At 35.7% G+C, this 70,924-nt stretch overlaps 2 protein-coding genes across 2 annotated transcripts; both read left to right on the top strand.

The window, feature by feature from the left end:
- Window positions 1-10,999: 10,999 nt before the first annotated feature.
- LOC18436783 (zinc finger CCCH domain-containing protein 40) lies at window positions 11,000-22,711 on the top strand. The gene is made up of 4 exons (XM_011626052.3): window positions 11,000-11,171; window positions 12,588-12,854; window positions 21,011-21,234; window positions 21,635-22,711. The coding sequence occupies exons 1-4, from the start codon at window positions 11,067-11,069 to the stop codon at window positions 22,452-22,454; spliced, it is 1,416 nt and encodes a 471-aa protein (XP_011624354.1). The 5' UTR covers window positions 11,000-11,066; the 3' UTR covers window positions 22,455-22,711.
- Window positions 22,712-30,453: 7,742 nt separating this feature from the next.
- On the top strand, window positions 30,454-32,243 carry LOC18436782 (cold shock protein 2). Its single transcript, XM_011626051.3, has one exon. It carries the CDS (start codon window positions 30,812-30,814, stop codon window positions 31,523-31,525), a length of 714 nt encoding a protein of 237 aa, XP_011624353.1. The 5' UTR covers window positions 30,454-30,811; the 3' UTR covers window positions 31,526-32,243.
- Window positions 32,244-70,924: the final 38,681 nt, after the last annotated feature.

Here is a 70,924-nt window from a genome sequence, read left to right as displayed (position 1 = left end):
GAATATCATTTGATATCTGAGACACTGTCATATTTGGGTCATGAATAGTACTGGATGGAGGGGCATCTACCTTTAGTCCCTTGGAAGCATCATTAGCAGGTTGGTATGCCCTGTAAAAAGGTTTTCGTGTATCGAATGCCCTATTGCCTCGCCGAGAAGGATTTCGATATTCTGTGATAATATACCCAACACGTTTACAATAAGTACAAAAAATTTTCTTCTTACACTGGGATGTTATATGACCATATTATTTACACTCATAATATTGCAACAAATATGGATCATTTTGTGATGGTGTTCCTTTATCCCGTTGAGCTACAAGTACAGACTCTATATCCTTTTTTCCCTCAACGGTGACTTAGGTCGTGATTTTTGTTTCCTCATGAAGGGATTGACCAAGAATAGCATCCGTATTTGCTAATGATTTACGATTCAAAATATTGGCTGGAACGATCTCATAGTCTGGGCACAACTTCATAAAAAATTGCATCACCTTCTTGTTAATATTTATCTCTATTAAGCTCTTAATGCAACAAGCACTAGTGATAGCCTTCAAGTTTACAGATTCATATTCTGTCCACAAGTTTATGAAACCAGTATAATATTCTTAAATAGTTTTCTCCCCTTGACTATAATAAAACATATCATACTCGATTTGGAAGTGTCTTGCAAGATTTGATTTTTGATAAACATTTTTCAAATATTCTCAAATTTCTTTTGCAGTACGGAAGTCTCTCATTGGCCTTCCAATATCCAGATCTATAGAGCCGAGGATCCATGAAATAATTTTTGTATTGTTGATCTTCCGTTGTTGGGTATCTTTAGTATTGTTTATAGCCTGTTCAGGTTCAGTGCCATCAACATACCTCCATAAACTTTTTCCTTCAACAAAAAAATTAAAAATGGAATATTCAATTAGGATAGTTTTTCTCATCAAGTTTTATAGCCAATACATCTCATTTTTCAAAAGTCATTTGCAAATTGTATCAGAACTCACAAACGTGATCAAGAGTTTTCATGTAACAAAAAAAAACAACCTCTTCACTGCTTTACAAAACACCCAACTTGGAGATCGGCCTTCAAGCTTTTAGGGCATGAAAATTACCAAGCTCACAAAGAAGATGAAAGTCAGCTAGCATGCCAAGTACTTATACGAGTTCTGTGAAAGGAAAAGGAACTCCATTGTAAGTTATTCTAGAGAGAGAAAATGGATTTGAATGACAGACGAGGATGAGAAAGAAAGTACAAGAGAATGGAGACAAACGGCAATGGCAAAGAAAAAGGCTTTGACGCTTCTCGGGTTAAAACCCCCCCCCCCCCTTTTTTTTTTCTCACAGGTGGTCGTATCTCCTCCCTATCGAATTTTCTGAGCTACGTTGGCGAACACAAACTGGGTTCATCTTGTTTTCATGTACAAAGAAATATGGGAAATGGTGGCGATCCAAATAGGCCTAATAACAGCTTTGTCGCCAACCAGCAATTCAAAGAAGAGTTAATATTTGCTTCTTGTGCCTAACTATATTTGGATGATCATGAGAGATTTAAATTCTAGCAAACAAAGCTTGACCTTGTATAAAATAAAGTAGGGAATTATACTAAATCATTGATGGAATAAAAGAAAAATAAAATTGAATAGTCAAGGAACCTTCGTATTTGAGGTCCCTACTCAGAGAGAGAGAAGAGACGTGTGGCTTCTATTCTAGTTCTGTGATGACATTGAAGATGGGAATCGAACAAGCGGAGGCCAAGCTTTTCTCTCTCAAAGGTTGAGTCGGCTGCAGGCTCTGCTTCCATCAAGAGAGCCGATGAGATCGATGGCTCTGATACCATGTTAACTTTCTGAATCCTCTATAGAAATATCTGTGTATCGATTAATTGTCAAGAATATACAAAGTCCCGAATACATATACGGCTAATCAGTTATTGATAATGACGAACTAATCTAGTCTTATCGAGAGAAATATTTACATCAAATACAAGATAACTTAAAATTAAAAACTATCCTCAACTATCTCTATCTCCACAATTTATTTTTTACAATCTGCTCTCTCATCTCACAAAGTTCTACTCTTTGTACACGAGTCATCATGTTTTTTTTCCTTTCCAAGTTGCTCCTGAGGGGGTTATTTGTGAGATTGATTCTAACTAGCTCTGTCACAACACAATAAAGTTGTCATTGGGTTAATTTCAACACACTCCTTTTTTCCAACTTAGCGAAGATTGGAAATTCACTGCTGGCTACTCTACAAATTATAAAAAATATATTTGAAATGTTTTTTTAAGTCTTTTTAAATTTTCTCATAATTAACCATTCATAGGCTCCCAGGCTCCAAACCACCGAGTTGTTTAGATGTTAATGCAAACCAAATTCACATCTATTTTTCGTGTGATCATTCCATCTCTTGACTCTAATTAAAATTTCTAAAAATGACAATGGAAGCCAACATGCAGTTGACATCAAACTCATCAAGACCAGCCTAGTAACCATGAAATCAGATGGGTTTAAGGAACATAGAAAAATCAAGAAAGAAGTCGTATCAAACACATATAATACCTTAAAACTCAGAAGAGTCAAGGCCTCAGCTGCAAGTATGAACACTCACATACCATAACTTACGGAAAAAGACCAACTCTCTCATTCTATCACCAAAACATAGCCCCAAATTTTCTAATAGGTAATAATTCACTGAGAGATAGGAGCTTTCAAATAATGGGCAGACATAAAAGTGGCAATAATCCTATAATCCGATAAACTAGACAGCAAATAATTATTAAAGAAATCCCAACAGAGAATACAAACACCACAGATTCTAAAATTGTTTAAGAAAAAAAGGGCAGAAATCCTTGGCTAAAAAGCTAAAGAGATATTGACATCTGAGGTTCACACAATTCATTTAGCAAAATTTCAAGAGAAACAGCAAATAAAAACGATGACTATAACCCCATTTCCTTATAAAAGAACATATGTATGAAAAAAGAACAACAAATAATCACCATCCATTCCTATTCGAAACTCAACCATAAATGAACACTAGCAAATCAAACAAAAAAGAACAAAGCAAAATAACAAAAAAATAATTAACCACTCTAACTGTTAAATTTTACTGAAAGGAACAAAAATATCACTCGAACTTAAAACAACAGTTGAACGAAAAGATAAACACCTTTATATGAGGTTGAGGGCCCAAACAATCAAATTAAGGTGCACCTCCAAATTTTATTATTTTGATGCCAAACAATACTCAAATCCGATGGTCTCACCTTGATATGCATGGACATAAAAATAAAATGAACTTCAAGTCTTGGAAATAATGTACCTTGTAATGCATTATCTAGACCGTCAATTGTTTTTTGGCAATTGTTCGTAGATCTGCTGATCTACACTATTTTTAAAGCCTTAAATTTTATAATTAGAGATGAAAATAAATTCTCAACCCATCATACAGATTTTTTATACTGAAATGACATCTTTTGACACTGTTTGAAGTTGCACCTTACTTTGATAGTTTAGACTCTCAACCTTATACAAACTACACCATTTATCACAATCACTCCTACTCATTTGATGTCATTTATGGCTTTCACTATTCGAGAGAATTTAGGCATGGTACTAATAGGCAATAAAATAAGAGAGAATACACTTAGGTGGGTTGGCCATGTGTGGCGTCGACCAAGTATAAAACTTGTTAGGAGGTGCCAGTTAGTTCAAGTGGAATGATTGAAAATAGTAAAAGGTAAGCCCAAAAAGACGTGGTCGGAAGTAGTTCGAAAAGATATGGGGACTTATGGCTTCATTGAGGATATAGTCTTTAATAGAGCAAAATGAAGAATCATGATTCATGTAGCCGACCTCAATTAATTGGAAAAAGGCTCAAATGATGATGTTGATGATTTAGGACTCTATCTTTGCTATGCATTATTTTTAAAAGTCTCTCTAGAGTTAAGGTCCATTCCAGCTTTACTTTACAATTATTTTCTTATTCTTGGGACATATGTTCACACTTAACTTTAGCTCACTAATGTTTATATATTTCAAGTAGAGATATTTAGCTAGGTTTCAAATAGGGTACTAGCATATCATCAACGATCGATTGTCAGCAATGGGAAGTCGAGGAGATGCTAGCATACTGTCTCAAACGCAAATGTCAACGTACTGTACAAACAATCGCGATATTAAATAACCCACAATAATGACAGATAAAAATTTATAACATAGCAACATATAATAATCTCTAACTATGAAGGAACTTAAGAGTACAATGATGGAGCAAATCGTTCCTCAAGGAGAAATAGATAGTTATACATACTTAGAAACTCCTTTGAAATAGGGTGCGGTTTCAATAAGGTTGCAACCTTAAACAATCCCATTAAGGCGCACCTCTAATTTTTATTATAACATGTAATTTAAGTATAAAATGGATTATCTAAAAATGTATTTTCATATCTAATTATAAAATTTTAGACTCCAAAAATGGTTAAAATCATGTAAATCTATAAACATGTGAAAATATTGAAAATGGATGGTCTTGATGATGTGTTGCAAGATGCACTATTTTTGCAACTCAAAATAATTTTTTTTATACATCTATACATCTTGATGCTGAGATGATCAATTAGAGGGTCTTTCAACATTAAAACAACCTTTTCCGATAGATTTTTGAGGTGCGCCTATACTTATACATTTTAAGGTTGCAACCTTATATAAACTTTTCCCTTTGAAATATTCTTTTTTTTTAAGATAAAAGGTTCTTTAAAAATTACATTTAAACAGAACGATGAGTTAAAATGCTGTCGTAAAGTTAGAGATGCCGTAGGTGCCTTTTATTACAAGTATGAAATCAGATTCTCATTGTGTCTCCGAGACAACCACAACTTACATTTCAAGAAAATCATGGCTTTCATTCCTTGTTCATTTCCCTAATAAAAGTTCACCTTTTTAAAATATTTGCACAAAAAGCCTAAAAAAGCATTCTATGCATGTCCTGTTTACCGTTTCGGTTCGATTTTTTTGTACCTTGAAACTTTCAATATGGTCGTTTCATATGTCACCTACCGCCACACTGGCACTTAGATTGGGGAAAAGTGTTTTTTAAAATTATCAATGTGGATTGGTGTAAGTGTACATAGAGGAAAGTTATTTCAAAAAAAGAAAAGTATTTAAAAAGACCATTTATCTTTGTTATAAAGCAGTCACGATTGCTCTTGTTTGTCAATTTTCAAACTGAATGGCTAAGGGCATGTTTTTGACTAAGCTCAAATTTTAAAAGAAATTCCCTCAAACTTCATTACACACCCCAAGCCCTCCAATTTGATATCCAACGGCTAGGACTAAATGTAACCTCTTTGTAATAAAGATAAGGGATTATATAATATGAGATCATCTACGTTTGGCACAAGGAGGTCTCAATTATTTTAAGCCATTAGATGTGAAATCCAATAGATTGAAGTGCGTCACAATTTTCAAAAAATTTTATTTTAGACTTTGTGCATAATCAATGATGAGTCCTCAACCGCCCGATTTAAAATACAACAGTCAATAATGATTATGACCTCCTTGTAGCAAAAATAAATAGTCTCATTGTATATATTTCTTTAAGATAAATAGCCTTATAGTATACAATCTCCTTTCAAAATCGCAAGAGTCGACCAAACTCCCTCTTGTTGCGCTTCTGAATAAAAGGATTACATTGGTGGACACATCTGAAGCAAACAAATCCAATGTTGTAGAACCAAGATCAACAGGGTGAATCACCATAAGAAAATCTGGTCTAGATTGACAAATTACAAATCTAGATCTGTGAATCAGATTGATTCTCCAATGTGAGAATCGGTCCAAAAAGTCAAAATAAATAATAATAATAAATAAAAATATAATGCGTGGGAACTAGGCAATCCCCCAATTCCCAAACTCTCTCGGTTCCATATATGTCCATAGGAACTGAACCTATTCTCAATTCCAATAAAGAGCTGGGGTAGTCTAGAACAAATCCGAATTCACCTTGTGAGTTTTTTAAACAATAAGCAAACCCATTGCTGAAACGCAGACATGCCCTAAAGTTACTGATATTAAAAAGAAAAAAAGAGAGTTAGAGAATCCCATCCAACACCAAGATACAAGGTCTGATTGGCACTACTACTTGGTTTCCACTCCACATCTCAAGGCTACGCATTTAAGAATTGTCCAACATTTCCCGAGTACCTCGTATATATTCTCAAAGGGAATCAAGAAAGGAAGAGAGAAGATCGCTACAAAAAATTTTCTATTACTTAATGTTATTTAAAATCTCACATATTCCATTCTTTCGAATATCATGTCTGGAAGACCAACTGAGATTAGAACTTCTAATACATGTATCTACCTTAGATATCGACACATACATATATATATATGTCTATGTAACACAACTTCAATTTACAAATGAGCATTCATTTCCCAGCTAAAACTCGTCTTCTGGGAATAGCTCTTCCTTCAAAGAAGGTGCAATCCATTGTATCTGAATATTAGTAATATCCCACAACTCATCTCCATCTCTTTCCACCAGTATCCCCTTCTCCATCATGTCCACTATCATCTTCCTTAGCAAACCAGGTATCATCTCTCTAACACTTCCTCCTCCAACATCAGCCTTCATTCCAGTGTCCAGCCTCCTCAGAACACCAAGCCAAAATGTCCTAAACCCACTAACAGTTCCCATTCTCTCTACAAGTCTCAGAAAAACCTCGACTAAAACTTCCATGGCCATCTCCACAGTGCCCTCCATAAACTTCTTCTCTGTGGCCTTTTCAAGCAAGTCGTCGACCATTGCGAAAACCAGAGTGTTGAAGCACTGTAAGCAAGCTTGGGGGCTGAAAAATAGGCCTTCATCAGCTTCGATGATAGCACGGCATAGGGTTGAGACAGCATGGTTGCGTATTTCTTCGAGCATCTGCGAGTTTCATGAACATGCCTATTGCACCACCGCGCACCATCCCCTCGTCACCAGAGGCAACGCTAGCACTGCTTCCGGTGCCACTGCCGCTACCAGGGTCAGAGAAGCCGGCCCTAGCCCAGGCCACAAGCGGGGTCACAGATGCGGCCATGAGATCTAGGAGTTTCATGCTTTTCTCTGGAGGACAACTGCAAAATATATGACAACATAAACCATATAAGCAAATTAAATTGTGCAAGGGGAAAAGAACTATTATGTATTTGTGTATGTGCTTTGGAGTGAGATAGTAAGATGGGTCAGATTCTCGCAATGTCATAAGATGAAAAAATGACGCAGCTAAGAATTTATAGAAAGCCAACAACTGAAAAATATAACTGTTTTTTTAGAGAGAGCAAAAAAAACTGAAAAAAAAATCACAAGAAGAAGGCACAGATATAGGGATCCGAGATCCCTACCACGCACCACAAAAATAAAGGAAAAATAATAATTTACAAGAAGGCCCTCTCTCTCTCTTCACAATAAACTGTTTTTTTTTCATTCACAAAAACCCCATTATGTTACATGGTTTCCTTTTATTCCCCACCATTTGCCTTTCTAAAAGATCTTCTCTACTAAAATGGAGACCTTTCTTCTCCATACTATACCACTTATCAAAAATTCTACTACTATTTTCCTCGGCTTGTCCAGGAATACTAGTGCGATTGATTGCTTTCGGAACCCTAGTTGTATTGAAATCAGTGATAAATATTGGCTATTCGATAATAGCTAGAAAAATTTTTCTTAGTTTCCCTTTATTTTATAGCAGTAGAAGAAAGAATAGCTGTATTGGCATGATTCCAAATTGTGGAGAGTGGCAGAGGCAGTGTTCAAAAAAATTCGAAACAGCCTCGAAAATCAGGCAAGGGCTGGGTTCGAGTAACCGGTAAACTGGCCGATTCAATAGACGTAACCGGTATGTCCCAGTCGGTACAAAAAATGTTTAAAAAAATAAAAAAATTCAAAAAAACATGAGTATATTAATGCTTGATTAAACAAATGACATTCAAATGAAGTTTAAAAGTAGTGAAAAAATTGATTTTAAAAAATCGATTTATGTCTAGGGGTATTTTTGAATTTTTTAAAAAAATAAGAGAAAATGCAAAAATAAGTATTCATGGCCAAAACATTTTCCAATCTTTTTCCAAAATGATAAAAAAACATGTAAAAACACACTACAAATAAATCCCTTATTTTTTTGGATTTTATAAGGGTGAGGCCCTAAACAATCAAATTAAGGCGCACCTCAAAAACTCACTAGAAGATTTCGTTTCGAAGCCCAAAAATCTTCAAATCGATCATCTGAACCTTAAGATGTATGGACATAAGGAAAAATGAATTTCAATTATTGGAAATATTGCATCTTGTAATGCATTTTTTGGAATGTCAATTTTTAAATTTATGTCCATTATTTTCTCGTTTTCCAATATTGAGGCTTTCCTTTATACCTATAATTTAAAAATAGAAAATTTTTATATAAAGGTGAGGCCCTAAATAGTCAAATTAATCGCACCTTAAAAACTCACTAGAAGATGTTGTTTCGATGCCCACAAATCCTCAGTCCATCATCTAAAACCTCAAAATGTATGGACATAAGGGAAAATGAATTTCAATTCTTGGAAAAGAAATATTACATCTTGTAATGCATTTTTTGGACCGTCAATTTTCAAGTGATCATAGATCTACTCGATCTACCCTATTTTATATGCTTAAAATTCTATAATTAGATATTACAATGAATTTTCAGACCATCACAAAGGTTTTCAGTACTAAAACAATATACTATTTGAAGGTGTCTTACTTTGATTGTTTAGGGCCTCAACTTTGTACAAACCACACCTTTTAAAAATCGACTATTGATCTCAAAATCTTCATTACTTTTAATTTCTAAGTTTTTTGTACTTTTTGGTTGAATTGATGACTTATTTTTCTGCCTCTTCAGAAAACTTCCATACTTTAGTACAAAGATACTCATAAAAGTTACATACTTTTTTCTACAAAAATAGGTATAAGAGAACACTCTCTTGTTCCTTAATTTGTTTACAACTAAATAACTATTCATATTTTATTATTTTTACGCCCTCAAAATTTATCTATAACAAATTTTTAGGATTTTTAAACCCTAGAAAATTTCATTCAAGTTCTTTAGTACAAAGATAGCAAAGTTATATTTTAAAATAAAATCTTCTTTTCAGGATTTTTCATGATCTATCATTGTTGATATTCTCTTTGTAACTAAAGATTTTAATTTATTTAAAAAAACCATTTGCTTGTTTTCATGATTCTTAAATTTATTTGAATTATTTTATTTAAGAAATTATAAACAAGCATCAATTCTTAACACACACACCCACACACACTCGCCCACACAGATATATATAGTGCCTCCAAAATTATTTATAACTAATTCTTAATTTTTGTTACAATTTTTGAAAGGTTTGAAGTAAATTATATTTTCTTGACTATAATGAAAGAATGCCAGCTTTATTTTTTGTTTTTAAATACTTAATTTCAAGTACAAATTTACTAGCTACTTTTTTCAAAATTTTATATTCGAAATTTTAAAGTGTCCCAAATATAAAAGGCAGAAAATGAATTTTAAAGTGTCCCTAATATAATTATGGATTTTAATTTTTTGAAGTTTAGACTTTTATTTATAATTTTTCCTTTTTTATGAGTTTTTAAAATAAAAAAGATACATATTCGTCTTGGAAGAGCCTTTAAAATAAAAAATAGAAGCTCGTTTTAGAAAAAAACTATGATTTAAAAATAGTTTATAATCAATTTCTAAAATTTTGACAATAACCTTGTATATGCTTGCATAGACAATAGTTTGGCATAATTCTTTAGGATGTAAAAATAACGCCATTTAAGTTGCACGAAACATTAGATACGGATACTAAAATTGTATTATAGTTTTTCTTTGTTCTTTGATTTTTATTTGTTTTTCCTTTTATTTTTGTGTTTTTCATCTAACTCCGCTTCTATTTGCATTAGAAATGAACCATTGATTTATTTTGTTATTTTTCTGACTTCTTATTATGTTTATATTACCACATATGTAAGTCCACTAGTAAGAAATGGTATGAATCACAGGATTTAAACCCATAATCTACTTTAAAGAGGGAAAATAATCTACTACTATGCTGAAGGACAATGTTACCATGTTTGAAAAGTATACTATTATATATGTGAAAACAAGTACATATTCAACAACCAAAAAACCCAATTAAAATTTGAATTTTCTTGCAACATAAGCATTATATATATATATATATATATATATATTTTGTTAATTTTGATTATTTTTTAAAAAAATTATCATAAATATATTTTAATTTTTATCTATTTCGAAAAAAAAACTTTTAATTTTCATAAATTTTGCTTACACTTTTTTTTTTCAATTTTGAAATTTTTTTTATCAAAATAACTTTCACGGTAGTCGTATTACCATGAAGCACCATTATGGTATTTTAATTGTCGTAAACCTATGTTATACAACATTTTATATACAGTAAAAAATTGAAGTATTATTATGGCATTCGAAATACTATACAAGTATTGCACCTTATAAATCCTATCCAAAACCCTTTTATTATTTACGGTTCTATTTATATTTATCTTTTCTTCCTCTCTAATTTTTTTTATATTTATCTATTCTCTTTTTCTAATTTTTTTAATATTTATCATTTTTTTCTCTATCTAATTATTTTTTATCTCTACTTCCTCTCTAGCACTTTTTCTCTCTCTACCTACGTAATTCCAATACCTCCAAAGACATTTTTTTCTCTCTCTACCTACGTAATTCCAATACCTCCGAAGACATTTTTTTCTAATATTTATCTTTTCTTTTCACTATCTAATTCTTTTTTACCTCTTCTTTCTCTAACTCTCTTTCTCTCTCTACTTACGTGATTCCAACGCCCCAAGGAGACCCTCCTCTATAAAAGCTCCCTTCGACCCATCCGAAATGGTTTTCCCTCTGAAAAACCAGGAGGCTTCATACACCCGTTTCATATCTCTTATACGCCTTTACATATCTCTCCTTATCTTTTAATCTCCTCCTATCCTATTTAAAAGGCTATCCTATTTAAAAGGTTAATGGCGCATAGATTGCTCAGAGACGTAGAAGCTGAAGGTTGGGAGCGTTCCAATTTTCCAATCATATGTGAATCGTGCTTAGGGGACAATCCTTATGTTCGAATGGTGAGTAATCTTCTCAGTTTTGTTTTTGCCAGAGCATTCTACCTTGCTAAAATAAAATAAGTTTCGTTGGGTAATTATAGCATTCGTTTATTCATTTCTCATTAACTTTGTACTTTTGTGTTGGAGCCATATTGAAATTCCTTTCCCTCTTTCATATTGATCTCTTTTGTGTTGGAGCCATCTTGGAATTCCTTTCCCTCTTTCATATTGATCTCTTTCTTATGGTGCGCGAAGATTGGTTTACTGATAGAGAAATAATCTCTTATGGTGCTGAAGATTGGTTTATTGATGGAGATATAATATGGTTCAAATTTGCATGTATTTAGTAGTGGGTTTTATGCTTTAACTAAAACCTCTGGACTTTTAGGTTGGAACCATATTGGAATTCCCTTCCCTCTTTCATATTGATCTCTGTCTTTGTCTTATGGTGCTGAAGATTGCTTTACTGATAGAGAAATAATCTCTTATGGTGCTGAAGATTGGTTTACTAATAGAGAAATAATCTGGTTCAAATTTGCATGTTTTTAGTGGTTGGTTTTATGCTTTAACTAAAACTTTACTAATAGAGAAATAATTTGGCTCAAATTTGCATGTTTTAAGTTGTTGGTTTTATGCTTTAACTAAAACCTATCTATTTTGTGACAATTTGACAATATTTGAAAGTCTAAATCCCAAGGTTTTTAGGGGAAGTCTAAAGTGCTTGGGGAAGTCTAAGTCCCAAGTTTTCTTGGGGAAGTCTAAAGTGCAAGTTTGAAAGTGTTTTTTCTTTCCTTATTTCATGTTGCATCTAATCTAGCGAATGGAAGGATCTACTGGATTTCTTTTTCTTTGGTTCCGTTTCTGAAATGGAAGGATCTACTTGATTTTTTTTCTTCCATTCCATTTCTGAAATGGAAGGATCTACTGAATTTTTTTTCTTTCTACCTTACTGAAATGAGTTTTTTTTTACTTCCGTTGAAACCATATTGGAATTCTTTGATCTCTCTTGTGGTATTGATCTCTCTCTTATGGTGCTGAAGATTGGTTTACTATGGTTTTATGCCTACATATTTAAGCCAAGAAATAATATCTGACAATTTGACAATATTTCCTTTATAACTTGCATGATATATATGATATGTGATATCTTTTACTCAGACATATTCAAGCCAAGAAATAATATCGGACAATTTGACAATATTTCCCTTATAACTTGCATGATATATATATGATATGAAGATATATGATATGTGATATCTTTTACTTAGAGGACTTGAAGCAACTCCGTCGAATTTTACTTCCATAAAAACATGGGTTCTGAATTTAGCTGGAAATGTTTCTCTCATGAGACGTTGGACATTTCTTATATGATATTCATATAAATTCTGATTACTTATATGAGGCTTCTTCTTATGGGATTTTCTTTTGAGGATGCAGACAAAAGCAAATTTTGATAAAGAATGTAAGATTTGTTCGAGACCTTTCACCGTCTTTAGATGGAGACCTGGTCGTGACGCAAGGTATAAGAAAACTGAGGTCTGTCAAACTTGTAGCAAGCTGAAGAATGTGTGCCAAGTGTGTCTCCTTGATCTTGAATATGGGTTGCCAGTCCAGGTTCGGGACACTGCTTTAGCTATTACCAATGATGCCATTCCAAAGAGTGATGTGAACAGGGAATACTTTGCAGAAGAGCATGATCGCAAGGTATGCTGTAGACTAATATCCCATGTCCATAATGCTGAATATTGTTTACCATCATAGTCATTCTTTGGTTTTCAATTGTTGGTTGTTTATTTTATGGCTGTAGTATTTGGAAGAGTATGATTGAAATTTGTTGCCGCAATTGAATACCCAGGAAGATCCTTTCCTAGTTCCTTCAACTTCTTTTCCAGTTTCATCTTGTGTTACCTGTGGGAAGCCTAACTGGGATGAATACTATTGAGTGAGGCTGGCTTTGTGTGTCCTTATTCTGAAGGAAAGAATGGTCAACGGTGTTTAGTGATGTCTAGTAATACAGGCTTTCCTTTTCATTGCAGAGTAAATTCTATGTTACCTTGTGGGAAGCCTAACTGGATACTATTGAGTGAGGCTGGCTTTGTGTGTTATTATTCTCAAGGAAACAATGGTCAATGGTGTTTAGTGATGTTTAGTAATGCAGGCTTGCCTTTTCATTGCAGAGTAAATTCTATGACTATTCTCCTAGTGATGTATTTCTCCATGGTCTTCTTTTCATGGTGTGATTTAAATATTTAAACAATTAAATAAATTTTGGAGTTTTGGCTTGGTTGGTTCACATCAAGGTTTAAAAACACGGTTCGGTGACCTGAATTGCTCCTCTAGAAAACTAGTATGGATCGGCGGTTTGGCCTAGTGAACCGGCAAATAAAAAATTAAAGAAACTAAGGAACAAAAAAACATTGAAAAAATAAAGTGAGACCTGGTCCTATTAGAGAACCGGCCGGTTCCCTCAGGGACAGGCCGATTCCCAATATTTACGAATAATCGGACTGGCCTGACGATTCCCAACCCTAACCAGTCAGTTTCGGTCCAGTTTACAATGTTTAGAACCTTGGTTTGTTATCTATATATTCTATTCTTCTATGCCATATACTTGTGGTGAGCATGGATGTTTCCTTATCACGACAAAATATAACCATGAACCATGGGTTTTCCCAAATAGAAGAAATATCTCCATATGCTCTCCCACATGCTCCATATCTTCCTCCCTATTTCATGTCACATCTCTCTCTCCCTCTCTCACTCCCCCCCCAACCCCCCCCCCCCCCACACACACACAAACAAAAACAAAAAACCCAAAAAAAAGAAAAAGAAAAGAGAATTCATTTCTGTCACTTCCTCCCTTGTAGCCCCGCTATGCTTTTCATCTGTCTCCTCACCCACCTCTTTTGTTCCTTATCTCTTGTTCTTCCACTCTCTTCCCCCCTCTTACTTCCTCCAGATATGGGAACTTCACATATGGAAGTATAAAACTTGTATCCAAATGGTATTTTGGTCTCTTTCTCATGCGCGCATAAAATACTGGTTGCATTGGGGGTGCAAGCTAGGACTGACAAAGTAGGCAATGATCACACTTTGAGATCATCAGTTTCTAGCAAGAAAAATGTTTTAAATTTCAAATATGTCATGAATCTGATGCTCTCGTTGGCATAGATATAAGTAAGGTGTTTTGGGCAATTATGTATGCAAATAAAGAAGGTAAGAAATAAAGGAGTCAAAAGTTTCGAGTGTTTGTATTTTTGTAATGTCTTTACATCATGTTGAAAAATATGATGGATATGTTTTGAGGAAGCTCCTATTCACTATATACATAGGCATTTTTTTGTTGCTCTAGGGTATGTTTGATAGGACTACAATATTAGAATATTGTAGAACACTATAAGATATTGAACTTTCCTTTTCTGTTGCTCTAGGTATGTTTGATAGGACTACACTATTAGAATATTTGTAGAACACTATAAGAAATTGAACTTCCCTAATTTGATATGGTCAAGGAGGTGTTTGATAGCACCAAAATGGATCACGTGGCATTTGAATATCACCCAAAAACAGAATCCCCCAAAAAAGAAAGCTCACACTTGAATTTTAGAAGATTTGGAAAAAAGCTAACTTGTGTGTTAGGATTTCTCCATCAAAATATTTCGTGCAGGATTGTTTCCTTCTCGCACACCAAAAGCTTGGTCTCTCCCTCCATTGGTATTCTGTCTTTATTTATGTTGGAAGGTGGGATGCCTTATACATTGGAATGTGGGATGCCTCACCTATTGATTAGATAGATGAAAGAAGAAGAGGAATAGCAAAAGTAAGGGTTTCTTGGTTTATGGTGGAAGGTGGGGGTGCCTCACCTATTGAATGAATAGATACATGAAATGAAGAAGAGCAGAAAAAATGGCGGTTTCCCTGGTTTTCTCACTCATACTCAATGAAAAAAGAAAAAACCATGATTTTTATATTTGACCCCTCCTTTTATTGATTGATTAAAACAATTAGTTCTATCATAGCTGGATTTAGTCGCCACGTGAAAAAGCAAAAGTGCAAAAATAGAGCACATGAAATATCAAAGGGCCTCTAATCTTCTTGCCTCTACAATAGGGCCTCTAATCTTCTTGCCTCTACAATATTTTAACTAACTTGAACTAGTTTGAACACTTACTCCAATAAGAAAATCCTTGGAGAGCTCGTTGTAAAATCCCTTCTACTTTCTCTTACTTGTAACTCTCTCATATAAAGTCCCTACTTTACCCTTTCTCCCCTCCATTAGAGCTTCACATCCTCCATAATACAGGTAATTATGAAACCTTTTCCGTATTTTTCAGTTTCTAAAGTTAGTGAAGGTTAGATGTCATAGATGATCTCCCTCTCTTCCTCTCCATTGTGTTGTTCTTCTGTAAATTGTTGGTTTTTACACATACTTTTTTAGAGTAGTGTCTATCTTTAATAGGGGGAGAGAATACAAGTTTGGTACAAATCAAATATGTACCTAATAAAAAAAAATCTTTAAATTCTGATTTTATCTTCCAAACAGTCAAATATCTCAAATCTAAGAAAATTCTAATATAGAAGTAGCCTGTGAACATGTACAAAAAGGCATATATCAAGATAATATAAAATCTAGAAATATCGAAAGCAGGCAATCTCTTTTTTCGGATTTTGAAAATTTTGAATATTTAAATCCTGTATTGTCAAACAAACCCCTAATTCGGAATATATGACTAAGGTTCTGTTTGATAAAACAAGATTTAATTATTCTAATTTTTAAAAATCTGAATAAAGACGTTGGTTGCTTTCTATATGTTTAGATTTTATATTATCGTGATATGTGTGTTTTGTCCATGTTTGTCTATTCTAGAATTTTCTTAGATTATTTGATTGTTCTGAAAACAAAATCAAAATTTACTGATTTTTTTTTATTAGGCGCATATTTGATTTGTAGCAGACTTATATTCTCTCATGCTATTAAAAATAGACACTACTTTTGAAAAATATGCATAAAAACCAACAATTTACATAAACCATAATGCCTCAGAACCCCTAACCTCTCTCATCTTGAGCTGGAGTACAGGAGAAAAAACCAGGGAAACCCTCACTTTTTCTATTATTCTTCTTTCATCTATCTATTCATTCGCACCTTCCACCATAAACCAGGAAACCTTTGTTATTCCTCCTCTTCTTTCATCAATCTATTCTTTAAGTGAGGCATCTCACATTCTACCGTGCAAGACATCCCACTTTCCACCATAAATAAAGAGAGAACACCAACACCAATGTAGGGAGGCTAAATTGGTGTGAGAGAGAGGGAATAAATCCTGTGCCAAATATTTTAATAGAGAAGCGCTAACCCACAACCCACAAGTTAGTTTTTCCAAATTTTCTAAAATTCAAGTGAGACCTACTATTTTGGGGATTCTGTTTTTGGGGTGATATTCAAATCCTATGCGATCTATTTTGGTGTTATCATACGCATCTTTGACCATATCAAATTAGGAAAGTTCAAGATCTTGTAATATTCTAAAATATCTTAATAGATATTGGATGAACTTCATTTTTTTTTTTTTGAGGGAATATTTGATTGTATTATTTGAAGTATAGTACTTTACATAACAAAAAATGGTAATCCACGTACTGGGATCTCTGCACAATGGTGTGCCCAACTATAAAATATGGATGTGAGTTTAAAAAATTACCCTATTGTCATATACAATATACCAAAAATGAGAATGTAATTACAAGAAGTTCCCCTTGGGGACCTTATGCATGAGGAATGAACTTAGACCGGGACAGACAAAACAAGCAGTAAACAATCAAAATAATCACGAGTTATAGTTGCTTGCTCTTGCCATGAGTTTTGTTAGTTTTAAGAAACTTTTGTTTCCATTTTTTTTGGTTCAATCAATTTGTGTTGTGAGTGATAGTGGGAAGTAGCACCATTACTACTTTGGAAGATTTATAAACTGGATTTAATGTAGGTGCTTAATATCTTCTGGTGACTAAAAATCCTCTCCTTGACGCTTCAAAATTCTGTTTGAATGTCATGATCGTTTTATGTTATAGGAGATGGAAAGATTATCTTACATCCTAATTTTGTAAATGATGCCATGGAACTTATTGTCCAGTGTTTGAAAATTCACCCAAGTCGACTTGGACTTGGGCAAGTTACTTGGGCTGGGCAGCCTGTGGAGCAGGGAATAGGGTACCTAACAGTACTTCGTATGATACTGGGGCAAGTTCTGTACAAACTTGCTTGTGTAGTATGAAACTCGGGCTGATTTGCCTGAGTTTCGTAATAACCAGGTGAGTTGCTACAATACTCCCGAGTATTGTATGCTGATAAGTTCAAAAGGGGTCTGAAAATCCTACTTTTTTTTCTTGGTTTCTTTGATTTTTAGGTTTAGGTTGGCCCTTCTTGGCTAGAGTTGCATCCTCAATAGGATTTTAGCATTGATTTATCTATTGGAAAACAATAGATTTGAGAACAAAAATTAGATTTGATTTTTTGGTTCAAAATGATAAGTCAAGATTTTGACTGATTTTAAGTTAACTTTTCTCAGAAAAAAAAAGAAAGAATTTGACTGATTTTGAAAAAATTGCAATTTGTTCACAGTTGATGGTTAGTATTTGATGAAATTTGATCTCTAAGCCTAATTTTGTGTTCTTGCTCCAACCACATACTTGACTTTTGAAATAATATCAATTAGGACTTAAGAGATTTGAAATTTTGAATTACTGTTCATCGGAATATTTCAAGAGCTTGGTTCTCTTGGATCCAAACTTGAAACCCAAAACTGATTTGGTGGTTTTGATTGAAACTTTGACAAGAACTTGAAGCATCAATTCACATCCAGTGGGAAGTTTGGTGGATTAGCTTCAAAACTTGGGTTATATTTCATTTTTATCAATTCAAAAATTGTATTTTTTTTATTTTTATGAAATCAAATTCAATTGATTTTTGACTCATTTTGTATATACTTTTATGTTTTTTGTATTTTATTATTTTGTTTTTCTGAAGCGCCTTTTTTTTTGGGTTTTCCATTTTTCTCATGCCATGCGTAGTTTTTTATTTGTATCATTTATGGAAATTTTTATTGGTTTTCTGAAGTCTTTGATTTTTTATGACTTCTACTTCTTCTTTTTTTTAAATTTTTTTTAAATTTTTTTTGCCATCTTTTATGGCTCCAGCTGGACTTCAGATAGTCCAAGTCAACGTGGCCTAGTCACTTAGCTCGGGCAGATGCAGAGTTTTAGAATACTGTTTGTCTATTTATTCCTCATATGAAAATCGCTTAGTATGATGCTTATGTTGTATCATTTGATGCTAGGATACTACTATCTAGATTCTTCCTCTGCATATTGTTTGGTTCATTTAACAGACTTGCATGCTGTACCACATGTCATATACACTCGTTAAAATATTTCTTCTTGTAAAATGTTGCATACATGTCTGCAACCTGCTGAGTCTATTATGTTTTCATTTTGGGACTTAGTACTCAGTGCTCGACATGATTTTTAGGCGATTCGTTCTTTCTTGTTTTGAATGTATCAAGTAATTCTTATGATGTATTATTGCAGTTTTATTAAATGCGGCCACATAAAGCATCATGCGGCCACATAACACGTTATGCGGCTATGGGGGCATTGCTGACTCGCATATGTGGGATTTCGCGATGCGGCCACATATGCGGTGCATTGACTGCATATGCGTCTGCATTGGCTGCATCACCTGCATTGCCCATGATGTAGGGGTCCACCCAGGAGCACCCCTGGGGGAACGAGAAGGGGGGGGGGGGGACTACAACCACGCCTCCATGGTTATAAGGGGATTGAAATAAAAAAAGAAACAAAAATTTTTTGTGCTTCCAAAATTTCAGAAAAACAATGTGAGGCTCGTTCTTGATTCTTTGTTGGATTGTTTGATATTATTTAGGACTTCATTTTGGATGTTTTCTAGCAAAGATTCAACAAATATTTGAAAGAGTACACGGCCTACGTGATTGAATCCAAGAAATTAAAATTTATTCCGATTTGGGCTTTCTAAGTTATTTTAGGTTGTGGTTGTAGGCTTGTGATTGTGCAAGTAATTTTGGCCTTTGAATGTTATGTTAAATTGTTTATTGTCGTTACTATTGGGATGAAGTGGGTTACTTTATAATAACACATGTATGACTATTACTATTAGGGTATCAGACGATTAGGGTAAGACTATAACTATTAGGGTATCAGGCGACTAGGACAACTAATATTTTAGAGAGAAGTACTAAATTAAAATTTCTACTATCACACAAATAACACATTTGTGTTTTCCATGCATTCTCATATTTTTATTTTTTCTAATTGTTTTAAATGTATTGATTGCATCATTTGTGATGCATCCACGTCGGACTGCATCGAGCCGCATCCTGATTCGAACCCGTGACCGCATTGAGTCTGCATCTGCCGTTGATGACATTGGTATTATGAGATGCAATGATGCTAGGGAAATGAGGCATCAATTGGCTATCTTTAGTACTGGGAAACAGAAATTTCAATTAGGTGAATTGGATATGGGTCAGTGAAGAGTAAGTTGTCTTGTAGAATAGGAAGTTCTTATTTTTATTTTATTTTTGACTGGTTTGGGTAGTTATTTAGGATATGTCATACACACGAGGTTTCCATTTAATGGATAATGGGGAAGTACATGGTCTATAAAGCCAATTTGATTTGTTCGAGATGGTTCTTGCAGAAAATTTAAAATATAGAGAATTTGGGGTGGAGAGTGGACTTCTTTGTAGGCCTTGAGTGAAGGTCTAATCCTTCAAACCTGAGGCTTTTTTTTTCCTATTCTGGATTTAACAGACTGGCCGGCATATGAGTAAGCATCAGTGGTTTCAGTTGATGACCCTACTGCAATCAGAGGAACAAGTCATACCTCTAAAAGTTTTCTTCTTCCTCAGTCATTTATACATCTTGGTTTTTCTGTAAGTAATCTGGTTTCAAGGTGATGTATAGGATTTCACAATGGATGACAGTTAATTATAAAAAATTGGAAAAAATGGTTGCTAGCAGGCAGTAACAGTAGCATGGGAGTAACTTCCAAATAATTTTCTAAGCTATTTATCTGGTGCATGTCTAACTTACTGATCTGCAGTGATGCTCATGAACTGTTGGGCTGCCTTAGATTAGCATGGCTGGCTGTATTGATATACTCGCTCAAATTGCAGTACAATCACATGTATTGATTTATTATCCTTGTCCCCAGAAGACTACAACGGTGAAACCTTCATTGTTCTGGTCACATTTCATCCTGGGGACAGGGATGGAAATGGCTCCTATAGATTTGTTTGATGATGTGTTTATGATTTTCAATCTAAAATGTCGAAGGAGTAGTATTGAATTAATAAACATATACAAACAATCGACTTTATGTTTGTATGGTTGCCTTTTACCACTATGTTAGGCATTTTATTTTCCATAATCTATAATTTTCTATCACTAAATGCATTGGGAGTATGTGTTGTGGTTATGTCTGCTACTGAAATGAATGCATCCACCTTCATGTTTCGTATTTAAAATTAAAATTAGCAATGTAACTTTTGGTGGATAAATATCCGATGCTTCTCGAAGCTGTGAAGCTTTGTTTGTGGAATGAGAATGGGTAAAATGTCCAATGCTTTTTAAGATGCACTGAATTTCTTGAATTTATTTGTCAGTATTATTTGCTTTGAAGTTGCATTTTTGTAACTAGAGATCTATAGTTGATGGATACAATACTTCTGAAAAGCTTGTAAGAGTCTCCTCTTTTGGGGTTGAGTTGCTATGTAATAATTTTTCGCTGTAATTGGTTGAGTGATTTCATTGGGTGGATACAGGCTAGAGCTGGGATAGATTATGAATCATCTTATGGAAAAGCTCACCCAAATGATACCATTTTAAAGCTCCAAAGAACAACACCATATTACAAGAGAAACCGTGCACATGTCTGCAGTTTCTATGTGAGGGGTGAATGCACAAGGGGTGCTGAATGTCCATATAGGCATGAGATGCCCATAACTGGGGAGTTATCACAGCAGAATATCAAGGACCGCTACTATGGGTATGGTCTCGACTCTTATCTAAGATCTTTTCCTCCTCCATGTTGCATTGTTGCCATGCATGAAGACGTCCAAATTCCAATTATTTTCTTCATAGCTGGGGACATTTGTATATGTAAATTTGCTCATTGCAAAGTGTTACTTGTCATTGGATGGGAAAGTAGAGTATGATCTATTTGATCATGATAACAGCATTATCATGGGTTTTATAGCATACATTTCTCTTATGCATGGTACTTCCCACTCTCCCTTTGTTCCTGTCCAACCCATTGATTGGACAGTGATGCATATGACTTTGCCATTACCATGACCATCTGGAATCTGAATCATTCTATATTTCCTTAAAACAAAAGCTTCACTTGTTTTATATATAGCATGTCTGAGTAATACGTGTTTTCACAGTGTGAATGATCCAGTTGCACTGAAACTTCTCAACAAGGCAGGCGACATGCCTTCTCTTGCCCCACCTGAAGATGAGAGCATTAGGACCCTCTATGTTGGTGGCCTCGACACGCGAGTCACTGAGCAAGACCTCAAGGACCACTTCTATGCATATGGGGAGATTGAGTCCATAAGAATGGTGCTTCAAAGGGCGTGTGCCTTTGTTACATACACAACCCGAGAAGGTGCTGAAAGAGCAGCCGAGGAGCTCTCAAACAAGCTCGTCATAAAGGGGCTCAGGCTAAAACTCATGTGGGGTAAACCCCAAGCCCCTAAACCAGAGGATGAGACCCAAGATGAAGAGGCCATGAAACAAGGGGTAGTTTCTCATGGTGGGTTACTTCCTAGAGCTGTCATATCTCAACAGCAAAGCCAACCACAACCACCGGGCACCCATGATCAAAACCCACTTCCCCCTCCACCTCCTTTGCATTACTTTAACATTCCTCAACCAGAGAGAACATTCTACCCATCAATGGACCCTCAAAGAATGGGTGCTCTTGTTCCTTCTCAAGAGGCCAGTACTAGTAGCTCACAAAGTGGTGATGGTCAAGAGAAGAAGACACAACAGCAACAAGGGGGTCAGTTTAGGCCTCCAGATGGATCTCATTATGGTTATCAGGGTCAACCTCAACAAGGTCAGTACCCTCAGTTTTATCCCCCATATGGGTTTATGCCTCATCAGCAATTTCCACCTCCTCCTTATCAGTCGGGACAAGCACCGCCACCTCCACCACCACTACCACCAGCACCGCAACAATATTACCCTCAGCAGTTTTGAAATTGTTAAAATTTCTCCTTTTCTGCCCTTTATATGTTTTATGTTTCCTTCCAATTTCGTGTGGATTAATCAGCTATTTAGTTCTTGTCCAGTGAATCCTTAGATCTTGATGATATGTTTCTAGTATGGATTTGTTAGCAATTAATGATGGAATTTTGGATTGTTGTTTGATGGGGTAGCCATCATATGAATGCCATTCCCACCTGAGTTCCGATGGCATCTTGATTTATACAATCCCAATTTAATATTTTCCAAAAGTCTCTAATTCCTTTATCTCTGGTTTCTGATGAAAGAAGAATCTAGAAGAATCTTTCTTTCTTGCAAGTTCTGGAGTTTGTGGGGAATTGATCACCTGGCTTGATGGTAATGGTGACGCCAATTGCACCACAACATTCCAGGTTGATCCTCCTGCTGACCTACTCAATAGAAGTTGAGAGTTTGTGTTTGCAGCCATGAGAGTGCATTTTTTGTTTTTACTCTTTTTATTTTTGGATTTGGATTTGAGAACTCAGTAATTCCATCCCAGAGCTGTAGTGAAGTTTCAAGATGGGACCACATCCCAGGGCTGTAGTGAAGTTTCAAGATGGGACCATCGATCGAGATATCCCCCTTTGTTGAAGATGCTTAAGACTTGGGATGTTTTTGGCACAATTTTCTGTTTTCAAGATGGTGCCAAAAGCATCCCAACGTTGTAACAAAATTTTGTGATATTGCAAATTTAATGAGGTGCTCAACATGCCGTGACATTGTTAAAATACTAGTACTGTTGAAGTACAACTTCATTACGATGAATTCTGCATGGCTTTATTACATGCACGCTCTCAAGCTCATGCTCGGTCTGTACTTCATTGCACACACTGTGGTTAGTCGCCAGTTGGTTTTGGTCTGCTGCACAGAGAAGGAAAATGCACTAAAGGCATGTTTGCGTGTTGGAAAATATTTTCACGTAAAAGAATTACCTCATGTTAATTGTGAGAATATTTTCATGCTAATGCTTCTTTTTACATCAATTGACAATTAATTAGTATGAAAATATTTTCACATCTAATTGTATGAGAGAATTTTTTTCATTTAAAAATACTTTTGAAAAAATGTTTTCTCCCAAACCAAAACGTGCCCTCAATGAAGATTAATTGGTAGTGCTCCCTAAAGGACAAGAGAGATGCAGTATACTTATTCCTTGTCAATGGATTTTTGAGAAAATGTTTTCTCCCAAACCAAAACCCTCAATGAAGATTAATTGGTAGTGCTCCCTAAAGGACAAGAGAGATGCAGTATACTTACTCCTTTTCAATGGACCATCGTTAACTTGTGTTGGATGAGAGTCCCTAGTATATGAATCTGGTTGGCTTACGATGAACATATCAATGGGAGAAGCTATTGGCACCTTGCATGCTGCATTACAATTATTATTCACTTCTACCACACCTATCGTTTGATAACTTGTGGTCATGATATATATTGGTCAATTTTCTTGGGCTAAAATTAATTAAATGGTGTGGTGTGCATAAGGTTGCAATTTTAAACAATCAAAGTAAGGCGCATCTCAAGACTTTGTTGTAGATACAATTTTGGTGTTGAAAATTTCTAGTACGACCTGAAAATCTATTTATACCTATAATTATAAAAAAAATTTAAACTCGAAAAGTGGCTCAAATCAAATAGAATTATAAACACATGTAAACTTTGAAAACGGATGGTCTAGATAATGTCAAAAAACATACTATTTATGGGACTTAAAATCTTTTTTTTTTAATTAATGTTCATACAAAGTTGAGATGACCAATTAGATGCTTTTCCAATGTCAAAATAGCCTTTCCAATGGATTACTAAGGTGCAACTTGATTCTTCAATATAACTTGCTAAGAACTTTTCTCATAATTATATTTCCTTAGTGTCTTTTTAGTTGGTTCAAGGTTCCATCTAGCGGAGCCTATGTTATGTTTAGATTTTCACCCTTGTAAGAATTCCGTTCGAATTTTGAGTGAGAAAAGCTATAAGGACCTATCACTGAGAAAATGGCCCTTGATAGAGCAAAATAGTGGCTCAAAATTTATGTAGGTGACCCCAAATAAGTTGGGAGAAAGCTCTGATGGTGATGGTGATGATGATGATGATCCATTGTAAAGTAACCCCAATTGAATGAAGCGTACAATCTATAATATTATCTATTGTGGAATAATCCCAAATTTAATGAAGCATAGATAGGCCCAAGGAACCAATTTTGGTGCAAGCCTAGCCCTGATCCTATTAGGGTAGGAGTGTGCCAAAGCAGGTAGGCACTGGCTCCACTTGGCCTTGGGCCGTGGTGGACGAACCTAACCCCTAGGTTGTAGTGGCCCAAACCCTAGTTTTTTAGAGCTAGCAATGGCCCATTGCTAGCCCTAAGCATACAGTCTATAGTGCAATCTATTGTAGAATAGAAATTGACCTCACCTAATTTAACAATAAAAAATTTCATTGATTAGCAATCGAACCTTATCCTTAATTACATATAAATAAACATATAGGGAGTGGGAATAAACAACAGATCTTATTCCTCAATTTCATATAAATAAACCTGAAATTGAATTTCTTTTTTTCAAATAACTGAAAAAAGAGATACCAGAGATGTCATGTTGTTGACGTTGAGCATTAGCAATTGAATAGAAAATTTAGTGTTTAGATCTCATTCCTTCAACCATTTAACTCTAAACATTTGCTTCCAATATATTTCATCCAATGTCATTAATTCATGCATACTATTAAAAAGATATGCTCTCTTAAAGGCTAAATCCAAAGAAATAAAATCATGAATCTCCACATCTAAATCTATACCATGAAGTCTACCAAAAGTCTCATCAATTTTGCTGTTTAGACAAAAATTCCTAACTTTCTTCCACTGAAGCAATTTATGCTTACTATCCCCTAACTAAATAACATCTATTCGAAAAGGTCTATGTCCTCTAAAATCATTCTCAATATGAAGTAAAATGGTAGTATGGTCCGAAGAAAATCTATCTATAATATTAGATTTTGCAAAAAGAAAAAAAAAATCCCAATAATTTGACACCATAAATCTATCCTACTTACTCATAATGAGATTTTGGATACAATGGTTTGTCCAAGTAAACTCAGCCCCATTCAAAGGAAGTTCAAGAAATTCATGTTGCTGAATAAAGGAATTAAATAAACGCATAGAAAAAATAATAGGAGAATTTGAGGTGGTTTCATCAGACCATCTAATAAAATTGAAATCACCCCCGTCACATACAGGAAAACCACGAAGAATTTATCAGGACAAAAAGAGAAGAGATAAAACCAGCTATTTGAGAGATATCAGTAGGGCCATACACATTAACTAAAAGCTATTGAAATGAACAAAATAGCCCCTCCAGAATTAAAACAACCATTATGTCCCTCAAAAGAACATTCACAACATTAAAGACAGAAGCATCCCATATACACCATAAACCCCCCATCAAAATCATTCACAACATTAAAGACAGAAGCATCCCATATACACCATAACCCCCCATCAAAATCTATAGCATCTATCTCAGCAAAAAGACAAGAACCTCATCCCCAAATAAAGTGGACATACTTGATCTCAGTGCTTGGAAGTTTGCTTTCTTGTATAAGTAAGATATCTAGCCTTTCTTTCTTCGCCAAAAAAAACAACTCCTTTTTTCCGCTTTCAGTCCTCAAGCCCCAAATATTTGGCCTCTCCTTTTTTTTATAACTTATATAATATTTGGTTATATAAGTTATAATTTATAACATATAAATAACAATTTAAATATTTTTATGTTATAGATATATTCAACTATAATATATGAAAAACGATAAATTAATAATCTTATATGAATATAATTTACAATACAATAATTTTATACTAAAATATACATTCTATTGTTTTAAAAGAATTTTATTTTACAGTAATTTGGATGTTCATCAAAGATTGATACTGAGTTTTGTAGTAATCTTAAGTAAACTTTTGTTTAGAACAGTGTAATTCATCATTTTTGTAGTAGCACTATGTTATGTTACCCACTCAACTTGTGTAAAATTTATTTTAAAAAAGTTAAAATAAATGTAAAATTTATTTAAACTTCATATATTTTTATTACATAGTTTAAATGGGGATGTGTGTTGGATTGCCTAGAAGCAAAATAATGGAAGTTCTTTATTGTGGTTTTGCTAGGCTACATTGTAGGTTTGATTTTAATAATTTTACATTAGTACAATGTGTCATTTATATGGTGGCGTTATGTTGTGCTACATGCTCAACTTGTGTCAAAAAACATGATTTTAATCTTTTAATTCGAGAAATAAATTTTTTTCTTACTTAATAGCATTTCATAAGTCTAAAATTTAAGATTTATCATTCGATGGATATTTTAAAGCAAAGAATTGAAATTTTAGTTTTTTGAAAATTATAGGTAGGATCTTTAATTGAGGGATCACGTACATGAGGAGATACATAACCTATTGACATTTTGTAATAATATATATGAGATTGTAAAGTCTTATACATATATATGACCTTGTAAAGTCTTATAGGTCCATATGGTAAAGTTAGGTAGATATATACACTTATTTATTTGGTCGCCGATGTGCCAAACAAATAAAGGAAAATGTGTGATCTTTTGTATACTTTTTTATAAACGATAATTTTACTTATGAATAAAAATTTCATATTTTTTGAGTTTCAAATTTTATTTTTAGTATTGGATATTAATTTTAGAGTCATCATCGAGATTTTCGATACCGAAAGTATTTTTTGGATTGAGGATATGAGGTGAGGCTTTATTTTGTTTTCATAAATCCTAAGCCTTATAGAAACTTCATTATTTTATTAGATACTCAAATACTCAATTGCCTTTTTCTTAAAGATGTTAGTCATTTTTGTAAAAACCCCAAAGTAATTATTGTTGCTTTTGCTGTGTCATGCCCAATAAATACTATACTCTTTTGGTTTTTTAATTGAGTAATAATACTAAGAGACTCTCTTACACCCACGTGGAAAGAACTCCAAAAGATCGTCATTAAATTTGACACAGATATCTAGAAAGTCAAGTATTATACTTGTGATAATTTTTCTATATATCTGTGTTAATTTTAATGATGATCCTATAAGGTCCTACACACATGGGTATGGGAGGGTCTCATAGGATCATTACTCTTTTTAAATTTGTATAAGAATTGATTAGTATTTTTTAGATTTAATATTTAAAAATTTATTTTTAATCACAAATAAATACTTTTAGTTTAAAAATTTTAATTTTAATTTTTTGAAAATCATATATCTATTTTTCAATATAAATACAATATATATATATATATATATATATATATATATATATATATATATATATATGAGGGAACACAATTAGTTTTATGTGAACTTACAAGTAATAGACACAACAGTTTACGTATATATCATCACACAACTATCTACATGATAAATATAAAAGGTATCCAACAAACCTTCTAACCAAGCTTTTAACCTTGAAAACAGTTTCTTGATTCACACTTGTTACCAAATTTGCTCGTATTTTATATATGGAAAAAATTTATATAAAGATGCAACCTTATAATGTAGAACTACTGATGCATCTCAAAAATCCATCGAAAAAGGTAGTTTTAATGTAGAAAAACCCTTTGATTGATCATCTCAACATCGAGATGTATGACTATAAACAATAAACAGATTTTAAGTCTTATAAAATAGTGCATTTTACAATATATTATCTACACCATCCATTTTCAAGATTTTATATGTTTATAAGAACGTTTTACATCAAAATTATATACCATGATAAAATTTGAAAGTGCACCTTGCCAAGGTGCACCTTACCTCTACAATTAGGATGCATCCGTATGCCATTTGCACCTTTTATATATAGAAGATAAAAAAAAGGATATATGTGTAAAATTGAAAATATGCCACGTAGTATCATTAAAACTCCCAAGATATAACTGTGGACATGGTTAGCATGTGGCCGGCCAGCATATTGTAAAAATGAAGGCTTGGCAATAAATATATTTTTTAAATATAATTTGATCTTAATTTTTAGAGAATATATAATTTTTAACATGGAGATCATAAATATGAATTTTTTTTCAAAATTAGAAATAATAATTATATTAAGAAAACATTTGGACCATTAATTACAATTGTTTTTAAATGGACTACCTATTTGCATCTATCTTTAAGATGGATGCTTTATACCTCTGGACCGCATATGTAAAAATGCGATCTAGCCAGTTTAAAACAATTGTTCTACAAATATAGATGCAGTCAGTATGCGGCCCACCCGCATATTGTAGAAATGCAAGCTTGACAATAAATGATAGGAAAATTATTGTTAATATACCTTAATTTTAAGAAAATCGCAAAAACAAAATCCCAACTTCCCAAAACCTCGCCCACACCCCTTTTTCCAATTTTGACATTTTTTTGACAAAAATACCCTTTATGGTAGTCTTTCTACCGTAATGCATTACCTCCATTACTGTAATTAAAATACCGTTGTAAATAGAGATAGAATTATAGTACTTCTAGTACATCAATAACATAAACATGTATTACAATACTTTAATTACCACAATAACATAGAATATTAAGATAATTAAAATACCATAATACTTTAAAGTAGTATTATGGTAATTTAAGTACCATAATATTGCCTAACTCAGCACGAAAGATTTTTACTCTCTCAAGCCTACAATTTATTTACTCCCTCGACAAAAATCTATGCTAGCTGTAATTTTTCAAAATCTCAAATTTTTAGGATATAATATCTACTTAATTTTTATATGGTTCTTAAAATTTTAGAATGAAAACACGCTTAAATGTGTTTTTAAGCGATGGAGTAGATCCACATCGTGCTCTCATGAGAACGTAGATTTTTTTAAACAAGGTAGCCCTAATATTAGCTTTGGTTTGACACTTTTAAAGTGTTAGGGTAATTCTATTACCGTAATGCTATTACTATAATTAAAGTATTACCGTAATTTTATTACCCTAATACTTTAAAAGCTTCAAACTAAAGCTAATATATGGGCTGTTTTTTTCAAAAAATCTATGTTCTATGGGAGCACGATATGGATCTACTCATTCGCTTAAAAATACCTATTTAAGTATGTTTTTGTTCTAAAATTTTGAGAACCATATAAAAATTAAGTAGATATTTTTTAGCCTAAAAATTTGAGATTTGAAAAATTATAGCTAACATAGATTTTTGTCGAAAGAGTAAACAAATAGTAGGTTCGAGAAAGTAAAAAATCTTTCGTGTTGAGTTGGACAATATTACGAGTACTTAAATTATCCTAATAGTACTTTAAAGTATTACGGAATTTTAATTATCGTAATACTCTATGTTATTACGGTAATTAAAGTACTATAATAGATGTTTATGTAATTACATACGGTATTTTAATTACCGTAATGATCGTAATGCATTATGGTAGAAAGACTACTGTAAGGGGTATTTTCATCTATAAAATATCAAAAATTGAAAGAAAAAAAAAAAGAAGAAGTGTGGACAAGGTTTTGAGGAGTTTGAAGTTTTTTTTATGATTTTTTTAAAATTAAAATATATTAATGATAGTTTTTCTAAATAATATTCTTTAAAAGAAAATAGGCTGCTGGGGTGTTTTCGTCAAGTTGAAAAGAAAATGGGATTCTATCCTACTCCAATTTGGGCCAAAGAATATGGCCAATATTCTTGGCTCTCAATTGCCCTTTTTGCGTATGATTTGACTTCCCTTGATTGAGAATGAGGGCACTTCAGATAGTTGTCAACGTCCATGAGGATGCTCTAGTCATTTTACCGAAACAGAATTGGCGAAGGAGAGTCACGTAAAAGGCGTGGGGTCGTCTGGACATTTACAAAATAATCAGGGCTACTTCCGTCATATTATATTCCCTGAAAATACAGCCTGGCCATGATCCAACGGCCAGAAAATTCTATCAGATTTAAGATCCAATTCTAGCCGTTAATACATAGCTTTTGCCCCAATAAAACCTAGAACGCCTTCATCCCAGGCAACCTAGAGAGAGAAAGAGAGGAGAGAGATGGTATGAGAGAGAAAGGAAAAAGAGATCGGTTTATAGAGAGAGTAACTGGTGGAGAGAGCGTGAGAGAGGTTTACAGGGGGTGGGAGCAACTCTGATAGAGAGTGGGCCTCTGCGCCATGGGTTTCTCGGCCAACACCTTGTTACCATCACCCACACCTTTTCTCTCACTCAAGCTCCAAAACCCACCTCTCCAAACTCCTCTAATTGCCTGATTCCCCCACCCTTTCTCTGACTAAAATCACCAATCCCCACCTTGCTGAAACCCCCAATTCCGTTTTTCTCTGTCTACGCGATGGCTCAAAGCAATAGATCCACCGGTCAGGTGAAATGGTTCAACAGTACCAAAGGCTTTGGCTTCATAACCCCGAGTGAAGGGGGTGAAGATCTCTTTGTTCACCAAACCTCCATTAAATCTGAGGGCTTTCGAAACCTAACTGAGGGTGAAACTGTTGAATTCGAAGTTGAGGAGGGTGAAAATGGTCGCCCAAAAGCTGTGGATGTAACAGGACCCAACGGGTCTCCGTTAACTGGGTCACGCCCATTTTCGGGTGGTAGGGGCAGGGGTTTTGGTGGCGGTGGTGGCTATGGGGGCGGTGGTAGTTATGGGGGCGGTGGTGGTTATGGGGGCGGTGGTGGTTACGGGGGCGGTGGTGTTTATGGGGGTGGTGGTGGTTATGGTAGTAGGGGAGGGAGAGGTAGTGGGAGAGGGGTTTTTGGTGGGAGGTCTTCTTATGGTGGGGGTGATGGTGCATGTTATAATTGTGGCCAGGTTGGCCACATGGCTAGGGATTGTTTCCAAGGTAGTGGAAATAGATCTGGTGGTTATGGTGGTGGTGGTGGTGGTTATGGTGGTGGTGGCTATGGTGGTGGTGGCGGCGGCTATGGTGGTGGAAGAGGTGGTTATGGTTATAGTTATAGTGGTGGTGGTGGTAGTAGTAGTGGTGGGTGCTATAACTGTGGGGAACCTGGTCACTTTGCTAGAGAGTGCCCTAATGATCAAAAATAGGGTTTCTCTCCCTATTATCTCTTTTGCTTTTCTTTCTGTTTGTTTGCTGTTTTTGTTCTTGTTTTGTGATTGTCTCTTTCCCTTCCTTTCCCTGTCTTTGGGATTTCTCCCTCTCTCAAGGAGAAAGTTTTCTCTGTTACTACTGTCTTTCTTAGACAATTCAGTTTCTCTCACGCCCCCTCTATGTTGGACAATTTAGAGGGTCTCTCTTCTACACCCCCTTCCCTCTCTCTATCTATATGCCTCTCATCATTTCAATCTGCTTGCCTACATCTATATGCCTCTCATCTTTTCAATCTGCTTACCTACATCATGTCGTGGAGTCAGATTAACTGATACAAGTTGTTCTAACCCTTTTTTGGAAATCTTAAGCTGAAATGTTTTTATTTTTATTTTTATGGGGTTAAAGAAGCTTGGGTTAGTGGGGTTTGTAAATACAGAAACAAGTGGTGGTGAGATGGATGAACAGAGCGGCGTGACTCAAAATCTCCTAGCTCAAGTGTTTCTTCTCCGTCTGATGGAGAATACCATGCTTTGCTGTATGCCATTCTCTTGCCCCTGTTTTTTTTCAGTCTTTTTTGGGTTTTTTAATTTCTGTAAATCTGAGTGATCTCAGAGTTTTGATCCCTTTTGTGAAGATTGGGTCAATTCCTTTGGAGATTGGATCAATTCCTTTCACTTTTTCCTTGTGGAATTTAATTTAATTTACGTCAGCAAATGAGATTTTGGGTGTTTATATCTTCTTTCCTGTTGCAACTTGTTGCTGTGTTACTTTTTCTGTTACTGGTTATCCTCTCTCAATGATATACATGATTCCTTTATAATCTTATTGTGTTATTGGGAACGCTTGTGTAAGGGTGCACTTTTTTGTTGGACCTTATGAGTGGGGAGTTGCGATGGATGGGAACTCTTTTTCTTTCAGAAATAGCTATTACTTTTTTATTTATGTTCCTGATATTATGAATGCCTCCTTTTCTCTTAATTCTGTGGTAGCTTTGATGTTTTCCCAATTTGTAAAAGGTTTTATTGGTGCTAGACTTTTGTATTATCAATTTTATCATTGTTTTGAACTGTGTTCTAAGGAGATCTTTATCCTTTTCTTTTATTTTTCTGATATAGAATGCTTGGAGGAATCTTGCCATGTATTTTACGAAGATATTTGATCAAGGTCTTGTCCTGCAAAAAGAATTTCTTTTTATCTCTATGAAGTACTTCATTATTATAAGTGTTCTTTGTTTTAAATTGGAAACATCCTTTTTTCCACCTGTGATGATATTTGATGATAAGTTTCTTTCTTTGGTGTAGAAGTTCAGATGACCTTATCATAAGTATCGTCTTCACTTGAAAATGAAAGAACTATATTTAAATCATTTATTTATTTATTCCTTTGAACTTTACCATCTCTTCGTGGGACATTTTTGTTATAAAATAAGTGAAAAATGTGAGTTGTGTTCGGTGATGTGGTTTTGTCGTTGCATTTAAGCCTCATCAGTAGGCTTTTTGTTTAATTGTGCAGCCTTTCGTTTTCCAACATTCCGACTGTTGCCTTCTTAGAAACCAGAATTTTCTTCGAGTGGCAATTGATTTTTACAACTTGTTATCCTTTCTCTTTCTCACCATTACAACTTTGAGAGTTCTAATTTTCAGTGGGTAGAGAGAGGTGGTTGGCTTGAGCTTTAGTACAGCTGTACAGCCCTCAAGGATGGGTTTAGTTTGGAGGGAGAGGCCTCATCAGGTCGGATGGGTTTAGTTTGGAGGGAGAGGCCTCATCAGGTCGGATGGGTTTAGTTTGGAGGGAGAGGCCTCATCAGGTCTGTATATGGGGGTATAAGGGCGCAACGGGCAGGGTGGCCTTGCTTGGCCTATCCCTGGGTGGCCTTTAGGCTCAATAGCCCTAGCCTGGGCAACTAAGGCCTTTGCACAGTGAATGGGATTGGGGCATGGGCAGTTAAGTGGGGATCCCTCAACATTAGGGGTGGCAATGGGACTTGAATGTATTCGGGTCCAGGTTACGGGTCAGAGTTTTGGACCCGGATCCGATATGTCGGGTCAAAAAGTTGGACCCATATTCGTACACGTCGGGTCTTGGGTCTATCCCATTGGGGCTCGGGTCTGATCGGGTCTATTGCCACCGTCACTATGAGCTTCCTTTTTGGTAGCCTACAATGGTGAACAACATAGAGCTAATTTTTGAGGGGTGGGCAATCAAAGAGAGATCTATGTCTCCAAGTAACTGAGAGAGGGAGGATTGCATAGAGGAGAATGGCAATGGGATTTGGTCGTTTGGAGAACTAGGGAAAAACAAAAAGTATTGAAACAATTTTAATGTTGGGGCTTAGCCTTTGGGTAAACTAAAATTTCAGGTCTGGGTACCGCCGAGTATAGCATAACCCGTACGCGGATCCGGGACTATTTGGGTATCTTTTATTGGATCCGGGATTATCCGGTTATCTTTTATTGGACCCGGGCTTTACCCGCCAAAATCTTGGGCCCATATCTGGACCGAGTTGGGTATACCCGGCGGTAATGGGTTGGGTCCGGGTCCATTGCTATTCCTACTCAACATAATGTCCCACCCTTCGTTCCCACCGTTAAAAAAAAAGTGGCCGGTGCATGAACTTTTTGTAGGTAAGGTTATCTAGAAAAAGAAAATTCTATTAGAGGTCACTTTGCACAAAGGTCCGGTCCTATCTGGGCTCTTTTGCCGCTGTTCTGCCTGTCCCAGTGCCACCGCCCCCTTTCTCCATTCCTCACCAAGGCGCTCGGAGCATGATTACATATGTGGGCCCCCTTGCCCCGGATCCTTCTGGCCTCACGAAGGCACCGGGATGAATGCATGATTACATTTTTGGATCCAAATTTTTAAGGATCTATAATACAAAACACGACTTATGAATTTTTTTTTTTTAAATGACAATTCTTTGTAATTAATTTACACCTTCTATTTTTTGTTTTTAATTGGGCAATCTTATGGCGTCCCATTGGAAAGATGGGAGTTTGATGAGTCATATTTCCGATTATTATATTGGGAAAATTGTAAAAAAAATTTCTATGCAACTTACTTCCAATCTAAGTATTTTTCTCACTTTCTTCCCCAAGATAAAACTTTTCATGTAGATACCCTTTCATTTTTTTCTCCATTACAAAATTTTCATGCAAATACCCTTCAAGGGAAAAAGTTCATTTTTTAGATGGGAAATGCATTTCTCGTACACGAAAAATCATTTTGGCTAGATTTGACATTGGCTTTTAGATTCCAATAGCATATTATGCGCACCATCACATTAATTAAAGTGCTGGCCAAACCGTACTTAGTACGGGAGCCTTGTTTTGCACTCGGAGCCCTTATTTTGGTGGGATAGAGGAAAAAAAAGTAATGGAGGATAGTTTTAGGCATTTTTTTTATTTTTATTTTATGGGGGTATTTGCATGTAGTCGGTTGTTTTTCTTTTTTTGTAATTTTTCTTGAGAGAAAAGTAATGAGGGATAGTTTGAGGCATTTTTTTATTTTTTATTTGATGGGGGTATTTGCGTGTAGTCGGTTGTTTTTCTTTTTTGTAATTTTCCTCCTTATATTTAAGGATGAAGCCTGCTCTTTCCCCCATACCAGAGGAATCAGTGGTAGGTGTCTTTATTAATATGTACAGAGCATATCTCTTTATTTTTGTTCCTTGTTTTAGAACATGTTAATGGTGGGAATATAGGGTTAGGACCTGGCCACTACACCAGGTTGGGCCTGGGCCAGCCCTATAGGGATTAGGGCTAGGTATGGGGGTGGCCTAGCCTAGGCTAGGCCTATTGCTACGAGGCTTAGAGAGCACGGTAGGAGAGCAAAAATGTGTGATTTGAGAAAGAACGGATTTAAGAGGCAAGAGAGACACGGTTAGAGAGAAGATGCAAGGAGGAAGGGCAGCACTAGAGAGAGAGAGAGAAGATGCAGGGAGGAAGGGCAGCACTAGAGAGAGAGGGAAAGGATTTGATTAGAGAGAAATGACATGAATATATGTGCGATCATGAGAGGGAGGAGCTAGAGAAATGACACATTTAGAGAGATCAAAGGGTTAAAGCGAGAAAGGGCCAACTAAAGAGAGAAATTTTTTTTTTTTTTTGAGAGAATAGAGAGAGAGGAGTTAGAGATAGAAAAAGTATTTAGAGAGAATAAATGAAAAAAAGTTATAGAGAAGGTATTTTTTTGAGAGAATAAAGAGAGAGGAGTTAGGGATAGAAAAAGCATTTAGAGAGAGAATAAATGAAAAAAAGTTGTAGAGCGAGAGATGAGAAAAGGCAAATAGAGAGAGAATAAATGAAAACGAGTTGTAGAGTGAGAGAAGAGACATGGGAAGAAAAAAAGGAGGTGAGATGTAACCTTCCTATAAAAAGTGGATAAACAAACTTCTGTGGGGGATGGGGCATAGCAGTTGCATGTTCTCATTTTTGTAAAATCTCAAAGCTTGTTTCCTTTAACTTGGAACATCCAGCTTTCGGAGCTTCAACTTCCAGTGTTATCAAATGTAGCCTACATCATTTGTTTTTCCATTTGAGATTTGGGATCTAATAGGACTCACCCATATGATTATTTTTAGGAAAATTGTTTCATGCGGGCTGGACCACATTTCTGCATATGCTATCCAAAAAATGTAAATCATCCATCTTAAAGATGGGTGCAAGTAGGTGTTCCATCTAAAAACAATGGAAACTAACGATCCAAATGTTTTTTTAGTAGAGTTTTTATTTCTAATTTTTAAAATTTATTTATTTTTTCATATTCATGATCTCCATATTAGAGATTACATGTCTTCAAAAATTAAGTCTTAAAATCCATCTAAAAAATAGATTTATTAAGAGGCCCGCAATTCTACATATGCGGGCTTGGCCGCATAGAAACCGGGTCCATATTTTTACGAGGATGAGGCTTCTGAGTCAGTTGACTTATATGTGCACATGCAGCTCCCTTATAAAATTCATTTTAAAGATATATTTTTTAACTAATTTTTTTATGGATTCATCATCTAGACCAAGGTGATCATGAATCTAAAAAGAAGCACAAATTTTTAAAATTAACAAGATTATTTTTGTATACCGTCCATACATTACTTATGTTGCACAACATCCAACGTTAGGATGGATGTTTGCCAGTCAGCAGGCTCTTGCACCTGTTGATCATGCTACAGTTTTCCTTTTCAAAATGTAGAGAGTTCAACACTTTTGAATTGGATTTTGAGTTTTTCAAATACCTTATTTCAATCTTGGAATGTCATTTTTTTAGGCACATGCATGATGTGATTTGAAAAAATATTTTTTAGATTCGTCGTTTCTTGAAGTGTTTAGATCCCCAAAAATCTTAGGTCCTAAAATTAATTCTACAGGTTTTACTTGAGGGAGCAACTGGACTTCCATGGGAGTGTAGAATCTTGACTATTAACATAGATTAGGAAACACGAAGTTGATTCCATCCGATAAAAACCCGAACCGCCTTATTACAGTTACTATGGCTTTCAAGAAAATGCCCTACCTTGAAAGAATGGGAAACCAACCTGGGCATTTTCAGATGCCCCAAAGGGTAAGTAAAATAACGATTCATTCTAACAGTACGGTTTATATTGCAATGGATCTTGTTTTTGAGATTTTTCCAAGAATGATTGGGAAGTTATTCTATGGGATCTTGTTTTTGATATTTCCTCTTGAAAGATTGAGAAATTATGCTATGACCATATAACATTAGAAACTCGATAGTTATCAAGTGTCGTAGCCATTCAATCAATGGAAGGATGGACCATGATAGAGTGAGTGTCATCACCTTCATTATTTTTGGTGTTAGCTCTGCCTTCCCTGACAGGCTCTCACCGTTTGCAACAATGGAGCAGTCCCCCTCCCCCGAAAATAGAGATTACCTAGCAGCAAGCCTATGGACCGTATGGAAAGAACGGAATTACAGAACCTCAGTACTGAAGGGATTCTCGGAGTTTATAAAGAAGATTCTTCTGGCTGATATGCAGCCGGTAGCTCGTCTAAACTATAAATGGGTTATCAAGTCTAGTGTGTGGCATCCACCCCAATCGGATTCGGATTGGTTTTAATTTAACTTTGATGCAATCATGAGGTCAAATCCAGGAAAGGCAGCTATTAGAGGATTTCTCTGTTAATATGATGATTTTTGTCTACTCAGATCTAGCAATGACCAATATAGTTAATAAGGCCGAGATGTGGGCCCCTTGCAAGGTACGATGAAATTGAACGATGAGCCCAGAAGAGTTATTGTTGAAGGCGATTATATGGTTGGCATCAGCTGGTGCCATAGAATTCCCTCTGGTAGACTAAGTTAGTCCAATTCACTAAACAGATTCTTTAGGGAGGCTGGCTCTTTCTTACACACCCAGCTCTGTAGACCATATCACAGGAGGGCCATAATTCTGAGAATGGAAACACTAATAGGGCCATTAATAAAAGTAATTTCACAATTCAGGCAAAAAAAATATTATGATGAGTGAGTGTAAGGTGGATGTCGTATTTCGTTTGAATATTCAGAGGATGCCCAATTCTGTGGTTTTGTATTAAATATCTTTCATGGCCCAAAATGCGTTTGAATATTTACAGGATGCCCAAATCTATGGTTACATCTTAAATATCTTTCGTGGTTCAAAATGGTTGACCTGGACCAAGTTTAGTCAGTTGTAGACTTATTATGGGTCGTTTGGGACTTGGTATTTGCAAAACTTGGTTAATTATGGGTATACAAATTCTAGTATTTGTAAAACATGATTGTAAGAACAAAGCCGCATATAAGCAATCTTGTCTTTAGTCTTGATCTTAACCAATCAAAATTTTTCATTTTCAATAACTTGTCAAATATATTGATATTGAACCAAATATATGGATATTGGACCAACATGTTCCTTAACTTCTTGTGATCAACTGGATTCTTGGCCAAGTGAATAACACTTATATTGTGTCACAAAAAAGCTCTATGGGTTTGCACACAATACTCATTTCACCCATCAATCCTAGGAACCATACTACTTTTGATGCCTCCATTGTAGCCATATATTCAGCCTCTTTAGTTAATAGTGCTACAGTGGCTTGATGTCTTCACATCTAACTTTCCGGTCCATTTGTAAATTGAAAAATAAATATGGTAGTTGACCTACCTTTATCAAGATAACTCGCAAACTTTGTATGCATAAAATGTTGCATTAGATTAAAGCCCTTGTTGAACATGATTGTATACTTAGAGTATATTTGAAATATCGAAACACCCATTTTATGGCTTCCTACTCAACCTTTATGGGGTTGCCATAAATTGACTTCGAACACCAACCACATGGGCAAATCGCATCTAGTGCATATAACAAAGAACATTAAACGTTCAATGGCATTTGCATAGGTACCTTAGGCATGTTTCGTCTTTCTTCTTCCATCTTCAGACTTTACTTTGAAGATATCTTGAAGTGTGGCACTAGGGGTGTCTTCACCAATTTTGTTTTACTCATACCAAATTTCTTAAGCACCCTTTCTATGTAACCTTTTGAGAGATATACGCTTATCCTGTTTGATTTCATTCCTAAGGGTTTACCTGGCTAGTCCAAGATCCTTCATCTCAAATCTTTTTATCAAGGATTTCTTAAGTTCATCAAATCTAACCTTATCCTTGAACACAAAAAAGTGCCCATACAATGACTTCTTCAATTTGCACACAAGTCATTTATCCTTCCTAATAAAGATTTTTTATTTTTGCATGCACACTTCCTCTTTTAAGTTCCACATGCAAAAATGCGTCTTCACATCTATTTTCTTGAGTTCTAAATTATACATATCGACAAATCCAAGCACCAACGGAGTTGAACCGACTTGACCACTAGTCCAAAATTTCATCAGAGTCGATGCTTTGCTTTTATGAAAAATCTTCATCATTAAACTTATCCTGTACTTTTCAAACTTACCATCGGTCTCCTTCTTTATCTTGAATACCCATACTACTAATTGCTTTCCAAGAGCCAACATATCTTCTTAAATATCTCTCTTCTAATGCCAATGTTTCAAAACCCGCTAGGTGGATTGGGGGGTCCAGGTCAACCAGTGCCTAGGTGGGTACCCAGAACTTGGGCGGTCCAGTTGAATCCAAAAAGGATTCTACAATTATATATATTATAAAGTATAAGAATTAGAAATTTATGGCACATCAAAATTCAAAGTATATTGCACATTAGCACACACTCCATAAGCATAACCACAAGTCGGTCCATAATCCATATCCAATTAAAAATTTAAACTTACCGTTCATAGTTTAATCAAAGTTCAAAGTTTAATAATTATTCAACATTCATCATCAGAAAAATTAGGGTCAGCTGTATTGGCATCATATTCATCGGAGTCGCCAACCTCCTCGACATATTGGTCGTCTTCATCCGTCTCTTCTGAATCTGCATCCTCTTTTTCTTTCACCCTCGTTCTATGTGCAGAAGATCTAGTGGCCCTAGGAGGGTCAGCTGATGTCTCTGAAGTATCCATGACCATGTCTCATGTCAGTCCTTCATGCACCTCGACTTCATTATTATCAACTAACCACTCCATAGCATTGTCAATATTTTGAGTTGATGGGGTCTCTCTTAGCAAACTTGTCTTTCAAGAATCGATTATACTTGACATAGACTAGGTCATTGAGCATATTTCATTCAAGTATGTTCCTTCTCTTTGTATGAATTTAAGAAAATCAAATGAAACTAATTAAAATATATGGTTCATATATTATTAATACAATTATACAAATTACCCTTATGGCCTTACCCCTTCAAAAGTACACCAATTGTGCATACAACCAGATGAGGAAGTGGTTAGGTTTAAGATCCGAATAGCCAACTTTTGTAAATTTGGAGAACTACACTTATGTTGGCTCCTTCAATTGGCTGTAAAGATATATAATAAAATCATAAATAAATAATAGAATTATAAAAATGAAACTTGATTGCTTGAACTTGATGAACTTAAGAATATTATTACTACCTGGATCAATTTTGGTCATTTGCTTCATCACCATTGGACTCCCAAAAGACTTTAATGAGCACTTGTAATTTATCAGATCATCAACGCATATAATATTCTGGATATCAGGATCAAAGACTAGCACATCTACACACTTTTTAAATCCAGACATAATTGTGTCATTTGTGTGTATATCATTGTTAACATAAAAACAAGTTGGGTTCAAATAATAACCAGTTGCATGCAATGGCTGATGTAGCTGCCTATCACACTTCTCATCAATAATATCTCAAACAGGCTTGTAGTACTTCTCATCATCATCAAAATTTTGAGCTATCTCTCTTTTGCATTTCTCCATAGCCTTATATATATATAACCCATAGAAGGCTTGTCACTATCAACTATGCAAAGGACTTTGATAAGAGGAAAAAATACCTTAAGAGCGCTATTTACCTCTCGCTAAAAAGCTTTAGAAAGGATAATATCTCTCACATTCTTCCCAACCTGATCCTTGGACCACTTGCATGCTCTTCAGTCATCCGAGGTAAACACCTGCCTCAATTGCACTCTCCTCGAATGTATGCTATCTAAGCATAAGTACCGGTCGCAAACCTCGTGACCTCAGACTTCATAATCTCTTTCTTCTTTGTAAATCTACGCATCATGCTTAGGGTGAGATGGTGGCCATAAATGAAATTTGTAACTGACTTTGCGTTCTTCACTGCATCTGATATCTCAGTTAAACCGCGAAGAGCCTCAAGCATGAGTTCTATACAATGTGCTGCACATGGTGTCAAAAAGATTCTAGGATAAACTATGCCCAATAAATTAGTTGCAGCAGCATTAGGAACAGCTCCCCAACCTCCTTGATTCCCTTCTCTAAAACTTGGAATATGTAATGTGCATCATGGATATGATTAGAGGCATCAATAGACCTCAAAAAATAGTCCCTAAAGGATAATTCACAAGCAAATTCATTTGATTTATTCTCTTCCTATTACTCCAAGCATCAGTCATAATAGAAGCCCCATATTGAGCGAATGGATCCTCCTTAACTTCTACAACTTCCTTCGTGACACTCACTGCCTTTTTCAAAAGAGGCTTTGAAAGCTCATACGGGTTCCAGGCCCAAATTGGCCAATTGCCTCTATCGTGTCATAAAAACTGCTTAAGTGAGCGGTATTGAAAGGAATGCTTGCCTCATAAAACCATGTAGCAAGATAATAAGCAACTTTAACTCTCTCTTCCTTCTTCATTCTATTTTCAATGGTGGTTTGCTTCTTTGTTTTCTTTCTTACAACCTCAGAGTCAGCCGAGGAAGAAAACTATCCATAGGGCCTCTAACCTGAGGCTTTTTACTCTCAAAACTAGAACCAGAAGCAATTACAACTCCCTTACCCTTTCCCCTAATAATAGATTGTTCTACTTATATCTCTTGACATCTCTCCTCAATCTCATCCTCATCACTATAATTATCATCATAATTGACCCGAATCCAGACCTAATCTTTGCTATGAAGGCAAATCTCTCCTATTTTTTAATTTTTACCATATCCAAAAAATTGATTATTTCCTCTTTAACAGTATCAAGAGTCTTTTTACATGGGGCAATATCCCCCCTGATACTGGTAAGATGTTTCTTGAACCGTTTTATGCCCACTTTTGTATCCTTCTAATAAAAATTGTATATTATATATTTTTTATCATTAGGCTATGGGTTGTAGCCATATTTCCAACCGGGATCACCACTCCTATTAGATCCCGAAGAAAACATCTCAAAATAATGCAATTTATACAAGCAATAGAAAAAATCAATTACTTTGAGTTTGATTTCTCAATCTCCAAACTTCCACCTCAAATATGCTTCTAAGGACTCAAAATCTTCTAAAAAACCCCTCAATAGATTTGTAAAATATCAAAAATTAAATCTAATATCAATGGGTGATGTTTTGATCAAATTCTCATAACTTTGAGAAACCCTTCGATCCTCAAGAAATCACCAAAAAAGTAGATGGACTCTAATAATTTTTAGGTTTCAAATGAACATAAAACTCCCATTTTGGGCCCTTTAGTATAAAAAAAATAGACAAAAATGCCCCCACCAAAAGCAATTTCTGCCTCTGGGCGTCGCCCAAGTCTGGTCGCTGGGTAGTCGCCTAGGCGGTTTCTTGAGTGCCTAGGCGGGTCTCCAGGAACCACCACTTTTTTAGGCCCCCTAGATCCACTTAGGTGGCCGCTCAGGAGTTGGGCGGTCCGCTCTTTGGAAAATTGTGTAATCTCCTGTATCATTAGTTTTAATGGTTTCACGAAATAATGCTAGCTCTTCATTTTTAACTATTAAAAGTATTTAGCTTCACATAACATGTTTTTCACTTAGGTGCTCGAGTTTCTCTAGTATAGTAAACAAATATCAAAGGTAGAACTTCATTATGATGGCCATATGATTCTTTATATTCATTTCATAATTCATCATGTTCTTCACCATAATCATGGGGTGTATCCTTCAAAGGCATAGTTGCACTTGATAGCATTTCGTGGTGGCTCTCAAATTCGTTGCACTTTTTTTTTTTTTTTGGATGAACTTCATAGTTGAGAATGAGTATCTTGAATGTCCTTAAGAATGTCCAGCCATCTTCCCTTCCCTTTCTTCCCCCTCTAGGCATATATCTCTGCTATGCGGGCGTGGAGACTCTTTAGAGTCCTTGTCTCCCTCGTGGCCTCTTTAATGAGGAGGAGTTTTTAAATCCTCTTTAGTGAGGGGATTTAGAGTATCGACCAACAAACTCACTGACCAACGGAGATCTTAGGGTGAGGGTGATGGTTCAGGTAAGAGTAAGGGTTTGGGTAAAAGTTCGACGGGTGCGTCGGATACAGGTGCAGGTGCGTCGGATACAGGTGCAGGTGCGTCGGGTGCGTTGGCTGCTGGAGCGTTGGCTGCAGGTGCGTTAGCTGTGGGTGCAGGGTGCAAGTTAATAACTATTTGTCCTGGTAATACCGATAGATAAATTAATGCAGTGGAGCAAGGGTAGTCTCCCCCTTTCCCTTCCCCGGGCCCAGGCCCGGACCCTCTACCAGGCCACCCCCCTTCCCCCTCTTCCCTAGGGTTCTTGCATCTCAGCAGCTAATCTCGAAGAACAGAGAGGCGTGCTGCAAAGAGAGGTGTGCTTGACGAAAGGGTGCTTAACGAAGAAGAGTACTCATTGTGGAAAACTTCTCAGTGGCAAGGGGTTTTGCAAATTCGTTGCACTTATTGATCATTGTCTTTTGTCATCATTCTTTTGCCAAAATTGTGGATTCATAAAAATTGGACATCCTTGCTAGTGATTATTTTTTAAGTACTTTGAACCCTATAACATGTGTTCTTTTACACCTTTGCTATAACATACAAAGATACACCTCTTTGACCTTGGATTCTTTGGAAAGTTGGAATAAGTGCATAACCATTATAACAACTAATTTTTAATTTGAAGTAATCACTAGGAGTTTTATACCATACCTCATCAAAACTTTTATTCTCCAATGCTACTGAATGTGACTTGGTGATGCGATAATAAGCCATTGTACACTTCCACCCATAACTATTATTCTAGACTGGCCTTGTTTAACATGTACCTTGTACGTTTCTTCAAAGTACGATTCATCCTTTTTGCTGAAGATTGTAGTCATGTACATGATGCCTAGTAAGTTAGTAACATGCCTAGCAAGTTAGTAATTCCCTTGGACTTACATGATGCCTAGTAAGTTAGTAACATGCTTAGTAAGTTAGTAATCTCACTCAATCTGTCACAAAAACCCCGATAGATTGCCAATCTGTAACAAAGAATCCCACTCAAAGTAGGATCTACCCGAGCAAGAAGAATAGCAGTCTAACCACCTTTAGGGACCGACCTTCCAAACCTCTAAGGAGGAATCCATCATGAGCCCAAGGAAGACCTCCTAGGTCCTTTTGGGCCTCCCTCCCTAGATTTCCTATCGGATATGCCCATATCGGATTAATAGGAAGATAACCTCTCTGAAGATCCTATAATTATCCCAGACAACAATATTTCCCATGACATCTAGTGCGACTTGCTTGATATCATCGAAACCCCTCTTGACAATGAAATGTTAAACTTAATCGGGTTAAGCATAAAAGAACTACAAACACTGTCTATGTCACAAGAGATGACAATACCCATAAGGAACCACTTCTTATCAGTGAAGCAGCTTCTCTCCAACTGATAGCTAACCATGATCATTCCTTAGGAGGTCGTACTCAGCTTGTACTCCATAACTTGTCAACTTACAATCAAGAAGGCACTACCCATCCAACATCAATTATGGCAAACAAGGTTGATTCCCTAATGTGAAAAAGCCATGTCTTTAAACTTGCCAATTTGATGGTAGATACTCTGGAAGAGAGAATGTGAGAATTCACCTAGAAAGACAAGATATCCCCAGATATTCCACAAGCAAAGCAAATCAAACAACTGATCTCCAATTTTCCACCTCTTATGATTTACCGACTCACCTTGACAATATTCCAACGCCAATTTTGAAAAGCACCATGGTGTGCAACTTCAAGTTGCACCTTCTTCTCCTGTACATGAGTCGTGACTTCAAATTGTGCCATGGTGGAACGACTTACTGTTGAAACACGTGTCATTATTTCCATCACTTGCAAATACATGACACCACTTTTAGACCTACATTCTGAATGAAAACCAACATGTTCACAATAAGGTTCAAGTTGGAATTATGAACCAAGGCAAGACCTCAAATCGCGTCCTTTTTTTAACCAAACGACGGTGCAACTCAGATTAACATCTCAATCAGTCAGCTAGCCATTGAGACACTTGGCATCATTTCAAGGTATTGTACACTTGTCAAAGCCCTGGGGGCGCACTTTTTGGATGGGCTTATCTTTATGGTGCAACTTGAAATCGCGTACCAATGCGCGATTTGAAGTGACACCCTTTTTTCTAGGATTTCCTTACCACTCAATTTTTCAAGGGCTACCCTTCCAAAAACTCTATAAATAGCCATACCCACGAATTTTCACATGCCTTTTCTATATTATGTTAAAATTATGCTTAAATTGTGAGAGAAGAGAGGATTTTACAAGGTGTAGGCTTGCTTAATGATCTATTTATGCATATTCAAAGTTTCAAGAAATTGTTACACTTGTTGCTAATTTGAAGCTTATAAAAGTTAACACTTATTTATCTATTATTTCATAATCCTTTAAGAAAGTTAACTTCATCTCTCTCTCCCTCCTCCAAAGGTTAATTCTCCTGGTTATGCCTGCATTCCTTTAGAATTTTACATACTATTTTATGTCAAAGATTTAAATTTCCATAAAGGAAAGTTGGAGTCCATTGTAACGAGTATAGAATCACCAACTAGGTGATATAACTATTAGGGCCCTTAAGTATCCATCTTAAGGTTGGCTAATACTTGTAGTTTTGAGTGAATGTTATAATCCTCGCTTGCTTCTAATTCACATTATGCTTATGCAAGTTTATTGCCTTGTATAAGCATAATAATAGGTCCCTTGGTCTCTTTCAAGAGTAGTGATCGCAATTATAGTACCTTTTTTGGCTTTAATTAGTTTGTAAAGTGTTTGAAAGGTGTCAAGGTGGTCATGAACCTCTCGACTTTCTCTTAGGGGCACTACAGATTTTTTGTGATCGCGTTGAGGACCCTTCAAGTTCTTACTGTTACTTTGAGCTCCATATTTCTTAAGATTTTCTATTTTGATCTTGGAATTTACCTTCTTAGATATCCTACAGCCTTTTCTAAATATCCCAAGTGATTCATGTTCAAATTTGGATTAGAAAGTCGTCAGTTATTGCTTTTTCTTAGTTTCTAATTTTTAAGGCACTACTTGGAATAATGCCTTACTTTGCCACAGTCCTGGAGTGGAGGACGCTACTTGCAATCATGCCCTACCCTTCCTAGAAGGATGCTATTTGAAGTTGCCCTCTGCTGCGACCTGTGAACTTTGACTAATGTGCTATTTGAAGTTTTGCTCTCTCTGAGACCCTATTTACAGTCACACTATTGGGTCGAGTGAACTTTGACTGATGTGTACTTGACGTTGCACCCTCTCTTAGATGCTATTTCAAGTTACGCTCTGTTGCAACCTATGAACTTTAACTGATGCACTGCTTGAAGTTACATCCTCTCTAAGACGCTATCTCAAGTCATGTTTTGTTGTGAACTATGAACCTCAAATGATACATTACTTCAAGTTGCGCCCTCTCTGAGACACTATTTCAAGTTGTGCTCTATTGCGACCCGTGAACTTTAACTCATGTGCTACTTGAAGTTGCGCCTTCTCTAAGACGCTATTTACAGTTGTGCTCTGTTACGGTCTGTGAACTTTGATCGATATGCTACTTGAAATTGTGCTCTCTCTGAGACGTTATTTTAAGTCACACTCTATTGTGGTGTGTGAATTTTGATTGGGGCACTACTTGAAAATACACCATCTTTGAGGTGTGTTATTTCAAGTTATGAGCTGCTGCAACCTGTGAACTTTGATTGAGGCACTACTTGAACTTTGAGTGAGGCGCTACTTGAATTTGCGCCCTCGTTGAGGCATTATTTCAAGTCAGGCTCTGTTGTGCCCTATGAATTGCTACGGAGGTGCTATTGGAAGTTGCACCCTCTTTAAGATGCTAAGTGAAGGTGTGCATTTCTGCGACTTGTGACATCCAACTAAGGCTCAGAAGTTGTGCCCTTTTTGCAATTGAGGCGCTACTTGAAATTGCGCCCTGAAACTTCTTACCTATGACTTAAGCTTAGGGAAAAATGAGTAATTTTCTACATTATTTTCCAAGAAGCTTCTCGCACACTTTCTACCACCTTCATCGACTTTAAAAGCTACTGATTGTGCATACTCACATGTAAGAATAAATAAAGAGTGCGCTTTCTTACATATTAGAAATACTTATTTTTAAAAATTGTCCTGTTGGAAAATGTTAGAATTTCATCACCGGCTCCCACAATGCACCCCGTGAGAACCATTTGAGTGGTGCCTCATCTTGAGGTCAAGGTCAGTCTTCGGCTTCATAGTCACGAGGTATATATTCGGGTTGCCCACGAAGGAGAACCCATTGTTTTTCTTTACTACCTTAGCTCACCCGAAGTAAGCTGATTTAGCCTTCCCTACGCCGTAATTCGACCCGCGCTTGGTTGAACATGTATATTAGTTTCTTTACTACCTTAGTTCACCTGAAGTAAGCTAATTTAGCCCTCCCTATGTCGTAATTCGACCTGTGCTTGGTTGAGCATGTATATTAGCACGCAGCACCTATTCTCTACACCTTCAGCACACCCATTTACCAATTACGAGAGGAGCTTAATATGGCTGACATGACCGAGCAATTGAGAAAAGTATTGATGGATCTTGCGGACGTGAAAGAATGTTATCATTTACATGAAGCCTGTAGAGGCTCTCACACTTCCCATTTTGCATCGAAGAAAAATGAGATGAGGGGAATGTTATCATTTACATGGAATTTAGGCTTTGAGAAGAAGTATGGAGATTGCAGCAATTTGAGTTTGAAAAACTAGAAAATTTAGCAAGATTCTCTTCTTTTTATTTTGAAGAATTAAAAAATGCTATTTGGTTGTTTTGAGTTAAGACTCAGAAACAAAATAATTAAGCAAGTTAAAGATGCCTAGTTATTTGGGTTTTTTGAGTAATGGGGCTTTTTGTTGCCACTTCGGAGGAAGTGGCAATATCAGCCACACTGATGTGGCAACTTCATATTCACTGCTTTATTCAATTATTCTTATTTGGTTTGTTGTGTGTTAATCCTTTGTAAAACCCAATCCCATTACACCTATCCTATTGAAACTTAAATTCACCCTATCTCAACCCTAGAACCCTTTTACCACCTTTATTCCTTGTTTGACAAATGTGTTTCAGCTTCAACCAAACCCTAAACCCTATCCTAGACTGCCCTAATCCAAACTAAACCCTTCTTCATAACCCTAACCCTAGTTTTATTTCATTTAGACCTTGTAATATCCAATTCTACTCAATTAGGAAACAAGCCCAACATTTTGTTTAAAACTCCTAAATCCCAAGAATTCCACATCAAACCAATACTCAATTCTGTCAATACTCAATTATGTCAAAGTCTATTTGAATGTTACTCAGTCCCCTTGATCCTACAATAATAGATACCCTGAGATGCTTGTCTGAGAACCACATGGAAAGGAAAAGGATTCAAGATACCATGCTCAAGAGCATTCCATATCCATCATCTATCATCTGACTTTAAGGGAGAAAGTCAAAATGACAAAGACAAAAAGACAATATACTTAAAAGTGAGGTTTGTATAAGCTTGCCGCCTTATACTGTATAAGTAATGCGAAGCCCTAAAAGTTACTCAGAAATGTCGTTCTAGCATCAGAAATTTTATGATGGCTTGAAAATATGTTTTCATCCCTAGTTATAAAATTTACCATTTCAAAAAATAGTAGAAACTAAGCAAATCAATAAATACTCAAAAATCTGAAAATAGACAGTTCAAATAACTTGTTACAAGATGCATTATTTTTTAGACTTGGAATTCTTTTTTTCCATCATATTCATAAATATCGAGGTTCAGATGATCAATTTTCCATTTTCGGGACACTCTCTTATTTAGGATTTGTAAGGTGCACCTTCAATTGTATAAGGTTGCAACCTTAGATAAACGTTTTCCCATACTTTACTTAATATTACATGAACCTCCTACTAATGTCAGCCTAGCTGATGAACATTATAAAACCAATTCCATCTACACCATCATAAAAATAGCATTTTAAACCACCAAATTAGCAATATATAAGCACTATAATATGGAGAACCTGAATACCAAGATTCTTATTGTATGAACTAGTGTACTTGGCCAAGTCCACTCGCACACGGCCAAGTTACTCGGCTTTAACCTTCTGCTGAAGCAAGTTGTACTCTTCTACATATTAAAGGGGGGCATCACTCTCCTTATTTCATATCCATCCGTCTCTCTCTCTCGATTTAAAAATAGGGGCACTTTTCCCTATCATCTCTCTCTACAACAAGGGCTCTCTCCCTAGTCCCTACTTGACATTAGGTAGACAACTCTCTATTATTTGTAACCTATTGTCCCTACATTCATAGGATATCCCACAAATATTGAGGTGTTAGATGATTTTTAGGTTTGTAATTTCTATATTACCATGTATAGAAATAGAATACGCATTCAATTTTCATCCATCTTTTCTTTTCTTGGTGTTAGTGCATGTCTTCATCTCCTTCCATGCTTGTGTTTGAACTTCTCTCATGGCATCTGATGACTCCAGTGATGTTTCTCTCCTTGTTAACAATCAACAAACTTCCCATCCTACCTCTCAACATCTCGTAGGTATTAATATCTCTCTTCTTTTTGATAACTCAGGTTTACCAACCGCTGCCTTATTTTCTACATCATTCAGATAACCCTGGGAACATTCTTGACTCCTAGTGTTTCATTGGGGACAACTATGCTACTTGGTTCCGTGAGACAAGGGAAAAAATAAGTATAGTGTTGTTGACAGATCCATCCCTAAAATCGTTGTCTCTGATCCGATCTTCCCTCAATGGCAGCGTTGTAATCAAACGATTTACTCATAGATAATCAATTCCCTTCATATTGACATTGGTACCAATATCTTGTATGCCGAATATATCAGCAAGGTCTGGGATGACCTCCACGATCAATTTTCTAATAAAAATGCACCATGCATTTTCCAAATCTACCGTGAGATTGCTACCCTTCAGCATGGTAGCTTATTTATTGCTGCTTAATTCATGAAGTTAAAGGCTTCTTGGGACAAATTATGATTAGAGTGCATTTATCTCTTTAGGTATTAATCATAATGTGATGCCAATGGTCTTCCCCTAGCTCTATTATTATTATGTTTTGATTTGACTGCTTTCCTAGCTATGCTCCCCAACCCGGCTGACTCATACATGACTATAGGAGAGCACACTAAAGTAGCAACATCAAATCTCCACTACCTAATATAATCACAAGGTCAAGAAGGGCACCTTGGGTCACTAAAGTGATTGGCTATATCTCTTATAGTGTAATAAAGAACATGGATCATATTATACACCTCGACTGCTATTATAGTAGTGGTCTCGCTAAGCATGTGTGGTATGTGTCACACTCCCCTGTGTAATTGATAAACAATACTAAGACCCACGTCGGATTTACATCATACAAGTCTTAGTTCAGTTGCCACCATGCATCACGTTGCATCAAATATGCCCCTGGGTCGCATCCAAGCACACAGATGCTCAAACCTAGCTTTCATATAGGCTACATGATCTGGAGAGACGACATACTCATATTGATCTTGTCGATTCCTAACTATGGAATCTCATCTCAATCTCATATTGAGGTGAATAATCACACAACTTGTGTCTCTCACCCTCCAATGTCCTAGATAACAAGTGTGGTCAATGCTATGCGAGTGAGCTGACCAAGCCTACCGACGATATTATCTAACAATGAACAAGCATCCTAGGACGCTAGTGTGAATGTGCAATCAAATCATGTGTGATTCGTGAACAAACAATAACATCATAAATGACTCACAAATAAATGGTAAATTGTAAGCAACATCTTTGTACTTAAAGAGTTGGACAGTGATGATGGTGCAAGAAACCAACTAGGGACTCCTAGGTCCAAGTCACATGACATGGGCCCTGCAATTCTCTCAAGTTATAGGCTTAGGCATGGGGTCTGTTAGTGGGATAATATGTCATGACTGTCTCTCTCCTCTCAATAACACCTCACACATAGTGTTACCTAGTCTCTACGTGTTATGCCTTACTATAATAATTAGGATCTTTTGCGAAAGCTTGTGTTGCCATGCTATCACCAAAACTCACAAGTTCTCCAGCACTCACTGTGATTTCTAGTTTTGCAGGTTCCTCATGAGCCATATTCTCACTTACAATGCTACACATCAGTCCATATTCTCCATATTCATATTGGACATGCCAACTATGTCTTTTGACTTGTTGCACCAAGAAATTGCTCTCACTCCCAGAGTAAAGACATTTTCTGATATCAACCATCAATAATCTATAACACTATCTAGCCAGATTTACTTTATTTTTATAGTGAGGATCATTTACCAGAAAGATCCATAAGTAGTCAATGGTTCTTTGGAGATATCGGCGTGTCGAGTTCATGTTATGTCAATGCTTTGGACCTTGATTACTCTATTGGCAGCTTGACAAGCTGCACAATACATCCCACCACATTTACAACATGGAATTCATAAGGCGCTTTATCTTTTAAATATCAGTCTCCGTTTATGGACAGAGATTCAGATGAAGCACATGCCCTTTCTTGGCTGAAGTATTGCTGGACCCACCCTCCATAAATCTTTTCTAATGTAAGTGAACTACAACAAACTTAAGGAACATGTTAGAATAATTGTGCTAGATCTCAACATTGATCACGTGATGCACTTTGCCTACGTCCTTCACATCAAAATTAGAGGACAACCATTCTTTAGCGGTATCGATGTTCTCCTTATCATTCCTCGACATTAGGATCTCGTCAACTTATAATAATGAGATCGTGGAACTCTCACTATTCTCAATGACATATAGTTTCAAATATCATCTGAACAAGCATGTGGTCAAGTTTTAGAGCCGAATTCACTATAACGGTAAACGCCAAGCGAACTAATACTATTCTCACCAGCAAGAAAAATGTGTCAATGTAGCCCACGTACTCAATTGGGCATACTCTTTCGCCACTGTTAAGGCTTTGCACTTTGTATATAGCCCCATCAATCTTTCTATCATATGAAAAATCCACGAGTTTCTAAAATCGGTTCTTTTCCATGGAACTTTTATTTATTAATCTATCCAACAATAAATGATCTTAGTGTTTCTTGATATGAGCCCATCTCATCCTCATCAATGGAGATGCAAGCTAGACATTTCCTATTCAATTTCAAAATTGGAACTCTATTGCACACACTCCTATGAGGCTCAAAAAACAATGGTGGTTCCCTCCATTGCCCTTAATAACCATAGGAACACTCCCAGTATCATCCTCTAGTGGAGGAATTTCTTCACCATTCTCTATTTGAGATCAGTAGTCATCAAAGACCTATAATTCTTAATTTTTGCTCAATGAAGTCTACATTGCAAGATTCAACGTATTTAGGTTACCTCTAATTCTTTACTTCTGCTCAATGAAGTCTACATTGCAAGATTCAACATGTTTAGGTTACTCTTCTTCAGACTCACAAACATAGACATACATCTCAAATTTCTTAAAAACATCTAGTTAAGGTTAACACTACGGACCTTTAGTTTAACACATTGCAATATGGAATGACAAGAACAACAGACACTTAAGGACAAAAAATGGCATGTAAAAGATGATTGACTAGTCCATAAATTTTTTAATGCGTTTCAATACACAAATCTCGAAAGCACCTGATGCACACAATAGTCAATTGAGCATCTCCTAGAAGCTCACATATAGACATACTTATGCTATCAAAGACATAAAAATGTCTAGTAGGGTAGAATTCATTCTCTTGTAACACCATGTTGCTATAGAGTAAAGAACATTATTTTCTGCTGACTAATCCCATGATCATGAGAGAATCGTCCTAGACAATTCAACTATATACTCACGCCTCTTTTCAGTTTTAAGAATTATAATTCTCCTCCCTGACTAGTTCCCAACCTCCAACTTAAATCCATTGAAGCTAAAAGTAGCCTTTGATCCAAGTGAGATAAGAATATTTATTAATGGTACAAGTATTAATATTGGGATATATTTCAGGGCCTCAATCTAAGTGACCAAAAGAAAAGTCCAAATAACTTCTAAAAGTTCTTATGATAACTATATCTTATGAAAGGGATTTTACATCCGATATTACCAATAAACAAGATTCTGTAGTGGGAAGGTGCAATTTGGTTAATAATTGATTTGTGAGAAAACCCAATAGAAACAAATTATCATCACACATTTTTCAAAAACACTATCCCTTTAGGAAACAAACTGATTGTCATGTAGAAGAGGGTCTAGACCTAAAAGTGCACTACTCCTCATACCAAGAGCATAGGGTATATAATGGAGTAGCTAGGTCAAATCTAGAACACATGATGATCCAAATGACCCTATATGCATCACACCCTTAGAGATGTTATTCCCTATCCTATGCTCACGCTTCCCGCTAGAGCAAGGGAAGCTTAACGAATCCGTCTTCCTACCATACTATGTTTTGACGCTCATTAATTCCACAGTCCAGCTAAAAGAAAGTGAATGAGCATCTTGCAGTCCGAGCATACACTAGCTTAGAAAGTGAAGTAGACAGTTCATGCCACCTTCAACTCAATGCATACACAAGTGAAGTGGCAGATCTATCCCACGACGGTTATAGGTCAAGGTTGATTATACACATTGGTGAGATGTGTTTGCCTCTCCTCTATTCACTACCAGTACCCTCAACCTCCATATCCTCTTTCCTCATGGAATGTTGTCACTGTGTTGGCCCTTGGGTTCACTGCTTCCTTTGGGCACAAGTAAACTGGTACAACTATCACTCATAGAGAGACACTATGCATCTAACTCTGGATATTGAGATGAGTGATGCATCTTCACCAGGTTCCCAAGAATGAGGAATAACTAGTGTACAAACACTATCTATGCATACCACTTCAATAATACATCACTCATGTCACAGATCTTTGTGATTCCTTTCCTCAAATATTCCATCATGAAGCAATTTGGCGGCAAATCAAATGCCCACATGAGTATATGCAATATAATGGCTGAGGTTCAAGCAAACTAAAGATGGAGGTTAGCCTTACATGCTTAACTATTGGAGAACTTTTAGACTGACGTTTTTGGTCATTGTACATACCACTTAACATAAAGTAGTGTGCACAATGATCATTAATGATCCATGTTTGATAAGTCTCCATCTAGTAACATGTTTAGATCGCATACCCTTACCTCAGGGAATCCATGCTAACGGTTAGATTTTTCAATACTGCTCTTTCATTAAGAAAGTACTGGAATGAAAACACATATCAAAGAAAATAGGTTCCGACCATCTAAACATTCCCCTCTAAGGATTTGGGCAGTCCAAACATGGAAATCCCTAGCCGTTTATGTTTGTGAATGTAGAAAAGAATTCATAATAAGCTTATTGCATGGATAAGTGTGTTCGTTCACACAATTGCACATCCATAAAATGTATCATTATTCTTAACGCTTCCTCGAATCTTCGAAAATCAAAAGGTCCTATTTCCAAAACTGACCTGAAGTGAAAATTTTACGTAGCCAGATCAGGGCTAATAATCAACATCAGATCAGATTTGGAGAGCAAGGCTCTTGATCCTCATCATCAAGGAAATAGTCGCATCCCAATTGCCAAATCCCACATAAAAAATAGCAAGTGATCGAAATCTATGGTCCAACATGACTTGCAACCGGATTGCTTGGGTCCGACCAGCATCGAAGGACCTCCATAAACAACTAATGTGGCTCCAAATATGATTTTAATGCCAAAATATGAGTGCAATCAGCATCAGGTTGCGTTTGTCTTTTCGAGCTGCCCCAAAAACATACAAGTTTTACTAAAAATGGACGTCCGAACACAAATTTAGGCCCCTTAAAAGCATGAGGCTGCACTGTAAAAGAGCACAGCGGTGGGCAACAGAAAATGCCTATGTAATGAAGCTGCAGCTGAAAAAAACAATGTGTAGCAGTGACAACAACATAAACCATGCAAACTCAGGGAACAGAGGACGAAGTCACACCGAAACACACGTGTTATGGCCGCATTAACTTATGTGTGGTCTTAGGTAACATAAAAGAAGTCCCATTACATCATTGAGCATACGCGGCAGCACTTTGATATTTGTGACCTCAAATAGAAGCTGAAGTTGCACGGTGCGATGTGCCCACATACACATATATTAATGTGGGTCTCAGGGGCAGGGGAAGAAAAAATATAATGTGCTGCATGTGCAAACATGTGCCTCACACGATCCACATGTGTGGTACTTCATACACACGTGCATATAAGGCGCTTTATTCAGCCAGTCCAGAAGACTTTTCGTGGTTTTGTTGGTCCACTGAGGACCACCAAGAGTCCCCACGTGAGCCACATTGTGCCACCTGGGTCGCTGGTCTACGGCGTGCACTGTGAAGGTCCACTGAGAGACCAAAGTGAGGGACCACCGCAGTTGCATTTACTCAAGTGTGACCAGCGTACACACACCGTACAACCACAAGCGCTGTATGCACTCGTTGGTCCGTAGAGGACCACTATGCCAGACTAGCAGTTGAGCATGAATGCGTGCACACTTAGCACCACATGCGTCCACACAACTTCACGTGGTTGTGCGCTGTGGTCCCTCGTGGTGGACTGCCGAGGGACCAGAACAACTAGAGTGCGCCCAACACACGTTTTGGCCTCCCTGAATGACTCATGAGCGAGCGGTTCGCACCTATGCATGCGCAACACGTCCTTGAACCATTCTCAACCCCCACATAGGTCTCTGATTTTGCCTGAAAAAAAAAATAAAAATAAAAAAATAAAAAATAAAAATAAAAATAAAAATAAAAAGAAGAAGATGGACAAGCTTTTTGAAAGTACGTTTTTTGTGTTTTTGTGCACCAACAATCCCGGTTATCAAATTGGAAGATAGATTTGTACTGTAACGGCTCCCCTACCAATTTAGGAATTTAAGAGGGAATCCCAAAAGCAACAAAAACCCAAAAAATAATGGATCAGATAAAAGTCGCATATGTTCTTTTAGGTCTGATTCTTCCCATGTCGATTGATGCATTCCTCCCATCTTTTCTATGCGCATCTCCTCTAGTTCGAAAGTCTGATGCTCGCATCCTTAGGGCGAATACTGATTACTAGAACCGCCATTGTAGTATACAATGCAAATCCTGAGCTTTTGATGAAATGCCCAGTAGCTCTTGGATCACTTATAGGTTTTCATTCTATGGCTTCTAGAGAGAGTAAATTAGGAGAGAGAGAGAGAGGGGAGCTTTTGGTTGTAGACAGAGAAACCTGATTTTTTTGGAGAGATGCATACATCCGTATGTGAAATCTCTAGATATTTCCAGCTAACATTAAACTTTTGTTTAACCTGTCCCAAGCCTGAGTAAATGAGATGGGTTGTGTTAGGCATGAAACCAAAATAAAATTTTGCCAGAACTTTTTTTTTCATATATGCTTTCGCGAGAGCATTGCCATACACTTACTCCCTCAAGTGAAATAGCAACTTTCTTCTGAAGATGTCTTGATATTTTTAATTTTTTTGCCTTTTCCATTTTGAAAAACTGACACAAGCTTGAGGTTGCATCCCTAAAATGTCAAGTGGCATCCTTTCTCAAGTACTACATGCCATGCGATTCCCTTATGGCAAGCAAACAAACACGAATAAACAAAAATAGAGATGAGGAGGCATGAGACTACATGGTGTCCATTAGGTACTGCCTTTCTTTCTTTTGTCAAGTAGCCTGTGAGACGATCCTCCTCATGGTCCACGAGGATTTTCCCTTAGTTTTTTAAGGAAATTGTCACTTTTGGAAAGGACTTGATGTGCACGTATCAAATAATTCAGCCAAAAGTGTAGAAAAAGGACATGTACATTTAGCTCATCAACTTGTATTTGACCCACAATTGCTGCGTTGAAATACCCTTAGGAATTGCAAGGAAAAGGGTTGGTTTTTTGTATGCATTGGTACATCTAACAACAAATTCGATTCTAAACATATAACTAATCAAATCGGATACAAATCATTTCCACCACATTAATTTTGGTGTAGAAAACTAATAATGTATCCAATGTCATTTTTAATACAAAATTTAATTTAAAAAACAGCCATAGAATCAGTTTTAAAAGGAAACTTTATTTTATATGTTTCATAATCGAAACGTGAAGAAAACAAAATTTTGACCTTTTTCCTTTGTACACGTTTTCTCAGTGCCGTCGCGTTTATTAATCTCGCATCTTAGAATGGTCCATTTGAAGGGATTCCAATGCGCTCCATAGTCGTCCACAATGGTGAACCTATAATTTCCTACAAGTTAATAAAAAAAAGGTAACCTTTATAAGAGAGGAAAACTAAGAAAAGAAAACCAACTCCAAGAAAGAAAGAAATTGGATTATGACAAGATAGAGTAGCAAAGGAGGAATTTGAAAGAGAGACAAACTCCTGCAATGACCTCAAATCTATTTTTAGTTTTAATTGTGAAGTTTAAAGCTCCAAAATAGTATAGATTGAGCATATATATAAACAATTGAAAATCTTAAAAATAGATAATGTGCTATAAGATGCACTAATTTTAAGACTTGAAAATTTTCTCGTTTATTTCATTTATCTCGGGTTTGAGGATGAGTCATTGATTTGACACAAAGTCCAAAATAAAATTTTTCGAATGTTGTAATATATTTCTTTCTTGAATGTTGTGACACACTTCAATCTACTAGATTTCACATCCAATGGTTAAATATAATTATGACCTTCTTGTACCAAAAGTGAATAATCTTATAACATACAATCCCAAACTAAAAAATATAATAAAAATAACTGAGAAGGTATATCTAAAATTATACTCTAAAATGTAGAAACTATTTAAGAGGCACGTGCAAAACACAATTTATTATGAGAAAATTCGTCGAGCAATTCATACTCTCCGTCCAATATCTCAATTCTCAATGCATGTTGTGAATGGTAATAAACTACACCATCAAGCAAAGAAAACAGACATGAAAATAAAAAGGAAAGAGTTTATATAAGGTTGCAATCTTAAAATGCAGAATTAAAGATGCACCTCAAAAATCCATTGAAAAAAATTGTTTTAATATTAAAATACCCTCTAAATGATCATCTCGACATCGATATATATATATATATATATATATATATATATATATATATATATATTGAGTTCTAAAAATAATGTGCCTTGCAACATATTATCTAGACATTTCACTTTCAATGATCCAAGTCCAAAATAAAGCTACCATAATTTAGAAATGAAAAAAGTTGAGAGAAAGAGAGAGATCATAATTTAAAAATACGAAAAGGTTGAGTTGGAAGATACATTGGAGAGAGAGTTTCTAGTAGCAAAAGGACATAAAATAGTAAAAATATTTCATTCTCTTGTGGATGCATACTGTTCCTTGGCTCCCTTGGCAAAACTCAAGTATATATATTGTGTCCCAAATTTTTGGTACGTAATATCTAGAACTCAACCCCTAATATCTAGAACTCAGCTCCCAAACCTCAAAGAGAAAAGAAAATAATTTGTATTTCTGTTATTCTAGAAATAGTTGGTGGAACATGATTCACATAGCCGACCTCAAATAATTCGGATAAAAATATGATGATGATGATGACGTTCTTAAAAAAACTGATGTCCCAAGATTCATCAGGAAACGTCCAATTTTTTGTGACAAAAGATCCAGATATTTAAGAATTAAAAAGCAAAATTTTCTTGAATATAATCTAGCAATACTTAGTTGGATCCCAAAATTTCACAAAAAAAATCCTCCCAAATATCTATTTTGACCAAAGGATTTGTTGTACAATATGCTCCTTTAAGAACATGCTATACATACTCAAGAGAGATTATCAATAGCAAAAGGGCACACATAAGAGAGAGAGAGAGAGAGAGAGAGAGAATGACAGATAGAACTTAGTGACTTAACAATTGAGTAAAAAAGAGTCATTCCAATAATGAACTTGCACACGCAAGTTCCAATTACAACGGCCGGTCCGAAGAAGCACCCGCCGGTTAGATCAGTACCAGCAAGGTATCGATTTCGGTTAAGGTCGGTTTTGTGGTATTAGTAAAAAGTTGGGGATTTCCAAAAAAAATTAGCATTAAAACCTGCCGATTCGATGTCGAACTGGCAGTTTAAATTCAAAACCGGGCGGTTTCTGCTAACCAGTCCAGTTTACCGATATAACAGGTGATATAATGTTAATAACGGTAGCATATTAAATAACGACCGTTATTTGACACAGAGGCCCTTATTTTAAACAGAACATGTGATTCACGCTTTGCAACCTTTTTTTATTCGATTTTCTGGCTTTTTTTGTTTTTTTTTCGGTGAATTATTGCAATTATACACTTGAATTTTCTATGAATAACTGTTTATTGAATAAAAAATCAAAGAAGAATGATTTTTTGGTGGATTGAAATGGCGGATTTATGAAACTGTGAAATTTCCGCCATTTTATCAATCTGGGCTTCAATACCCCATGAATATGCATGGAAATGGAGGGCCTTGATTCATTACTGAAGCCTTAAACTTTTTACTTTTTTCTATTTCGATTTATGGAAAAGAATGAATTTTGGAGATTGATTATGAAGTTTGGAGGTTGATTTCGGCCGAAAATGCTGCTGCTCGAAGAACTGTGTTCAATAAAAAAAAATTGATTTTTGATCGATGTATTGATCGTTTTTATTGAATTCATCAGTTAATTTTGATTATCAAGCCCTCATCAATCGAATACATCACGTATGTTGATTTATCATTGAGTATATTTATTTATATGAATTTTTTTTGTTGCTTTTTTGTTTTGAAAATTGCGTGAAGTGAAACATCCGCCGATCTCAATAGTGAATTGATCTTCATGATATTTGGGGCATTTTAATCGTAATTGAAGTATCTATCATATCCTCATGTCAATTTGTTCAAAAAATGAAATATTTGGAATTGATTTTGACTCTAAAGTTTATGTGTTCTTTTGCTCGATTTTAGGGTTCTTAAAAAAAATTTGGTTTTAAATAAAATTATTATTTTAATATAAAAATATATTGTATGGGAAAAAAATAGATTCTTTCTTTTTAATTTTATATAGTTTTGGTGAGCTTGTTGGATTGTTTTTAATTTACAAAAATATGTTTTTTTGTGATGAATATGAGAAAAACATTTATTTCTTTTTAATGTTATATATTTTTGATGAGCTTGTTAGATTGTTTTTAATGTTATATATTTTTTTATAAAAATATGTTTTTTGTGATTAATATGAGAAAAAAATTTCTTTCTTTTTAATGTTATATATTTTTGTTGAGCTTGTTGGATTGTTTTTAATGTTATATATATTTTTTTTACAAAAATATGTTTTTTTTTTGTGATGAATATGAGAAAAAAATTTCTTTCTTTTTAATGTTATATATTTTTGTTGAGCTTGTTGGATTGTTTTTAATGTTATATATATTTTTTTTACAAAAATATGTTTTTTTTTTGTGATGAATATGAGAAAAAAATATTTCATTATTTTTAATGTTATATATTTTTTGTGAGCTTGTTAGATTGTTTTTAATGTTATATATTTTTTTATAAAAATATGTTTTTTTGTGATGACTATGAGAAAAAAATATTTCTTTCTTTTTAATGTTATATATTTTTGGTGAGCTTCTTGGATTGTTTTTAATGTTATATATTTTTTTACAAAAATATGTTTTTTTTGTGATGAATATGCAAAAAAAAAATATTTCTTTCTTTTTAATGTTATATATTTTTGGTGAGCTTGTTGGATTGCTCGTAATGTTATATATTTTTTTATAAAAGCATATTTTTTTGTTCTACTTTCTTGTTCAGTGTGGAAATGTGGAATGAGTTTGTGTTGACTGAATCGTATTAAAACATTCATGTTTCTTGGTTTTGTTTCCCGTATAAAACAATGACTTCCTTGGGCTTTTAATAGGAAATGTACAAAACAATGAATTCCTTGGGCTTTTGATAGAAAATCATAATACGTGGTAAAGGTACTCTATTATGTGCTACATTTTATCTTTCAAATTGTATCTTTTTGCAGGTTGGTCTGAGTACATTCATCACAGATTTCTAGCTACATCTAGTTTGGACTTTGGAACAGTTACGACCTTATTATATAACATTTCATTGGGCTATACTTTATACGTATCGATATATTTATTGTAACACTACTGACTGCTATTCAGTGAGAATCTATAGAATTAATTTAGAAGTTTTGTAAATTTACAAGAATTTTCTATTGCTCTATTGAACCTTGAATTGTTTGCACCTTATGAGGCAACTTTGATCCAAATAACTAATATATGATCAGACTAGAAGATGAAAAGAAAAAGAAAAAATGATTTATATATGATTTAATCTAAGTTTTTCTATTTTTTAAAAATATTTTAGAGTTTTTGACCTATTTTTTTTAAAAAAATCTACTTGATCGGTTAGTTCAATTCCGATTCGAACCACTCCCAACCTTATGACCGATAAACCATTTCAGTTCGATTTTACAAACACGGGGTCCAATACAAGCTACCGTGATGTGCATATGAGAAAGAAGGAAAAGAGAGATGGGGCACACTCCCTTTTCCTATTTTAGATGTGCTTTTCGTACGGGAAATGATACAAGCTACCGGGATGTGCATGTGAGAAAGAAGGAAAAGAGATATGGGGCACACTCACTTATCCTATCTTAGATGTGCTTTTCGTACGGGAAATGAGAGCATATCCATCTCTTGCACTTGCTTTTAAAAAAAGAGAAGTCTAGAAAAATCTTCCTAGGCCCATGTGCATGTGCTGCCCTTATCCCATATTGTGCCCACCATGCTTCTTGAGTAGAGTAAACTAGAATACATGTACACGTGTGGGACAATGTTTTTTTGTGCACTTATGCTTGTTTTCTTTGGGACATTCTTTCCCTTATCCAACATGTCATGTTCGGGTGAACCCAGGCTTAAAAAGATGGCGATCCGGGCCGAACTAGATCAATTTATTTTAGGAAAACTTTCAAGATGCATCTTAATTCGATATGGGATTTCCTCATGGACCCTCAAATTTAAAACGTTTCTAATGGCATTAAAGTTGTCATTTTTCTATCTTGAACAAGTTTTTATCCACACCAAAGTTATTTTGAGGAACTTTTTTATCCTAAACAGTTTTTATCGTACCAAAATCGTTTTGAGAAATTTTTTTGTCCCGAACAAATTATGTAAAAATACCAACATCTATCTCTCTACCCCAAACCAGCCTCACGCATGCACTCACTCTCTATCTCTCTCGATTTGAGCTTTGCCCCATATCTCTGCTCTCTCTCAATCTGAGCTCTACCCCATATTTTTGCTCTCTCTGCCTCAAACCCTCTCTCTCTCTCTCTCCCAATCTGAGCTCTGTGTCGTACCCCTTTCTCTCTACCCTAACCCAACTCTCTTTTTCCCCCATCTGAACTCTTTCCCGTACCCAATTTGAGCTCTGCCCTAAACAAATCCTGCTTTGTTGAGCAAAATGATTTCGAGCCCCAAACCTATTGATTTTAGAAAGAGAATCATCCACGCTCATTGGTTTAAAGTATCCAGGCTTGAACTCCTCAGCCATTATTTCTAGGCCTCAACCAGCCGATTCTAGAGAGAGAAGGTTCTAGGATTCGTAGCATCGGAGTTTGGGATTTTATGCTGAGTAGTGAATCTAGAGAGCGTGACGTTCTACAATCTTAGTAAAATATGTTGTGACCGGCTCATCGCTTTCTGTGATGCTGCTGAGTTCATGTCAAAGTTTGAAGGCCTTGATACTGCACAACACCTATGTCCATGCTCCTTTCTCGAACTGCAATCATAGAGTTAAAATTACTTTTAGAGAGAGATTCTCATCATCTTTGAATGATGAATACATTGACGAAACATAGCCCAAATTGCTGAATTTGATGCTGGAAAATCTACATCAGAAGGCTTGAATATGGTTTTGTGCAAAACACTACATAATGGTAGTTATTTCCATGGTCGCACCTGAGAGGCTTAAATGTAATTTTGTACTAACACTAAATAATGGTGGAGAGAAAGTGCTAAGGTTGTCACTGTTCAAAGGCACCACGTTTGTGTATCATGAGAGAGAGGCTTCAAAAGAGCAACATCCATCCATTTAACTCAGACGAGAAATGCCAAGAGAGAGATAATGGTTAGAGAGAGAGAGAGAGGGTTTCGGGTAGAGTGAGAAAGAGCGGAGGGTTTGGGGCAGAGAGAGAGACAGAGGGTATGGTGTAGAGCTCTAAGGGCGATAAAGTCTTGGGCATGACAGAGATGGACGTGGGAGTTTTTATAAGATATGTTTGGGGTACTTAAGCTGTTCAAAATGATTTTTATGTACGTAAAAATGGTTTAAGAGTTAAAAGATAGGAGATTAACAAAGTTTGTGCCGCTAGAAATATTTCAAATTGAGGGTTAATGGAGAAATCAAATACGAAATTAGGGTGTATGGAGAAATTTTCCTTTTTTTTTTTTTTTTTTGGGTGATTTAGTCGGGAAGGTAGGCCCCCAACTATTTTTCAAGTAGATTAGGAGTTAATTTTTTGAAGGTGTTAATGAGGTCGTATTAGTGGTGGAAATGGAAATCACAATATGGTGACTAGAGGGTGGGGTAAGAGTACCGCCATGTCCCCCCAAAATATAGGAAACCATCCAGTTCTTTTTATGAATTAGCCAGTTGCTGACATAACCGGCCTAACCTTTTGTTTATTATTTTATAATTTTTGTTATCAAATTTTAATTTTTTATTGGCTAGTTCAATTGGCCGAATGCCAATTCTGACCGCCGATATGCCGAATTGAACCAATTTTCTTGAAGTGTTTTTTTTAATTACCGAAAAAAATGCTTTTTTCTTCAAAAAAATTCTCAAATTATTTTGATTTCTTAGCAAAATAGCATGGAAAAACACTCGGTCTTGTATTTGAATAACTGTGAATGAAAAAAAATGTTAAATACTCAAAATATAATAATCATTAAGAATACATGGGAGAGTGGTATATGTGTATTTATAATTATTTTCCTTGACAAATGGTATCCTCCATGCAATCTCGTAGTCTGATGAATTGTCCCTTTTTTTTTTCTTATATATCAAGAGGGATGAGGTCAGCTATTTGTGATGGGAATCGAATTCAAGACATCACATTGTAACACTTAACACCTTGACTACTTATGTTGTGACTCCATTTCTATATCTAAAAAGCTTTTTCGAGGGCAAATATTATTAAACGAAGCAAAATCTCTTACAAAATCACTGACCAAATAATTCTGACTAACAATAAAAAATATTTCTTGATCATTATTTTAATCCGATATTTCTTCAAAATAAAAAATTCCAAGAATGGTCAAACTGCGTGTGTTTAGAGTTTGGAACATGAACAACATGATCCATTTCAGTAATGTTACTTGCCTTGGACTAACAAGAGTACCCTCATCATTTAGTTGAGACCCCTTAAGTGAGTCAAACTAGTAAAAGAGATAATATGCCATTATAACACAATACTATTGGTTTAAGGAGGTTAGAACCTCTCCTAAGCCATGGATGTGAAGTGCGACAAGATCAGAAGGAAAATTTTGGGCTAAACCTTACTGGCCTCGAAGGTTTTAAGCCTGGGATGAGAGTTTTGTCCTAGGTTATACCTATTTGCCTTTTACCTTAATTGTTTAAGGGTAGCTTGGAAATTTTGGCTTACTAGAGTTAGGATTTAGGGTTGGGAATTAACTCGGGTTAGCATATAAAAGTGAGAACTTTATCTCTTAAGGAGATTTCTCTCTCTAGAGCCCTCAAGCTCTAAACCCAGCAGATGGACGTCCAACCTTGAAAATGATGAGCTGAGAGGCCTTTTATATAGAGAATTTGAAACATGGGTGGATTATTAACTTTTTCTAGTAAATAGATAGGTGGATTACTAACTTTCCTTCCATCACAACGCAAAGGGCATTTTTATTAGGCCCATAATTAGAAAAACGACACTACTTACGCTTGAAAACTTTCGTTCCACCCATACCCATCAGCTGGAGCCCCTATTTCTTTGATTTCTATGACCAAATCAACAATCTAATACCTTCAATGAAAGTTGGACTATGTAACTTGAGCAAGTGTATATTGATTAAAATTTTTATATTTTTGTTATTTTCAGCACCTAGATTACTAATAGATATCCAAAAAAATAAGAAACATGGACTCTCACTTACTGCAACTTTAACAATTTTTTTATTACACAAATAAAATAACATAAACTTGATCTTAGGATTATGAAGCATATAATACTCATAAGGACAAAAGATCAAAAACAATATAAAAAGAATGTTGGAGATTATCTCAATCGGACTTAATACACCCCACACCGGATCTCCTCCTCTAATAGCGCACGAGATCAATACTCAGATCTACCAAGTATAGAAAATCTTAAGGCTAAACCCTACACAACTTGAGAGCACATAGAACAACTATAGGTCAAGTACTAAAGCCTCAATGCCTTAGGCTATGGGCGTGCCCCCCCCCCTCCCCCCCTTCACAAGCCTAGGTGGGACATGCCTTTCTAAGATTTTACGAGAGAGAGAAGATCTTAGAGAGAGAGAGAGGCCCTAAGGGTGTCGTGCTACCCTTTTAGAGAGGAGTAGAGAGAGGTTGAGAGACTACGGGTAGAGGGGACCCTTATTTATAGATTTTTCATAGGCTAAGATTTTTTTAGAGTTAGTCATATTTACTCAGATTGAATCCAAATCATTGATCATGGGAGACCTTTGGAGTAAAAGATCCGAGTCATCCAATCTTTAGATCAATCATCATGATTCAAAGGATGATGCAGAACCTTATCCTCCAACTTCCTAAACCTAATCTCATCAAATATTGATATATGAAAAATATTATCAATCATAGTATATGTTTTCATAATCTTCTTACATAATATTTTAATTGAAATCAATCTATTTTAGACTTCAAATCATACCAAAATTCATTAACTTGATTTGTAAGCCTATGGTTGCTTGAGCACAATTAAAAAGTTGATTCTATTTGTGAGGGGAGTGCTACCCTTAGGTGGCTTAAGTGGTCCTCAACAAATATCACCATGTTCATAGTCTTATGAAAGAGGGAGTTTCTTTTTAAGTGGGGCGTACCACCTTTAGGTGGCTACATGTGGTCCCCACTCAATTCCCCCATGTGGTTAAATAAACAGTGGTCCCCCACAATATTTATGGAAATTATAAAATGTTTTTTAGAAATGTGAAAAGAAAAATTATTTTCTCTTTAATATTTAAATACTAAATTCTCTTGAATATTTAAATACTAAAAAATGAATATCTATGGATTTATAAATCCAATTTGTAAAAATAAAATATCCATATATTCACAAAAACTCAAATAATCAATCTAAAAATCAAATATCATCAAAATAATTAAAACTTAAAATGTTTGATGGTAATAGGATCTATTTAGGTCTAGGAATTATAATATCATTTAAGCACTATATCTTTTACTGTGGACTATAACCCACATTTACTTTCTCAAACTACCCAGCAGTTACCATAACCCTACAGACCACTGCAGGGGTTCATGATTGACCTATCAAAGTCAGCCAACAGGCAATGAGACATAATCCCAATCTACGGACTACATGTTCTTCCCTAGAGACGAATCATGATCACCTAAACTTGATGCAACCACAACTTTATGGTGTATAGAGGTAATCTCTCGCACATGTACACGCTTCATCCTGAAGATGGCTTGCTTTTCCGACATCGCTATCATATGTACATATCATGTGATAGTTCAGTGATGAGGCTTTGGCCTTCATCTCTAAAGGGCAACCATCACACACAAGGGTCACATTGTCTTTTAGCTCACTCATCCGGGCAATTCCGACCTCATCAAATGATAATCCACAAAACCCTCATCGGTTTAGTTCTATGCCCAGGTACAATAGTTTTTCCAACTCAACTAGCTTAACACATTAAACCAAGTCTGAGTATCGATAAATAGTATTTGCCTATTATGGTCTATTTAGGACCAAACTCACATTGAGTTTATGTTCCACTATATCAGGATATTAATTACAAGCACTCATAAAGCTTTTTAATGGTCACATGAACCTAACATCCAATCATAGAGATTTTGGTCCAAATCATTTTGTAACAAATCTAAAACAAAAGTTTCAAGATTTGAGGGAGTTTTGAATCTTGTTTGTGGGTCGACTCCACAAACGATTCGCACCAAAAATTACTCCAAAACTCTACATTTCTAAGGCGGCATGGGCTTTCTAGGTTGTTAAAACCATGATATTCAGCCATGTTTCAAAATCAGACATAATTTGGATTTAAAATGACCTCCGATCTCCAGGATAATCGTGGATTTTTATATATGGATGGAAAGCTCGTTGAGTAATGAATCTGATGCACCAAGTTTCATAAAAAATTCCGCCCAGGTTGGGAGAATTCGCCAAAAAACTAAGCATGGGTCATGAAGCCTAAATATCGAATAAGCATAAAAAAAGACTCAAATTATCTCTATCTTTTCACCACTATTCAGCATCAAAACCTCCAACAACATCTAAATCATCAAAAAGCCCTCGACAACATACTTTTTGGTGCAATTAACATTGCAAAAATCGCCATAAATTGCCATTGAGCAGCATCTTAAACCCAATTTTTATAGTAGCAAGAGTTTGAATAGTATGTGATAACACAAAACGTTTAGTAAATCCAATCAAACGGTGTCAGAATGATGCCATATTTTGTAGGTAAGGATTTTTTGGAACTTATTACCATTTTAAAAGTTTCGGGTTGATTGGACGCATCTCCTTTGTAAACTTCTTGTATTTTCTATACTCCTTAGCCAAGGAACCATACTATTTGAAAATTGATTTTGACATATCTTGGCCCTCTAGCAACATTTTTCGGCCGATTATTGGGGAATATCTTGGGGGTAGCTTGAATCATCGCTAGGCAATGTGCATATATGTTCATCAAATTTGATGATGATCTTTTATTAGTTGCTCCATGATAAATTTGGGTTATAACGAACCTAGAGCTCATGGCCCGTTCTGTAGTCCTGGCAGTTTTTTTTGGTGTATATACTTCCAGATCGCTGCCGGAGCTGACAAACTTATATATTTGCTATGTGTTTGCCGTCTTTTGTCGGGAACAATAACTCAATCTGTATTTTGAGATTTCATATGCTTAGGTGGTGCTTGAAGGCCCATGCTTCATTTTTAAATGGGCCTTTCAATATGGGTTCTCCATGTGTAAGTAAACATACATACAAACACGTAGTTAAAATATCCATCTTTGCTTAGGATTCCCAAATCTCAATATTGAAAGAAACAAATTTAGGCCTTTTTTTTTTTTTTTTAGGATTTTTTTTTAAGAGGTACTTGAATGAAATGAAAATTAAAACCAATCTTTTAATATTAATTATGATGTTTTAGCCCCTTAATTAAGATGTTTTAACCCCATTAATGACTTCATAAAAGGTCATCTCATAAATAATATATTCCCTTTCATGCAACTAAACTTAAATTTATATTAACCTATATAAACATCAAAAATTTCAGTTATCTATGTTGATAGGGTTCTAAGTTGTGACAAAAAAAGTTAAATGCTGATCAGCTTTGAAAATCGAGAAGGGCCACCACAGCATAATGTCTTGAGTTCTATTTTACCACACGTAGGGGACTCCATCTCCACTTATCTACCCAAAAACTATAATCATTTGACTATCGATTGACATTTAGGGTGCAACTCCATAGTGTATTCGCATTTGTTGTTGTTATATAAAATGCAACCCCATTTCTAAACAATAGGAAGAACTAGCATTTGAAAAAATACTAATACAAATTGAAATCAGCAGACCCAAATCGGGAATTAGTGGGAATTGATCTTCTTCCCTGTTGGAACCAGGCATTGGTTTGTTTCTCATAGAACCAGGCGATTTTTTGATAGGAGGAATCGATTTTGTTAAGGTGTTTGCATTGTTCGGTCCCCACATTTCTTATTTTTTATTTTTTATTTTTTATTAACCAATCCTCTTAGCTGGATTGCTGATCCGAATCAATCATTCATCGATCCAAAATGGGTTTCCCTCATGCCCGGTTCACTCGACAAAACGCACTCCGCAAGACTTCGACGATCCTAACGACTAACTGGTCAATTCAATTTCAGTTTAATAAACCTACGCCCAATTCGCTGATGTTTTTGAAAAGTCATGACTTTAGTTACTAACAAATTATAAATTTATTGTATTTCTGCATAGGGCAATCAGCGGATCATGGCTTTCCAATTCTATTCCTCTGCAACCGATTCAATAGAGCGATGCCTGTCCATGTTTGTTGTGTTGACAAAGTTGGGTTCCTCCATCTTCTTGAGGAACACCTGAGAAATTGGGTCTGATCAGTCTGATCCCTCCCCGTTAATGTTTTCAAGGGAAATTACAAGGGGACTTGTGCACAGTTTAATTTCCATTACTGAGACCTTCTGCGCTATCGATTCTGCTAAATCCAGTGGGGGGTCTTTCTCCACTACAGAACCGACAATTAGGTTTTCCTTCTCTGCTAAATCTAGAGGAGGTCGAGATGCGTTTTCTTCTCTAATTTGGCGGAGTTGGGGGAAGTGATGGGGCAGACAAAGTAGTTGACATTGAGGTAGCCTCCATGATTGAAAGTGAGCTATTGAGAGAGTTCCTTGGATTGGAAGGAGCCATCCTCTTCATCCAGGATTTCCCAGTCCTGCAAATCGATCTCATATGTGAGAAAAGGGACGCACGAGAGAGAGGTGTTCAACAAATATTTGTTGCTTTACCACTCTTGCACTTTTTAGAGAGAAACGTTATAGAGAATTGGGGCCTCAAGAGCTATGTGGGTTTTAGAGAGGAGAGGAGAGAGGTGTGAGTTTTAGCGACAGACGGTACGCTCTTGTAGGTTTTACGTGAAAGAAAGCCCTATATGATTTTTTGTCGGAAAAAATATATATATATATATTTTTATTTTATTTATTTATTCTTTTTTGGGTAAAAAATTACTTACAGGTGGTCTTTATTATAATAAGATAGATTTCAAAATAAAATCAATGTAACAATAAAATTAAAAACAACTTGATGTCATTGAAACAACTATGCACTATGCTTGATAAGATCTCAAGAACCGAGAATAATACAAAAGGAAGAGTGCTTGACATTACCTCAACTGGGCTTATTACACCCTACACCGAGTCACCACCATTCGATGGCACGGGATCAATGGTCTAGCTTCAATCTCGAACCGAAAAAGTAAATTTCGGTCAAGCCACACCAACAGAACATGAACCCCTTTGATCACAACTTCAAACTTTAGGTGAATTCTCTTAACAACCTAGTTTGAGAGAGATGGATTCTTTTTTTGCTAAACCCTAAAACCCTTAGCCATAAATCTATATTTGAGAGATAGGAGAGAATAACTCCACAACCTAAACCCTTAGGTTCTTTCACAATGTGGGAGACAGATATAAAGATAAGGTGTAGATATTTTTTTGGTAGAGACAATCCCAATAAGATTAGGGTTTTTTTTGGCTTGCATCTTTTGTGAGATTGAACATAGACCGTCAATCAAGGGTGACTTGTGGGTGAGAGATCTGAGTCATCCATTCT

The sequence above is a fragment of the Amborella trichopoda genome, chromosome 11 (genome assembly GCF_054954075.1).
Source record: "Amborella trichopoda isolate Santa Cruz 75 chromosome 11, AtrichopodaSantaCruz75HAP2 v2.0, whole genome shotgun sequence".
NCBI classification, from domain to species: domain Eukaryota; kingdom Viridiplantae; phylum Streptophyta; class Magnoliopsida; order Amborellales; family Amborellaceae; genus Amborella; species Amborella trichopoda.
Note: the sequence above shows the minus strand (reverse complement) of the source record. Positions and strands in the feature narration are given on the sequence as shown.

Bases quoted from the DNA above. Each gene is read 5' to 3' on its own strand.
- LOC18436783 (XM_011626052.3), top strand. From the start codon at position 11,067: ATGGCGCATAGATTGCTCAGAGACGTAGAAGCTGAAGGTTGGGAGCGT. The intron at 12,855-21,010 runs GTATGCTGTAGA...GGGTGGATACAG, and splicing joins CAGAAGAGCATGATCGCAAG to GCTAGAGCTGGGATAGATTA. The intron at 21,235-21,634 runs GTATGGTCTCGA...GTGTTTTCACAG, and splicing joins ATCAAGGACCGCTACTATGG to TGTGAATGATCCAGTTGCAC.
- LOC18436782 (XM_011626051.3), top strand. From the start codon at position 30,812: ATGGCTCAAAGCAATAGATCCACCGGTCAGGTGAAATGGTTCAACAGT.